The sequence below is a fragment of the Asterias rubens genome, chromosome 12 (assembly GCF_902459465.1).
Source record: "Asterias rubens chromosome 12, eAstRub1.3, whole genome shotgun sequence".
NCBI classification, from domain to species: Eukaryota; Metazoa; Echinodermata; class Asteroidea; order Forcipulatida; family Asteriidae; genus Asterias; species Asterias rubens.
The window spans coordinates 14,169,695-14,241,458 of NC_047073.1; the positions used below are offsets into that span (position 1 = coordinate 14,169,695).

A 71,764-nucleotide genomic window follows, 5' to 3' on the forward strand; every position below is an offset into this window, starting at 1 on the left:
ATGTAGATAACAGGTGTAAATTGCCAGATAAAAAGGATGTTTTTTTTAAGCCTCTTTCTTTAATGGAGTATTCCCATAATGCGATACCTCTCGTCAATAACCCCTGGCAGGGATGTGCTAAAAAGCAATGCCAATTGGCTTACCAAAAGTGAATACTTTGCATGCACGCTTGTTAAAAGCTTTCAAGCGCTTGTATGGCACTTTGTAGGACACATAACATGCGCATGTGAAAATGCACGTATTTTTAACACAATTCCATTCTAATGAATCTTGGGTTTAAACAGTCACCCTCAACTGCATACTGCCTGACATATCACAAGATCAAAGATGAATGAGAGGAGACCAGTTGCTCTTTGACTTGATGCCTCTTTTGAGCATTACCATACTTGTGCAGGTAGGTAGAGTGGATCTGCCACAGGCCTGATTATAATGTGCCAGATTCGAGCACATTTTAATGAACCAATTTCAGGGGTTATAACAGAGCAAGGCATGCTAGGAACAAACGGTGCAGATAGATCGATCACCCCCGGAATCGAGGTTGGATCAGTGCATATTAAGACAACCCACGCAGTGATTAGATGCACACCATAGTGTTACATGCAATTTAACCCAAAATGGCTGACCATTATAATACAAACAGAAAGTAGTCGCGTGTGTGAAGTCAGTGTGAAAAAGAACCAACCTTTGAAGGTTCATTTTTCTACTAGGAAGCATTTTGAATCTGTAATGATTGGAATGAACATTAAAAACAAGAACTTTATTCTTTTTCCCATTAAGGGAAAAATACAGATTTGAAAAGAAAAAACTTGTCTAAGATCACAGATTTACATAAAATTACATGGTCTAATGATGATGATAGTAGGATTTAGAGTTTTATTCATTTTGTTTTTGAATCGATGTCATGCAAAACGTGTAATCGGTTTTTCATTATTTTTCTCGTGACCCAGATGGCCAACCGATCTTCAACTTCTCAGATTTGTCAGTTTATGTTCAGTAGATGGTGGATTACATAAGGTGCTTACACTTTCAGCAACTGTTTTGTGAGGGAAAAACCAATTCTGCAATGTTTAAACAGCACTTTCCTCTACGGCGTTTGCATTGTTATTTAGCGATGGGTTATTGGGAGTGGTAGTGGGTGCAGAGTCTTCCGTTGGAACCCCAGTGTCGACTTTGACATCGTGATCATCTGAAAACATGGCCACCCACAATCAGCATTAAAAGATCGGTGATAAGCAGGAAAATAAAATCTTGGGTAGGTGTGTGAGGTTAGTGCCACTAGCTACCGAGTTAGTCTGGTGCCATGTTACATGTAGCTACCTACAGAAACAAGGAAGAAAACTATTGCTAGCAGGCAGTAGAAGATATGTACAAGACTTCAAAATGAGGTATTATTTTTGTTAGTGTTAGGCATTTTGATTATTGGTATGAAACATGAATTATCCATTGGTGGCTGGTCAATTTATCATTCTAAACACTCATTGACTTGCATAGGGCAAACTGAGGTGGCATGCAGCAAGGCAAGCCGAAGAGGCTTGCATTAAACACATTGCCTTGGATCGGACGAGTTGGTCTATAAAAAGCGTTTGTAACAAATGCATATGGTTGGAAAGATGTTTTAAAAGTAGAATACAATGATCCACACAAGTTTGCCTCGAAATTGTGTGGTTTTCCTTTTACTTTGCAAACTACATCGGCCATCTATGGGAGTCAAAAATTTGACTTTTCCATAAATGGCCAACCAGGTTAGTTGACAAGGTAAAAGGAAAAACATGCAAATTCGAGGCATGTTCGTGTGGATCTTTGTATTCTACTTTTACAGCATCTTTCTACCCAGATGCATTTCATAACAAACGGTCACAAATGCATTTCAAAGACCAACTCAACCAATCAACGGCAACGTGTTCCTTTAAGGCAAGCTGAAAGGCATGCACCAACAAGCTGAAGCGACTTGCAGGAAAGTGGCTCACAGTAGTGTTCATAGGTTTTGGAGGGACGTTGGCCGGTCAAACACATCAGATCCATGGAACAGCTCTCCCTGGGTAGCTACACCCATAAATTACATACACGACGAACGTTGCACAAGTTTTCTTTATCCTAATTCATTACAGCAGGGTGAATATTCATGTTTCGGCCTCTGCTGCGATGACGTAAAAACTTGGCAAGTTTACAAAGGCGAATGAATAGACTGTGTGCTCGTGACATACCAAGTAACACAAAGAGTCCCCTCTGTTAAAAACAGTGCAGGACTGACTCAACTCACGTTGGCTGTTTTTGAGCCCTTCGACCGATGAATATTCATGCTGCTGTGATGAATCAGAATAAAGGAAACTTTTGCAACGTTTGTCATGTATGTAAATTGTGGGTGTAGCTACCCAGGGAGAGCTGTTAATTGGCTCTGACGTGGTCGACCGACCCATGTACTTCCAAAACCTATGAACACTAGTAAGACAAGCCGAAGTGGCTTGAAGCATGGAGGTACACCTCCATGCTTGTAGCAACTTCTTTTTGATTAGTAATCAAACTTACAGAAACAAAAATTTCAAAATTTGGTGGAAACAAATATTTTCGTTTGTTTTTGCAGTCAAAGTTGTTATACATGTAGATAGGCCATTATAGATGAAGGGCATGAAATGTGGTGTGGACTGATGAAAATGGGTGTAAGCAAGAAAAAGGGAAGACACATCAACTTAAAGAAAATAAATCTCCTTCTTAAACAAATACAAAAATACAAATATCATGTAAAAGCCTAGTAAAGCTATTTATATCAATATAAAAATAATAATAATTTATCAAAAACTATGATACACATTAATGTACAGTTGAATAAAAATAAGTACCACCTAGTCTGGGTTTCTTTTAGACACCATATGTAGTTTGTCTATTTGATACATACTTATCCATTATTTTCTTTTGTACCTCCCCTAGTTTATCCATTATTTACTTTTGTACCCCCTAGTTTGTCCATTATTTACTTTTGTTCCCGATAGTGTGACCATTATTTATTTAGGGGCACCCCAATCTCGTCCCCATGGTTTACTTTATTTTCAACCATTTACAAAAAGTAAACCCTGGGATGGAAACTCCTTACTTGGACCCTGATTGGAGAACGACTCAAAACAGCCAGCCAGCCAGCCAGCCAAGATGTGAATTACGAAAAGCAGCCAGACTATTTTAATTTGCATACGTATCCAAAAATGTTGGATATGCAAATGATCCAATACCAGGCTGAGAGAGCGGTCAACCTTGTAACCACTCGACACACACTGGGGACAAGGTTGAGGGCACCCAAGTTTATCCATTATTACATTCTGTACCCACTAGTTTATCCAGTATTTATTTTAGTATCCGCCAGTTTATCTATTATTTACTTTAGTACCTCTAGTTTATCCAAACTTACTTTTGGACACGCTTGAGTGGCTATATAAGTAGTCTAGTGCATCAGATTCAAATTCTATCAATCTACAGGGTGTGGGTTCGAATCCTGGTCGTGGCTCTGGGCAAGACATTTTACAATAATTACTTCTCATCACCTAGGAGTAACTAGGTACCTGAGAGGGTAGTTGCGATAGTTCCTAGGTGTATTTGGGTACATGGGAGGGTAGACAGGTTGATGTGAATGATAAGTGCCTAATTGGCTGCCGGTGCTGCATGCTCCGAAAGAGTTGAAATAGTTTCTGGGATGAATGCTTGAGGTCCACTGAGCAGGGCTCAAAGGTTCAGACACTGTCATACAATGAGTTAAAAGTGCCTATTAAATGCCTATTGTTATTATTATTGTGGTATGAATAACGAGAATGAAAGTAAATGATCAGAGGTTTGGTTTTGAAGTTTATCACAAACCCAGTTGAACCCAATTTGAACCCATTTTACACCTATTTGTACCTTACTGAAGTTAGTAGATGTTGGTGCTTCAAAACCCACTTTGAACCCAACTTGAACCCATTTTAAACCCATTACTACCTAACTGGAGTAAGTTGCCCAACCGATCAAAAGTTTGATGCATCAGCCTTGTTTTGAAAGCTCAGGCAACAATGAAAATAAGTAACAACTTAAGACTCGCCCAAACTACAGTTGGGACCAGTCCCAACTTGAGTAATTGGGACTGGTCCCATGTTGAGTTTAATTCTTGGGATGGACAGAGGTATGGCCCAACTAAAGCTGGGTCCAGAGAGCTTCTAATAGTATGCAGGGTGCCAACAACTTTCTCTTCCCAACAATAAGACTGCTCCCAGGAGGCAGGGGGCGAGGGTAAATTCTTTAACGTAAACGTGACGGAGTAACAGATGATTGTTTTTCAAATTTTGCCATGATAATGGGAGACTTTTGAGACACAACGCTCCTTTTTGTGCGGCTCTGAGCGTGCCTCCACATGCTCAGTATTGTGTGCGCAGGTTTGAGCACGCCCATCACTGGCGATAACTAAGAAAAAAGGATCGTTCAAAAGTCTCTCATTACCATGTATCATGTTAGGCCGAGATAAACTCAAGGATATAAAGTGACTTTTAATAGCAGCACATCTCTCTCACTATCGCTATCAAGCAATCCCAACTAGAGTTGGGCCAGTTCAGACAGTTGTTAAGTTGGAACGGAGCACACTCTTGAAGTACACTAAAGATTCAACTACTGTTTTATGAGTGAGTCAAATATATTCAGCTACTGTTTTAAGGTTAGATATCTAATGGCCACTGACAAGTGTGGGTTTAACAGAAAGACCTCTATCACTGTCACTTTCAGATAATCCCAACTATAGTTAGGCCGCCCAACTGAAACACTCAAGTTGGGACTGGTGTACGATCAAACTATAGTTGGGATGATTCTCAAGTTGGGACGAAACATGATAAGGAAGAACAAGAAAGATTTAACTACTGTTTCATGAGTGACTCACTGATATTCAACTACTATTCTATGATATCAAGAAATGAATAGGAATATGACAGTAGATTTATGACTGTTATACAGAAGTGTAGATTTATGACTGTTATACAGAAGTGTAAATACCCTTTTTGCTAGCGTTGTTGTCAGCCGATGGTTCTTTTCTTGCTTTTGGCGTTGGTTGCTTTTCATTGAATGTGTAATAAACATACACTATGCTACCACAGATACTGTCAACACAAAAAACCCGAAGAAACTTCAATAAATGTTAAGTTTGCATCAGTGAAAAAGGATATCCAAATGTGTTGTGAGGGGTCTTGTCAAAGTCAATCCAGGACAGGAATATCTCTAATTGAGTAGTGGTGGTTCTGAAAAGAACCTGTCCTGACATTTTAAACTTATTTATTTTGGCTTTGATAAGAGCCCGTTGGTTTTGATAAGAGCCCGTTTGGCTTTGATAAGAGCCCGTTTGGTTTCTACATTTTGAACATCATAATTTTGAGGGAGTGTTGGCTCTTAAAAAAACCAGGTTTGTTCTTGACATTTTGAACAGTAAACTTTTTGAGGGAGTGTTGGCTCTTAAAAGGACCAGGTTTGTTCTTGACACTTTGAACGGTAAACTTTTTGAGGGAGTGAAGGCTCTTAAAAGAACCAGTTTGTTCTTGACATTTTAACAGTATATTTTTTGAGGGAGTGTTAGCTCTTAAAAGAACCAGATTTGTTCTTGACACTTTGAACAGTATAATTTTTGAGTGAGTGTTGGTTCTTGAAGCCAGTGGACACTATTGGTAATTGTCAAAGACTAGCCTTCACAGTTGGTGTATCTCAACATATGCATAAAATAACAAACCTGTGAAAATTTGAGGTCAATCGGTCATCGAACTTGCGAGATAATAATGAAAGAAAAAACACCCTTGTCACACGAAGTTCTGTGCGTTTAGATGGTTGATTTCAAGACCTCAAGTTCTAAACTTGAGGTCTTGAAATCAAATTCGTGGAAAATTACTTCTTTCTCGAAAACTATGGCACTTCAGAGGGAGCTGTTTCTCACAAGGTTTTATACCATCAACCCCTCCCCATTACTTGTCACCAAGAAAGGTTTTATGCTAATAATTATTTTGAGTAATTACCAATAGTGTCCACTGCCTTTAAAGACAGTGGACACTATTGGTAATTGTCAAAGAGCAGTCGTCTAACTTGGTATATATCAACATATGCATAAAAAAAAACCTGTGAAAATTTGAGCTCGATTGGTCATCGGAGTTGCGAGATAACTATGAAAGAAAAAAACACCCTTGTCACACAAAGGTGTGTGCTTTTAGATGCTTGATTTTGAGACCTCTAATTCTAAACTTGAGGTCTCGAAATCAAATTCTTGGAAAATTACTTCTTTCTCGAAAACTGTGTCACTTCAGAGGGAGCCGTTTCTCACAATGTTTTATACTATCAACCTCTCCCCATTACTCGTACCAAGTGAGGTTTTATGCTGATAATTACTTTGAGTAAATACCAATAGCGTCCACTGCCTTTAAAAGAACCAGTTTGTTCTTGACATTTTGAACAGTATATTTTTTTAGAGAGTGTTGGCTCTTTAAAGAGTCTGTGTGGTGTCGACTTATTTGAACAGTACACTCTGCTCGTCTTCAGGACACAGCCACAATAAGTAGGATTTGCATGGTGGAAGTATAACTAAGTAAGGTTTGCGGTAACACCATCTGAATATCTCTTTTTGAGTAGTGGGCTCTCTGAAATGAACCAGAGGTAAACAAACTCAACGTTTCGATCAGTATGTCATCATCGTCTACACAGATGCACTCACCTAATGTTCAGACCAAAGAAATTCACCACACTGAAGATGTAGTCCCCTCCAAAGTACATCCCGACATACGTAATAATCATATTCTGCCATGAAGAGATAAATACGTCAACTTAACACAAAGTATAAATATTATTCAAATGAATCCATTTTATGTTGGGACAGGCAATCTTTTGGGGTGGTTATTATTATAGAGAGTTCCAAATGAACACCATCTTTACGGGCAAATTGTATTTTGGCTCGCAGGCATGTCAACCAGCGCTCAACCTTTTAGTGCTACTGCGTTGTTTGCTTGACTGTTGTTCCAAATTACCCGTAAAGGTGGCCAGTTTACACTATATTGCAAAATGCCTCTAATTATATAAAAGCACATTAAATCAAAACATAAGATACTTGTCTTCCATTTAAAAATAATAATAATAATAAATCACTCTTGCAAAAGTTTCCTATCTATGTCTTTCTAAAATTTACAAATATCATTTTTATTAATACCTCAAGCTCTCGATATAATCTTTGAATGTAGTGTTTTATTTTGTCAAGCTGCAATTCAGCTGTTTGCTGTGATCGTCCAGTGTCAATTAAACCATTAATCATATTAAATCCAAACAAATAATGCCCCAAAATGTTTCTATAACCATTGACCTTTGACCTTATTACCTTTAAACAGCCAACAATTGTAGTTGTGAGCGCCGAATTGTAGGCAGTGCAAAGCACCACTGAATATATTAATATAAACCTGGAAAGTAAATAAAAAGAGTAATTATTGAACAAATTGGACAAGTAGGAAATTGTACACACACCTCAGGCGGGATTCTCCACCTAATATATTGTGCAATAATAGACTGGTAATAAGGCTCATAAAAATATAAGCCACAAACAAAAATGGATTTCAAAATTTTCATATATTTTATAAAAAATTACATTAATACACAAATCATCATCATCATCATCATAATCATCAGTCGGCTGCACGGCAGGCGGACACAAGCTTTTCCCATTCTCTCCTGTCTTGTGCTTGTCTCTGAATCTCCAGCAGGGAGAGCACAACATCCTGTGACACTAATGTTGCGGTGTATTTTGCATATATAGAGGGCGCTGACGACCTTGTCTGCGCCGCCATGAAATGGGGAGTAGAGAGCATAGGTGATTGCCCTAATATACAACAAGGACAAAGCAACAAAATCTTCCATCGCCCATTAGAAAAAACCCATATGAGAGCTGCCCACACTATGAACCCAGCAAGCCACCTCAACGAAAAAACCATGAACACCGATAACTTACCCAAAGATTGAAGACAAGATGAACTGAAAAATAAAGGACGGGTCGGTCAAGAGTGGGTACTCTCGAACTCTCTCTACATCACCGGAGTAGAAACACATGAGACTAACTGGGATGATCATAAAGGCAGCATTGTAGTACAGAAGACCAAATTTACCTAAATCCTAACCCAAGATGGACAAATAAAATAAAAAGTGACATAAGAAACTATCTAATCTGATTCTTGGTATGAGTGCAGTGGACTTAAGTCACCTATGGTAAGGAAGAGGGGGTATGAGTGCAGAAGACTAAAGTCACCTATGGTAAGGAAGAAGGGGTATGAGTACAGTGGACTAAAGTCACCTTTGGTAAAGGAAGAGGCGGTATGAGTGCAGTGGACTAAAGTCACCTATGGTAAGGAAGAGGCGGTATGAGTGCAGTGGACTAAAGTCACCTATGGTAAGGAAGAGGGGGTATGAGTGCAGTGGACTTAAGTCACCTTTGGTAAAGGAAGAGGGGGTATGAGTGCAGTCGACTTAAGTCACCTATGGTAAGGAAGAGGGGGTATGAGTGCAGTGGATTAAAGTCACCTATGGTAAGGAAGAGGGGGTATGAGTGCAGTGGACTTAAGTCACCTATGGTAAGGAAGAGGGGGTATGAGTGCAGTGGACTTAAGTCACCTATGGTAAGGAAGAGGGGGTTGAGTGCAGTTGACTAAAGTCACCTATGGTAAGGAAGAGGGGGTATGAGTGCAGTGGATTAAAGTCACCTATGGTAAGGAAGAGGGGGTATGAGTACAGTGGACTAAAGTCACCTATGGTTAGGAAGAGGGGGTATGAGTGCAGTGGATTAAAGTCACCTATGGTAAGGAAGAGGGGGTATGAGTGCAGTGGACTTAAGTCACCTATGGTAAGGAAGAGGGGGTATGAGTGCAGTGGACTAAAGTCACCTATGGTAAGGAAGAGGGGGTATGAGTGCAGTGGACTAAAGTCACCTATGGTAAGGATGAGGGGGTATGAGTGCAGTGGACTAGTCACCTATGGTAAGGAAGAGGGGGTATGAGTGCAGTGGACTTAAGTCACCTATGGTAAGGAAGAGGCGGTATGAGTGCAGTGGACTAAAGTCACCTATGGTAAGGAAGAGGGGGTTATGAGTGCAGAAGACTAAAGTCACCTATGGTAAGGAAGAGGGGGTATGAGTGCAGTGGACTTAAGTCACCTATGGTAAGGAAGAGGGGGTTGAGTGCAGTTGACTAAAGTCACCTATGGTAAGGAAGAGGGGGTATGAGTGCAGTCGATTAAAGTCACCTATGGTAAGAAAGAGGGGGTATGAATGCAGTGGATTAAAGTCACCTATGGTAAGGAAGAGGGGGTATGAGTACAGTGGACTAAAGTCACCTATGGTAAGGAAGAGGGGGTATGAGTACAGTGGACTAAAGTCACCTATGGTAAGGATGAGGGGGTATGAGTGCAGTGGACTAAAGTCACATATGGTAAGGAAGAGGGGGTATGAGTGCAGTGGATTAAAGTCACCTATGGTAAGGAAGAGGGGGTATGAGTGCAGTGGATTAAAGTCACCTATGGTAAGGAAGAGGGGGTATGAGTGCAGTGGACTTAAATCACCTATGGTAAGGAAGAGGGGGTATGAGTGCAGTGGACTAAAGTCACGTTAAAGCCATTGGACCCTTTCGGTAAACAGTATTGTCCAAGGCCCACACTTCGTGTATCACAACTTCTATATCAAATAACAAACCTGTGAAAATTTAGGCTCAATCGGTCATCTGAGTCGGGAGAAAATAACGGGAAAACCCACCCTTGTTTCCGCACGTTTCGCCGTGTCATGACATGTGTTTAAAATAAATCGGTAATTCTCGTTAACGAGAATTGATATTGTTTTACTGTTTTCTCAAAAAGTAAAGCATTTCATGGAATAATATTTCAAGAGAAGTATTTCACCACTACCTTCTGTAAACTCTGTAAGTTATTTGTAAATCTGTGAACTTTTTTTTTGTTTTCTGTACCGAAAGGGTCCAATGGCTTTAAGGATGAGGGGGTGTAAGTGCAGTTGACAAAAACAGCAACGACGCATTCTCTCTGCGTCTTGATTGTTATAATTTTTTGTATCGCTGCAGTGTGACTTGACCTTTATGCCTTGGTGCTCTTATAACTTACCTTTGAATTTAATTTTTGTTTAGTATATACTCCGTTGGCTGCTGTGAAGATATCATTCATTACAATGTAGAAGTACCCCAAGCTGTCGAACGCCAAATCATCACTAGCAAGAAAACAAACATCTATCAAGGTCAACATGATTTATTTTTAGTGTATTTAAGTTTAGTGTATTCAGTGCTTTCTAAAGGTGAAAACTTACCGAGGGTCAAATTGAAACTGAAGTTGTCACCCTGAGGTCATTACATTGCGGCGGCCATTTCCGGAGCCCAATCTTTAGCACGACTGAGATAATAACATTGATAGGCAAACTAGACTTAGTAAGGGCCCTCCAGTAATAGGGAGGTTTAGCTGCACGTTCCCACCAGAAAATGTTGTCGTTAAAATCTCACATTTTTAGCATACGTGAAGTTAACATTTTTCACTTCAGGTTCAGTTGTGCGTGCAAACGTCACACGTGAGCATGCAATAAGCCCAAAGTGCCGACGTCACCAAGAAACACCACAGTCTTTTACTGTTCCTGCTCACGTGATTGCCCGCGTAATAGAGAAGCTTAACTTCGCCATTACTGCTCCTGTTCATCTGGACAAGAGAACTCTTGCAACCAACAATTGCTTGCTTACTTGCTTAATAATAATAACAAGTTCTTCCAAAGCCCATTTCACAATAAACTGTATCAATGCACTTTACATTAGTCCCCTGGTCATTGGGCCAATAACATCTCTTTAATATTTCTCAGCTCCCAATGGGAGTAAACAGCCCGGAGCTGCCGTGGCGCTCCGAAGGCTTTTTCATTCACAATATCAACCTCTACCCTTGCAGGTACTTATTTATACTCCTGGGTGAAGAGAAACAATTATAGTAAAGTATCTTGCTCAAGGAAACAAGTGTCACGACCGGGGTTCGACCCAACACTCCGGTGACAAAACTCCTAAGGAGTAAGCACCACCGGGAGCCAAATGAAGGTACTTGCATGTAGATACTCCTTATCATCAAGGAAACTTTCACATGACTTTAATTAAATTTGTCTTCATAATTTTGCAAATTATTCAGTATTACATGGACAAAAACCAATCTATGACCTAGAACAAGGAGAAAACCTGACACACACAGGCCTTATGGTGTGTTCAAAGAATTTGTTATTATTTGTTATTATTATTCAAAAAATGATAAAAAAGGTAATGAAGTGATTGAATAGATTCAACTCACCTAGCTGCTATGAAGGCACCCACTATCATCGTGATGACAACAATTTGTATCTTTAAAGATGCTTTCCGTCTGAATAAAAACAAGAAAGCACATTCATTTTCTCTAGGTATTTCCTTCTTTATTTTACGGAGCATGGGCTCTGGCCAAGCTCCAAATAATATTTATCTGGGAGTGATAGGGACATAGAGAGCTATCTGCGGGTATTGTTTAGTATCTAATCCTTATTTAATTCCAGAAATATTGTCATCTTTAGGACTGATGGAATCTTTGAAAGCTTGTGTCCAGCCTCGGGTTTTGTGACCTTTCACCCGTAATAATACAGGAGATTATTTATATTTTACGGCGTTAAAATATGGATTCTGATTTTTGCTGTGTTCTGGTGAATCCTCGTCCTTAGGATCGACCTCCTTCCCGTGTCTCTACATAACCAGGGACCAATTTCATATATTGGAAAATAATGGATACAAATTGTTCGCAAGGCAAAAATAGGCCGGGAGCCTGTTAAAAACTGTGCATAGGACATGGTGTTTTGGCTGGTAACCCTTTAATATCAGAGAGCAAATTTGTCGGGTGCTCATTTAATTTCTGTTCTTTTAAAAGCAGCTGTATGAAATTGGGCCTACAGATTTGTTGCCTTAACTGTCCAATGTATAGTAATAAACAAGGAAACTGCCTCCCAAAATGGCACATCAGTATTAGGTAACAAAAAACAAGTTCCCCAATGAAAATTCTACACACTCACCTTAATACTACGTATTCAGCAATCATTGTAAATAGTATTGAAAATCTTCTGAGAACAGTAAACATTGGTAAACTGCAAGAGGAAAATATACAAACAAAAAGGTTGAGATTAAAAAGAAAAAATTAAAAATCTTAAAAAAAATACCATGCCTGCAATAACAAAACCATTAAGAAAATCCCTACTACTTATTTTAAGGGAAAAAAAATAACTCAGACAAACAAATTCCTGCAATGCACCTTATTTTTGACTGCGTGAGGGCGCTCTCAAAAGCATTTTTATCGCTTCCAGGGGAACACGCGATTTGTCCTGCAGAGTTTTGATAGGCGTTCACTCACTTTTGTTGCGCCGTAGGTTTAAATTGCTTTTAAGGTGGATTATAAAAACTCATTTAAAAGTCTTATTGTTCGTGCTGGATATGATGTCTGAGTTGGTAATGTGTTCAAGTCTTTGGGTAAGAATGAATATACCCCCGGAAGTGATACAAATACATTTGAGAGCACCCTCACGCGGTCAAAAATACAGCGCAATACAAAGCCATTAAAAAGTTCCTACTTTACAAAATGACTTACTTTAACCTCTTTGTACTGCCGAGCCCAAAACACAAGTTGCCAAGGTAGATCAAGGGTAGGGGCCATACCTGAAAAGAGAACAAAATGTTCAAAGAATCACAAGTGCTTCTTATGAAGTAAGTTCTGGGCCCAATTTCATAGCGCTGCTTAACAGTAAGCAAATTTGCGTGCTTACTGTAGCAGAACAATTTGATAAAGCCATAGCGTATTTCACAGGTTAGCGTGTTTACCGTGGATTTGCATTGTGACATCACTTTGCCTTATGACGTCAATTATTTTTGTGCGGTAAGCACCGGAAGGTTAGCATGCCTTTTCATGCGCTTACGGTTAGCAGTGCTATGAAATGGAAATCGCACAGTAAGCACAAAATCAGCCATTAAGCAGCGCTATGAAATTGGGGCCCGATGGCCATGAATTTTTGGAGTAGTTACCAAAGAAATACCCTCCCTTATAATGAAAAGAATTAATCACTTAAAGCCGTGTGAACTGTTTATTACTGGGGGGTTTTCAGTTACACTTCCGAGTAACAACATCACACCTTACCTCCTTAGGGTGATTCACTTAGAATCCTCACTCACTCTTAACAAAATCCAAAGACACAAAGAAATGATGTTCTCATGTTGAACTTTGAGTTTGGAAATACAATCCGTTGAGTATCAAAACATACTAACCCATAACACAAATGAGATCAATCTTCCCTTAGTGCTCGGCCAAATGAAAATAATTGTGACCCACTCTGTGAAAATGAGTCACATGTCGCCCAGTAAAATATTAAGTTATGGACAGTTTAATGTGGAAAATGTAAAAAAAAAAAAAAACTGTTTTTCTTTTTAAGATCTTTAGCTGATGGTTAACCTTTAGAACACTTACTTTTAGGCAATAAAGCTATGAATACAACAATTTTGTGATCATACTTATGTCTAATTTGTATCCTTTTGCAAACAATGGTAGTTCAAAATATCATTTTACTTGTAATTCGTTTTTCACAAAAAATGGTGTAGTGGCTAATTTCAAACTGGAGTAACTCAGCAACGCGATACACCCCAAAGCTTAGACACATACCAAATTACTGCTGCTGATGTGTTCTTTCCAGCCAGGCATATAACTCAATTCCTGAAATTGCCTACATCTGACTCATTTTCACAGAGCGGGTCACAATTAATAAGTTAAAACTCTGTGGAAAGCTCTTTGTTATGAATATTCTTGTCTTGTAAAATAAATTCTGGTCCAGTAAACATTTTGGGCTACAAACCCTGCGGTCTTAAGGAACTTTACGCTAAATTTGAGCCCTGCATTAGGTAACTCAACAGAATCAAACGACCCTTTTGTTTCAGCTTTTAAAAGGAGCTCTATATAACAGGCCCGATACGTCACGGAGGCCAACCTCCACGCCCCCTGGTCACTGCCTTGGTGCCCTTGAAATGCTAGAGTAGAAATTTACAATTTCCTAATAGAGTGCCCTTTACCAAGTAGGAAATGCCTTGTTGCACTTGCCCTTTCAAAAACGAAGTTTAGGCCCACATGCCTGATATAAGAAATATTGATTGTACCTTCCCAAAGACATTTCTGCTCCAGCCAGGGTAAGTGATGAGTCCGAGTTGCTTGGCAACAGACAAGACAATCAGTGTAGCAACCATCTATTAAAAAAATAACAAATTACATATAATAACTAGTCTATCTCGTCTGCTTGTTTATTGTTGACACTACTGTCGTATATTGGTTTGTGTAAATAAAATTATCAAGAAAGATACAATAAAAGTCATTGAAAGTTACAGCTGAAAACAGTGTGTACTTGCTGGGAAATCACATCCACTTTATTGGAAAATTTAATTTGATATTGGAGCTCCCCATTAAAGGCAGTGGACACTATTGGTAACACTCAAAATAGTTATTAGCATAAAACCTTACTTGGCAATGGGTAATGGGGAGAGGTTGGTACATCTAGTATAAAACATTGTGAGAAACCGCTCCATCTGAAGTAATTTTCCACAAATTTGATTTCAAGACCTCAGATTTGGAACTTGAGGTCTCAAAATCAAGCATCTGAAAGCACACAATTTCATGAGACAAGGGTTTCTTTTGTTTCGCTATTATCTCGCAGCTTCGATGAGCGATGGAGCTCAAATGTTCACAGGTTTGTTATGTTATGCATATGTTGAGGTACATCAAGTGAGAAGACTGGTCTTTGACAATTACCAATAGTGTTCAATATCTTTAAATCAAATGTTAAATTTCCTATTTATCCACCTCATGGTAAATAAATCTGTCAATCACAAATGATCATCTTCCTGTTCAAGAGGGAAACAAACATTTGCAGTTTACAGGAATTGTCAATTAGGAACTAGGCACTCGTCCAAATGTTAAATGTTTTCTTTCATGCAAGTTTGCACCAATTAAGTTGAAAAGCCATAATATTGAGCATTTTGCATTGTATGCTATAGAAGTTTATTTAGTGGGGTTGCACCCCTATTTACCATGTAAAACCCTTGTTTACAAAATAGGTTATTTTGTACGTATACATAAAATGTCAATAATGTGCAAAAAAATAATACATACCTGTCCAAGTCCAAGAAACTGGAAGGAGGGAAATCTGAGAGTGAACGAAAAAGAGAGGAGGAAAATGGTGAATCCACATTTTAATGTAAACTCATCAGGGATATAAGAAGACAAAAATAGGGGAAAAAATAACAATAGTTAAAAATCCTCCTGACCTGCAGAAATTGAAAAGGAACCCTGCTTCAAAAACTAATTTTTCATACATCTAAAAAATAATAGCTTTATACTAGCACTTTGAACACTGATTCATAAATACCCAAGACAGTTTATCCATTCTGATTGGTCGAGAGGGCATCACGAGGTGTTGTTTGAACGGATGATATAACACCAGTAAAAAGTGTTATAACATGGGCGTGACTATAAAGGCTCCCCTGTGAGCCTTATAGGGGTCTCATATTTAGGGCCTTTTTAACGCTATTCGTTTTTCAAATCAGCGTTGATGGGTGAAAGTTTTACGAACGTTAGCCAGCCAAAACTGAAGTTTCCTGTGTACTGTACACCTAAAGCTTTCCCCAACCTACTCACCATACATTCATAATGCTTGCATTTCCTTTTTGCTGAGTGAAATTTAAAAACATCGCCAAAAAATACAACTTTCTGCTCGGTACTCACTGGTGCTGCAGTGTGTGCGCGCCATTATGAGTGAACAGCGTGCAATGCAAACGGACATGCGATAACGTAACCCTCCTCCCAACACCCCTTTTACAGAATGGTTTAGCCCAACAACAAAATAATGCGTTTGCAAAGCGATGCGACAGGTTCAAAATATGAACCTGGGAATTCGCCCCCGGATCTGGTAAGTTTTTGTCCATTTTTCTCCGAAATATTTCCTAAATGGTGTTTTGAGGGGTCCTACTACTTGCCGTCAACTCGCCGTCAACTCACTTGCGCCGTCAACTCGCCGTCAACTCCTCCAATATACATTTAAAATCCACAAAAGAAGCATAGAACTGTAAAGTATCAGCTCAAAGAGAATTTGCGTAATTTTTAGGTCATATTTCGGAATAAAAATTGAGTTTTTTTCTCGTGAAACCGTCGGCCGCCATCTTGCTTTTTCACATTGATTAGTCTTGGCCCAAGATGTCAATGATTGGTACTTTTTTTTTTATCAACACAAAGTCGTTTTTGTGAATGAATTTTTACCGAAAACCATGAGAAATATGTAGTTTAGCCCAGACTTAATACTTCCGTGCCCCTTTTATAGATTTTTCATGTAAATTTAATGAGTTGTCGGCACGAAAATGAGTTGACGGCGAGTTGACGGCAAGTCGGCGAGTTGACGGCAAGTAGTAGGACCGGTTTTGAGTATTATGGCAGGCTGCATGCATTAGACCATCATAGAGCAAGGTGTTGCGGATTAAGTTCGTAGGCCTACTCTCAGAATTTGTGTCATGATTTTTGAAAGTGGTAAAAATGGGGCAAATCTGGTGACTAGCTGTCGAAATTGTACGTGTTGGACCAGATCAACCGTTTCCGCTCGAAACAAACTCGAAACTCTTCGGCCTGGCAGCCGTCGGGAGGAGGGTTACGTTACTTATCGCAACTAGAATTGAACTTGAAGTCAACACCCCACCCACAATTACAAGCGGGGGGGGGGGGGGGTATCGTCGCAACCCGCAATCCAATCAATAATGGAGATTGGCGTCCACGTCGGCGGTGAACCAAAGTTAATTCGAGCATGAAACCTTATATCACTAACTTGTAATTCGTCAGAATGTTTTTATTTATCATGACGATGGAGAATGAAGTGACACCGTAGAAAACTGCAGCAGCTATACGAGAAAGCCGGGTTGTCGGCTCACCACCATCCGCAGTCCCACTGTCCGCCGCCATGTTGTTAACGTGTCACTGTGTGTACTTTGTCAACCATCCAAACAAACAATGTGTTAAACCAACGGGGACGAGCGAATACTTTTCATTCTGGTGACGAGCGTGATATAGACGTTTTTCGAGTCGTCTGCTACAGCGGCAGATCATGATGAACCAAAACCGGGCAACCCATTTTGCGTTTTCTCTGGTGTTGTAAAATAAACAGCACAAAGCTCGGCATCAACATGGTTGTTAAAAGGCGCTGGACACTATTGGTAATTACTCAAAATAATTGTTAGCATACAAAATTACTTGGTAACGAGTAATGGATGATAAAAAGATGTTTCTCCTAAGACAATTTCTGGATTGCTGTTTAACGCCCGCAGTTTATGCAGTAAACAACAAGATTTTCGATCGTTCTTGGCACTCAACCCCATGGACATTGTGTTTGTCACTGAGACATGGATGTCACCCAGTCACACTGACACTATTTCTTCTTGCATATCCGGTTACACAAGTATTCGGCGTGATCGAGACAGTCGAGGCGGTGGCATTATGATAACAGTCAATGATCAATTACAACCAGTCCACCTTGATCAGTTTGACCCTATGGACATTGAACTTACTTGGGTGTCCTTGACTTTTAAGAATTCCAAATGGCTGGTTGGTCTTCTCTACAGACCTCCTAACTCAGACATCGCATTTTTTGACAAGCTGCAGAATGCATGTGATTCAGTTCAACCTCATCTTCATAACTACGAAGGTGTTATTCTACTTGGAGATTTCAATATAAATTGGCAGCATGATTCTGCATCTACTGCGCATCTTCAAGAAATCGCTAACTCTCTAGAACTCACACAGATAGTTAACGATGTAACGCGACCTTCAAACAATTCGTCCTCATCAGGGTCCACAATTGACCTCATATTTACAAATCGACCAGAATTGTCCTCATCAGGGTCCACAATTGACCTCATATTTACAAATCGACCAGAAAAGTTTGCCCAAGTGGAGTCCTTTGCAAATCCAGTCAGCAGTGACCACCATGCTGTACACTTTACATTCAGTGCACACAAAGCCCCTCCACCACCAGCAGTCGTCCGATCATATCTTCAATACAGGAAAGCTGACATGACTCATTTGGAAACTCTTCTACACCTTGCACCATGGTCGGCCTTCATGGATGATGCTGATCCCAATGCATCGTGGGAAGGCTTTCTGGATATCCTGCATGCTGCCATTCGTGACAGCATACCAACTAAACAGCGCTGTCGTAATAAAGCCTCTCCATGGATAACCCATGAACTGAAAAAGCTGATTCACCTCAAGCACAAACTGTTCTCAAAAGCCAAACACTCCGGCTCCAGTTTGGCATGGCTCCATTACAAACAAATACGCAATAAAGTGAAATATTCAACAAAATCAGCCTACTGGAAGTATGTCAACGGTCTTTTTGCAAAAAAAGACAACAAGCGCAGCTTTTGGTGTTTTGTCAGAGACCAGCGAAAATCTAAATGTCCACCAACCTTTCAACATGCTGACCAACTTCTTCACAAGCCTAGTGCCATCGCTCAGGCATTCAACGATTTTTTTACTTCAGTTCATTCTCCTCCAGGATCTTGCCCATCAATGCCTCCATCCTGTACCTTACCGATTCCTGAACTACCGCCAATTCAAATTGAACTCGGATGGCTGACAAAGTCGCTGCAAAATCTCAACCCTCTCAAGGCACCTGGGCCTGATGGGATTTCACCAACAGTTTTGCGTTCAACTGCCTCCTCAATCGCCCCACCGCTATTACGTGTGATGAATTTGTCGCTCTTACACGGCTCCCTACCCTTGGACTGGAAATTATCTAATATCACCCCTGTGTTTAAATCTGCCAACCGAACCGACATCAAAAACTATCGTCAAATTGCTTTAACCTCCATTGTCTGCAAAATCCTTGAAAGAGCAGTCGCTAACAATATCAATGAACATATTTCTTCTAACTGTCTTGGTAATGATGAACAACATGGATTTACAGCACATAAATCCTGCGTCACCCAGCTCACAAATGCTATTTATGACTGGGCTACAATCATGGACAAACCCCGTCCACCTCGCATAGACATTGCTTTCCTGGACTTTAGCAAGGCATTTGATGTTATGCCTCATCACACAATCCTCAATAAACTGGCAGAGAACTTTAACATCCGTGGTCAAACTTGGTATTGGCTGAAAGCATTTTTGACTGGCCGGTTCCAGCGGGTTATGTACCAGGGAGCTTTATCGTCCATGTCTCCGGTTACATCTGGAGTCCCTCAGGGAAGTGTCCTCGGTCCCCTCCTGTTTAACTTATTCATTAGTGACATCTCCCATTCCCTCAATTCCAAGTGTTTGCTCTTTGCTGATGACACCCTCATCTATAGACCTATCCAATCCCCTGCAGATGAACTTTCCTTGCAAGCTGACCTTGATGCCATCGACTTGTGGAGTGTGGCCAATGGGATGAAAATAAACACCAATAAGTCTATGATTATGCATATGACCAGATCTACAAAAACACTAGCCCTTCCAGAGTACTCTATTCATGGATCCTCCCTCAAAATAACTGCCACCTACAAATACCTTGGAGTCGTGATCAATCATAACCTCACTTGGTCTGACCATGTCAACAGTGTTGTCTCCAAGGCAAATAGGACTCTAGGTTTCATCTGGCATACGGCAGGTGGAACATCCCCAACTGCATTAATGTCCCTTTACAGATCCCTTGTATTACCTATTCTTGAGTATGGGCTGCCTGCATGGTGCCCATATTATACTACAACACTTTCAGCAAAACTTGAACGTGTCCAAAGGAGAGCTACGAGGATGTTCCTTAGGCAACAGCGAGGTGCAATGTCATACGAGGACAGACTCAAAACTCTAAACTGGCAAACGCTTGAATCCAGACGACAAAGACTCATTGTGCAATTCACCACTTGTTGTTTATTTGGTTTAATTAATTGTCACATCATCAACTTGAATACCTCTGTCAATACCCGACACACCGATACACTCGTATTCAACCATTTGTATGCTAGAACCCTCAGCCTAAAAAACACTTCAGTTCATTCTTTCCCTCGTGTTTGGAGCGGTCTGCCAACAAATATCTGCAACTCCCTCACCCTCGATTCATACAATTGTTTTAAAAGATACCTGTGTCAGCACTTCCAGAACCTGTAGAGTTTTTCCAAATTGTTTTTAATTTATCTGTTGATAAAGATTGGCCCTTTTCTTAATTTCTATATTTTTATTTCCTCATTTGTTCATTGTTTTTAGGTCAGCTTTTTTTAAACTCAAATGTGCACTTCCAAATAATCTTGCTACATATAAATAGGTTTTTCTTAACATATACATATTTATTTTGTTCTTAATATTTATTATATTTTCCAAAGTTCATCTTTACTGTTTTTAAATGTTTGTTAAAGATTCTATTCCTATTTTAAGATTGGATTGATAGGCTTTCGAGTCACAGTGGTTAGGTTCACTTTTATTAATCCTGGCCATCTTAGAATGGGCTTGTCCTGTCTGTTTTTATAATTGTCTTGCTTGATTGCCAGTGCTCTGTCTCACTCAATCATTGGTTTACAATTGTTCTAGATGTCTTAAGTTTACATTCATTGTTTCTTATACTGTTATATTTCTTTATTTATATTTCAATATTGTATCTTGTACTGTTTGTTGAAATCTTGGCCGAATAAATAATAATAATAATAATAATAATAATAATAATAATAATAATAATTATATCACATTGTGTGAGGAATATAGGTCATTCCGCTCAAATACTTCGCTTGAAATCATTAGGAAAACATTATGTGCAACTAGACCCAGTGACTGGGGCGAGATTCCTTTTTTTTTTCTCTATTTTGACATTAAAGACAGTGGACACTATTGGTAATTGTCAAAGACTGGCCTTCACAGTTGGTGTACCTCAACATATTCATGAAATAACAAACCTGTGAAAATTTGAGCTCAATTGGTCGTCGAAGTTGCGAGATAATAGTGAAAGAAAAAACACCCTTGTCACACAAAGTTGTGTGCGTTTAGATGGTTGATTTCGAGACCTCAAGTTCTAAACTTGAGGTCTCGAAATCAAATTCGTGGAAAATTACTTCTTTCTCGAACTACGTCACTTCAGAGGGAGCCGTTTCTCACAATGTTATATACCATCAACCTCTCCCCATTACTCGTTACCAAGTGAGGTTTTATGCTGATCATTGTTTTGAGTAGTTACCAATAGTGTCAAAATTTTGAAACAAATGTGCAACAAGGGTACTGTTTCTTTCTTATTCTTGTTCCGAACATCAATGACCAAGAGTATAATTTGTACAGGTATGTTATTTTATGCAAGTCTGGAATACATGCACCAAAGTGAAAACTAGCCTTTGACAATTACTACCAACAGTGCCTTTATACAATTCCCGCTTAGAATGGAGCGTAAACTCGTACTGAGACAAAACAATACATTTACTACAGCGGTTGCCGTTAATAAAAACTATTTTATTGCTGTTTACTCAAAAAACTCTAAACAATCTACATCCAATAAACAAAAGTCGTCCCAAGACCACTTGATAAAAAAACTTGATAAAACTACTTTAGACCTACTCAAAAATAATTAACTTCGTTCCGCAAAACCTCTTGCAGGAAGGGCACACACACGGGCTCCCTGTTTGAAGTTTAAAACAACATGACCAATACACTGCCACTCATTAAAATAAAATTGAATAAAGGGCCTTTTTAAGAATCCTGAGCCGTAGCCACTGCCGCATATTTCGGGTGTGCCCATCCCCCGCCCCACCCCACCCCACCCCATCCTCGGAAATACACGACGAAGCATGGCCATGGATTGTAGGTTGTTAAACATCCAACGGTGACCTAGCCCAGTCCATTCAGAATAAGAATTCAGAACTTTGTTTCTCTTAAAAGTCGGGGGAAATGGAATCGTAAATAAATTTTATATGCAGAAGTTAGTTAAAAGCAAAACACTTTTAAGAATTAAAATTAGCCATTTGCTTATTAATGGCAGTGTTACGCCAAAAATGACTAATCGACACAATTTTTCTCTTTGTCGAAGTTGACGAAACTTTGGGAGAATGTGTTTCTGTTTCTCTTGAAGCAGAGTGCTGCCTCCGTGTCGCATCTGCACAGTTCTTCTGCGCATTCAGTCCTTTGAGAGACGAGCAGTTGCTGCAGCAAGTCGTACTTCTCTGCTTCCTCTGAAAAAAAGATAAACAAACAGTCACAATGGATTGCGCATGACGTCATTTACCAATATAGAAAGGTTTGCGGTTACACCATGTTATGACTATCTCTACTGAGTTGGGGTGGTTCTGAAAGAAGACGATCTCCAGAAGACGATCAGAGCATACTGATCGAAACGTCGAGTTGAAACCAACGGTTCTTTTCAGAACCACCCCAACTCATTAGAGATAGTCATAACATGGTGTTACCGCAAACCTTTCTATATCGTATTTCCACCATGCAAAGTTTCAAATCCTACTTGTCATTGACCAACTTCATCAATGAAACGTGCACGTGTTCAAGACTAGCACAAACACACAGCTCCCCGAAAGGAAACTCATTTGACATTTTTGAATTTTATTGATTGATACCTGCAGACTTCATTTATAAAATAACCTTAAAAAGTTGTCTTAAAAAGTTTGTGTTTCAAGAGTGTCTCTATACTGTCGGCAACATCTCCCTTGCAGGTATGGGTGCTTGCCTACCAAAATATTGTATATAAACTATGAGAAAGAACAAAAATTCAAAGCGCAACCGCCCATAAAACCATAAATATTTGAAACATACTTACTACATTTAATTTGTGGATTAGCGGTATCACAGTTTGATTGGCTGTATTGGTACAACATAATGTATACGTCATTAGAATCATCATCGCACAAACCCGTACTCTCCAACAAATCGTAACACCGATCATGGATGTAACAGCACCTAAACAAAATGGGACGAGAAAATTGAAATTTGGCGGGAAAATTGACTTCTTGTGACGGATTATAAGGAGCCTTGGATCTGGGAGATGTCTGGAGTTTTATGCAGTAACGAATCTTGATAATAGTTGTGTTTTAGTTTTATCGACTTGTTAAGCTATTAGGGTATATAGGGCAATGGGTCTGAAGTATAATGGAGATCAATGGTCTGAAGTACTGCGTCGACACGTTGACCAACTTGACCAACTTTGAAACGCTAGGTGGCAGCAGACTTACCAGGTAGATTTTAACTGCATGCTTACATAACTCTGAGCATGCGCATACTTCTGAGAACAATGGGTTTACAATACATAACTCTTCCACCCGGCTGGGGGTCATTTCACAAAGCTCATTAGCAGAAAATACTGCTTAACATTATTGGCTAAGCAAAAAATGAGTAGGGCACCAGTCGCTACATGGTTAACAAGATTGTTTTGTTCTGAGCAAGTATTTTGAGCTTACAGGCTTGGCTTAATGAAATTGTGCCCGGGTATAAATATAATATAGTTTAAGTATCCAGGACAGCTCCTTTCAGATAGTCTCCCGAGTTCCGAACTCTATACTGTGCGGTAGTAAAATAACAGCCACAAGTTCTCGAAGATCAAATATGTTGTTATATTATACACCCTTATGACTTTTCAGAATTAGAGGCTTCAGCTACGACTACGGCTAGATTTCCGCGACATTATGCATTGAGTTTTATAGGACGGCCTTAGCAACACCCTTTATAGCAACAGCCGTAGCCGTAGCTGTAGACGCCAATTCGGATACCCCTCGATATAAGCCGAAACAATAGTTACCTGTCCGTTCCATCAACTGATGTTCCTCCCCCACCTATTCCGCAGTGACATCCATAGCCGTTATACTCCAGTGGATTCTCTCCCGTGGCACAAGAGGTCATCAGCCCAAACTGCGGCACTGAGCGCTTATGCCTTTGGGCACAGTCCGCTGCAGAAAGGAACAGGAAAATGGTGCAATAAATCCCCTACAGTTTTTTAAATGGCACACCATGCAACCTCGAGAAGCATGTTAAGCTTTCCGGGTTAATAAAAGTTGTTTATATAACTTTCAACCAAAACCTCTAAGTTCAAATTCACACTCGACCTTTTTTTAAATTAAGTTTGAATAGGATTGCTCAATTGCATTGGATTTCAATGATTGAAAGGTTTTTGATTAACCGCGATCTTAATCCTAAGTTAATGTAGGTTTATGTACAGTTATTCAACATCGTTAACTTGATCTGGTTATTTATTACTCTTCTTGATATAGTTCAGTACATTTTTAATACTTCGTAAAACCAGTTTACGAAGAGAAAATTCTTTAAAAAAACACACCCTTTGGCAAATCTGTGTTTTTGTACATTTTTCGAATTTGCTTAGTGACATCCACAATTTCCCAGTTTCAAGTGCTCATGATTTTTTTTTTCTATTCACACTATATAGCCCAATGACCATTTTTTTTACCAAACTCCCACTTTGGCGTTTTCACGACCAGCCACACTTTCACATATTTTTACATCATAGCGCTGCCCTTGGCCAAAAACGACTACTTTGCTGCGTTTAGAGTTTTACGCATACGAAAGGCAACTAGTTTTGTGTGACCTGCCGTCAATTTCACAAAACTCTTCCTAACTTAAGACTAATCTTTAGGACTTAGGACGAGCCCCAACCCTGCACTGTAGCATGCAGACATTAAGATTAATCCTAAGTTAGGACGAGTTACTCGTCCTAACTCGAGATAAGACGAGACCTAACTCTTTGTGAAATCGACCCCTGGTTTTCACGAACAGCCGTGCTGCACTGTCCCTGCACACAAACCTCGTTCGCGCAGATGTTTAGAGAAACTCGTCAATCTCTGCCCCCCCCCCTCTCTGTTCATAAATTAAACGTACTTTGACGTGATAAGAACCACAAATTTGCATGGTTTAGGATCTCCACTTTCATCTAAGAGAAATAGAGAAACACACGTACAGACGTATGCCTACACCAAGTCCCAATGATATCGAAAAGCATTGAAAATCACCCCAGAACTTTCTGATATAGGGTAACAGTAAGCGAGAAATGGATAATAATAGAAAAACATTTTATTTTCGATGGACAAGTCGTTAAATCGGCCACACGCGGTAAAATAGTCGAGTTGCCGGTGCACTCGCGAGATCACTGCTCTCGCGCAAACTGTTGGCTCCCCGATTTCTACAAGCTGTTCTGGTAAAACCTCTTGTTTTTGCAAATTTCTGTGAAAAAAATTATTCGTGGACTTTGGCCAAAAAGATGCAACAGGGTTGGCACTGATAAAAACATAGTTATCCACAATTACCCCATATCCTGATTTTCTTTTTGCCATTATTCATTTTGTCTGATGTCTGGTGCCTATACTGTTTGGTTTAGCTTATCAGCTATATACTGAGTCTGCAATAAGAACAACTCATTACTTACCGTTAGATATGATCGCCAAAATGCAGACGGTCCTTGCAAGAAGTGCTAGTAATTTTCCCGCCATTATTCTATCACACTCTTCTTTCTGTCTCAGGAGTTCGTACCAACTTTGTCGCTAAGTTTGGAATCTCGAAAGTCTCTGTGAAAAACTTTTTTTTTTTTTCCGACTCTTAAAGTTCTTTGTGGGAAAAAGAACGAAGCCAACCTCGAGCCAGTAAATTTTTTTTAAATTTTTATTTTTTGAGCAACACAACGTGGTTCAAGTCTGGTGCACGGACAAATGCATTGTTAAACATGCGGGTGTGCCGTTGGGTTTATTGCGATAACACATATTTTGATCGACTTGATAAATCTGCTAATAACTTATAGGTCACGACACAATCCATACATCACATGCAGGCAGATTTGTCATTGAAATGTTCATGAATCTTTGTTCAGTTCATTGTTCAAACCCTGCTTTAGCTTTCGGCCTCTCTCTCCTTTTCATCTCTTTTCACTCGACTGCCTTTTATGCAGTTCTTATATGTAGTTGGTTATTTTAGCCTTCGGAAAAGATTCTGCTGAGGTCAACGTAAGCAGGCCACTGACGATGCTACTTGTTGAAAAATGGGCTAGTTCACAGCAAACCAATATAATGTTTAACAATAGACAGTCTTATATTATAGCGCATATAACCGTACACGATTTAAAGAGAGAAAGACATTTGTTGAAAGGGTAGAATTTTTTTAAATTATGACTACACTGATTGAACAATGTGCTTTAACACAGGTTTTAAATTTATCAGTAGTTTTAGCCTGTTTGACATTTTAAGCATAATATATAAACTGGAACATATACGCTCAAATAAACTGGCAAAGAAGAGAAGTCATCTAAACATAATACTATATCGTCACCACTCTTTCGGCCAGATAGTGGTGAACTGGTGGAACAGGCTCCCGGAAGACTGTGTTACAGCCGATAATGTTCTACACTTCAAGATCAAACTTCACAAGGTCCGATCGTGGGAATGGGGTGTAACACGCTCTACGGCTCTTTACCTGATGGCCACCTTGCAGGCAACAGCTAGTTGGCCGTCTACAGGTGAGATACAGGTGAGACATAGTCTGACGAATAATAAGGGAGACTGCCAACATGATGGATAGCTCAGTTGGCAGAGCTAATCCAGGGGTCGTTGGTTCAGGTCGCGCTCCAGTAATATCGTTTGCTTTGTTCAAACCAAAACTAGTTAGGCCTACTTAGTGCACATTATTTGTTTAAGTTTCCTTTACGGTAAACCGTCCAAATTCGAGGCATGTGTATTCTACTTTTAAAACATCTTTCTAACCATATGCATTTTATAACAAACGGGAAACGCTTTTCATAGATCAACTCGACCGATCCAAGGCAACGCGTTCCTTTTATATGTGTCCCTTTGTGTAAAAAAAAAACCCAAAGCCACTTGTTAAATGAAGCTTTTCCGTGCAAAAATGGTAGGTCAACCTACAACACCTTAACGTGAAATGAGGCAAATAAAAACAATACAACAAAACAACATTTCTTTTTTCCTTATTAATCTTTATGCTGTTATTTTTCCCACACAGAAATAAATTCCACCGTAGGCAAGCATAAGTTTAAGATTAACAGAGAGAAACTTTAGAAGGCACAATTATATATAACCAAAACAAATTTACATAACAGTTTTTGATCTTGAATAAATAAAACCGAAACTTACAAATGTACCTATTTTCATTTTATGTTTTTGCTTTTTTGTTTAATATTACCTGGCGTTTCGGCCCTAGCAGAGTCCTTTAGCAAGGTCGAAAAATACTCTGATGCAGGTTCGAAACGTCAGCCTTCGAGAAAGAGTCTGCTAGGATCGAAATTTCAGGCCATTAACTATTTTTACATTAATACCATCGGTCCCCCCCCCCCCTTTGGTTGGTAAGTTGTTTTCAACAGCGTCTTCATTTTGTTCGCAATATGTTTTTGATACAAAACATCCATTGCTGAGCGAAACGGTATATAAAGGTGAAGTTTTTCCTTGCCTATAATCAAAATACATTGTTGAGGTGAATTGAATTTAAAAAATTGACAGAAAACTTACTACAAACAACATCGATGGTGGATATTGTACATTAGTTGGATTGCAGCTCGTCGACCATACACATCATAAATTTATTAATATTGTCAGTATAAAATAACGTATAAAGTTGCAATATTTTATTGCCAAAGCCAGTTCGGCAAAGTGATGATGAAATGCAACATATAAGACAAAAAGTTTTCTGAGAATGTTAATTGCGGTCACCAAAAGCATGACCCAAACCTCTTAATTCAAGCAAGTTGTGTGCTTGTGGTAATCGATATAACTTGGAGCGAATGTGTTTCTGTTTCTCTTGAAGCAGATGGCGGCATCTCTGTCGCATTTGCACAGTCCTTCTGCGCAATCTGTCTTCTGACCGATGATAAACTTCTCCAGCCACCCGTACCTCCGTGATCGCTCTGAAAATAATCGTTTAAGATAGAGTCATAATAACAATAGTGGCTTATTATATACTTCACATATCCGTCACTCAGTGGCCCTCCATACGCTTTAACATACAGTAGTTTCATGCAAGGTATGCCGGACCATGGTCTACCTCCATATTTTTTTCCTTCAGTTCAGTTCAGTAACATTTATTATCAATGCTGTCACAATACAATAATACACTTCGTTTGGATTATAAGATCACTCCTTTATAGTACCATGTGGTGCAATATACTGCCAATCAAACATGAACACCGGGGCGAACCTCTTCTCTTTTCGATAAGTGCACTGGGGTTACAACACACGGGACCAACGGCTTAACGTCCCATCCGAAGGACGAAGCATTGTGTTTAACTGTCTTGCTTATAAAGACACAAGTGTCACGACAAGGTACACAAACTTTCTTGTGGAGAACCCCTGCAAGAATTCCCCCGTGCATGGCCATAGAAACCTTTTATTTTCTTTTTACCCCTTGTTCTTATAGAGTACCTAATTTGAACATCTCAATACTATAATCACACACTTACTGCATGTAATTTGTGGGTTATTGGTACCACAGTTTGCCCGGCTGCTTTGGTACACCATGATGTAAACATCACCAGTCTCCTTGTCGCACTTGCCTGAGCTCTTCATCCTGGAGTAGCACCGATCATGGTTGTAACAGCACCTAAAACAACATGGGACGAGAAAACGGCGGGAAAGTGAAATTTGGCGGGAAAGTTGAGTCATTGTGACTTATCAATGATGAGCCTGTGGCAACAAGGATGTCTGGAGGTTTATGACGAATCTTATTGCGTTAACATTTTAAGTTGTACAGCTATGACGTATGGGCTTGAAAGTAGCGTCACCAATGACGGTGTAGTGTACGTCTGTTCCTTCCAAACAACCCGCCAAATGTCAAGCCCCGGGACCAGAAACAGCATCGCTACAAATTAATAGTTACCTGTCTGTTGCGTCAACTGGCGTTCCTCCCCCACCGAATCCACAGTAACATCCATATCCGTTATAGTCCAGTGGATTTCCTCCAACGGCACAAGCGATCATCAGCGCGAACTGCGGCACGGAGCGCTTCTGCCTTGAAGCACATTCCCCTGTTGAAAGGGACATAAGAGGTCACTATAATCCCACTAAAATAATGTTAAAATGTACCTTACATACACAGGCACTGGACACATCAGGGCCCAATTTCATAGAGCTGATAAGCACACAAATTTGCTTTGCATGAAATTTTGCCTTGATAAAAACAGGATCACCAACCAAATTTCCATGTGATTTTCAGGGTAGGCAAACAATAGCTGAATGCCAGTAAAAAGCAATTTGCAACAAATGGAAATTTTGTTGGTAATCTTGTTTTTATCAAGGAACAAATTTCATGCTAAGCAAATCTGTGTGCTTAGCAGCTCTATGAAATTGGGCCCTGGTGATTGTCACTAACAGTATTCCACTTGGTGTATCCCAGCATATGCATTAAATAACAAATCCGTGAAAATTTTGACTCAATAATTGGTCATCGAAGTTGCAAGAGAGTGATGAAAGGAAAACCCCCCTGTTGAACAAATTGGTGTGCTTTCAGAAAATGACTGAATATTTTTTAACACTTATTTGAGAATTTACCTCTTTAAAAAAAGTTTGTTTGTATGTCTGGCCGTTTTACAGGCTTTATGCAAAACAGCCCCAAATACCATATTTATTTGATTTATCCTGCTCACTTATATTAATGTAAATTTCGCTGCGGTCTAAATCTAACCGACTTGAGCAGCCTAAAATAAGTAATTGCTTCCCCCAGCAATTTGGCCAAAGCTTCTAACGTGCAGAGCTATGACATTTCTTTTAATACTTCTTTTCTTAATTTACTCTCAATTTAAAATTTCATTATCCTCCGCGAGGTACAGTAGTATCCCAGGCGTATTGATGAAGGTTACGACTAACATGCATTTATAATATTAATAAAGGGATTGTTTTTCTGTACCCTTTTTTTTGCTGACACATCTCGAGAAACATAGACACTAACTAAGGCATGGTAGTTTAAACCATGTCTCCATCAAGCATTGAATTGAGACATTGCTAAGAAAATTTCTGCTAACAGACTGTAATCGGGGAAATAATAGAAAAGACATGTTTTTTACACAATTGTGAATACTGCTTTTTAAAAGCTTTGCCAAGGAGGTGCAATAACACCTGGCTTTTCTTAATAACATTTTCCGATTTCCCGCATTTTGTTTTGATGTCCAGGGCCCAATTTCATAAAGCCTGTAAGCACAAAAAATTGCTAAGCATAGACAAAACATTGCTTAGCAGAAACTGGTATAGCCAGCCAAAAGTCCATAAAGTTTACATTGTTGTGTAAAAAATCCGACTTTCTGAGAGCAGAAAATGAAAACTTTGAAAAGGTACTGTAATATAATTTCTTGTTTTTGTTTTAGTGTGCCAGATTTTTGGCAAAATGGGTTGTCCACTTTTGGTCCTCCATACTGGTGCCCCACCCATTTTTTTGCTTGGCATACACATTTGCTAAGCAGTATTTCCTGCCTAACAACTTTATGTAACTATTCCCAGTGTCTAATAACTTGATCTCATTTACAAACTACCGGGTCACCAAATAAACAAAAATAAGAAACAAATTTCACTACTCACCGTTAGATATGATCGCCAAAACGCAGACCGTCCACACAAGAAGTGCTGATAATTTTCCCGCCATTATTGCACACTCTACTCACCCCGTCTAAAACGTTCGTGCCAACTTTTTCCCTGCACTGACACTAAAGTTTGGAACTCTCGAAAGTCTTTATAAAAAAAGGAATACCAGCTCCGAGCCTTATACTGGTGGTGTATAAATGCTACACGGTTCAAGTTATATATGACTCATTGCTGTAAATTTGTAGCACAGGAACTTCGTTGAGGTTGAAATTATTTTGGTAACATGGAAATGACGCACAGTTACTTTAAATGTCAACTGTTATGGCCGTGTCTGGTCCGATGTTTCCCCAATAAAAACTGCAAGACCGTCGACATTAGAACGAGTCAGAAGAAAGTACTTATATGGGTCGGGGAAAATACTGTTAATTTAGCAGCACGCCGAACACACTTTTTAACCACAGAGCTATATTGAAGCACATAACAATGTATGATAACTTTTGTTTATATTAGTACATGGTTCTTTTGTTTTGCTCCTCTCGTATAAGAACATTCATGTTATAAAGAGGTAACACGCCTTAAGAAGCGTCTGTTAATTCGAATACTGCTTTGATGAATTGCTAAATTGAAAGGTTATTTTTTTAAAATTGAATGACGCAACATTACATTTGACTTATTATAAAACGAAATCGAATGACCGTTTTCAGTAGCATTCGATTTCGCGCGAAATAGAATAGCTTGGTGGTTAAATTGGCTGCTCAGTAACCGAAGGCCGAGAAAACCTATACTGTTATATAGTGAGTCCTTTTTTTCTATCTCCTTGATTTTGAATAGGATTATCCTATCTTAAAATATACAAACGCCTACCTTGTAATCATACATTTATTATAACGTTGAAAAGAAGGGTTTGGCAGCATCCCGAGCGGAAGGGTTGGGAGGGAAGGAACAGACAACTAAGCAGGAAACGTGACAATCCCATCCAATATACGTGGGCGGAACTTTGCGCCCAAACACCGGCGCATGCCATCAACAATGGAGCTTCAAAATGTCAAACCATCACTCCGATGCAGATTGCCATAGGGCCAAACTATCTCGCTCTTGGTGTATACTTTGAGCGTTTGCTGGTGTCCATTGTAATATTTGTAAGCATGTAAATATAATAATGTAATTCTACGAATCTCCTTAAAGGCAGTGGACACTATTGATAATTACTCAAAATAATTATTAGCATAAAACCGCACTTGGTAACGAGTTATGGGGAGAGGTTGATAGTATAAAACATTGTGAGAAACGGCTCCCTCTGAAGTGACGTAGTTGCGAGAAAGAAGTAATTCTTTCCACGGATTTGATTTCGCGACCTCAAGTTTAGAATTTGAGGTCTCGAAATCAAACATCTGAAAGCACGCAACGTCGTGTGACAATGGTGTTTTTTCTTTCATTATTATCTCGCAACTCCGACGACCAATCGAGCTCAAATTTTCACATGTTTGATATTCTATGCATATTATGTTGAGATACACCAAGTGAGAAGACTGTTTTCTCTTTGACATTTTACCAATTATAGTGTCCATTGTATTTAAGTGTAATAATGGGATGGGAGGTTAAAGGTACACCTGGCCGGATCTTGCCACGTGCACAAGGCCGATATCTGGAGATATTCAAGAGCGTAAAATCGAACTCATTGGACGGCGGTTCACCCCTAGGCAAAATTGAATAGCTCAGCACAAAAATTTCTTCATTGATTAAAACAGTATTACCAAACAAATTTCCACTTGTTGCATTTTGTGATTTTGCTTATTTCTGAAATTCGGCTGTTGTTTGCTTATCCTGAAGATCACGTGGAAATTTGGTTGGTAATCCTATTTTTATCAATGCAATCAATTCATGCTAAGCAAATTTTGAACTCCGGGGAAGTCACGTGACGGAACCAATGCCTCAGTATACGCACAAACACCAAGTTAAAAAAAATTCCCTTAGCCACACGGTCGATACATTGTGCATTTGGTGTAACATTTTATTGCAAGCATTTTGTTCTGATACAAGTTAGTTCACATTAATCATGCTTTCGGAATAATCTAAGTACGCATGCTGAAGTCACAGAAACATGAAGATGAGTCTAAATTTTCATTTATGATTTTGTCTGCACTTCTGAACAACTTAGGTCGAACTGAAAACCTTGTTATTGTAAATGTAAAATGAATTATGTCAATTGAACACGCAAATGATTTACTCTGCAAGAATGAGAACAGAGCCGTGTTTGCATCATCAATCAAACAACCAGTATGGTGAGCACACAGAGTGCCAGACCATACACTGCACGGCTGTGCTTCGTTTGGACCTAAAATGAGGTCCAACAACCACGTGACCAAATAAATCTGGACCCAATTTCATAAAGTTGTTAAGCAGAAAATACCGTTTGACAAATTTCTTTTCTATTAGTAGATTGCGTGGGGGTACCAGTGTACACTTCAGTAATTTTAGCCGATAACCTGTTTATGTTGAGCAATACTTTTCTGTGCTAGATAATTGTGCTTACATGATAATTGTGCTTATATGATTTATGAAACTGGGCCCTGGTCACACTTTGTAAGAACTCTCTCGATTTTGAACAGAAATAATGGTTTTTGATCTCAATATAGTCGCAACTTTCTTAATTCGAAGCTCTATACCAGCCAAGCAGGCCAACTTCAATCAAGATTTAAACACACATTGACGAGCAATATAGGCTTATAATTAATAAGAGAATGTGTATATATAATTGTTAAAAGGTTACAATACTTTTCGCACAATATTATTATAATAAAATATATACAGGATATCATGGAAAATAGAAATTATGAAGTAAACATAACGATGGGTAGTTCGTAATTTAAGTGGCAGGATATGACACTTAGAATTTGATTTGGTACATCATGAAGGAACTGTCAACATTTTTATTAAGGTATATTGCGGATGTGATGTTGGACTTGGCTGTACTACAACCTGGGTGCTGGTGTGGCATGTAAAACGTGCCAGCCATCGCCGTGGTGCATCAAGCGATGCTGCACGGGCGCGTTTTTTTTTAAGTTTCAGGAAATGTTAAATTTTGTGACAACATCTGTTTTCAGGATAACCGTCCATGCCAAATGGAAAGGTCTACATTGTCAACATAGTCTTTATTCAAGGCGCAAGGATACCCATGGTGGGTCATCGTGCATGAAACAGTAGATGGCGCTGTTTCAAGGCAAACCATGTGTGAGGAAGTCGTGGTGGTTCGGTTATCCTTTCTACAATGCATTGATTGCACGCGAATGTTTTGAGTATGGAAACATTTCTGACTGCCGTTACTTTGGTATACATGTACATTTACATTGTACATATTCATGTACATGTCTGCGCGTACATTTCCCTGGTGAATATCAAAAGGTTAACATTTTCAAGGTTCAAAGTTCAAGGTTAATTTTAAGAGCTTCCGTGTCAAAGTTGGGTCAGCTAGATCCCCGGTCTGGGTAAGTTTGACTCATTTCTGGGTAATATAGACACATATTTCGAGTCGTACAAACCCCTAAATGGATCAGGACCAGGAGTTGTTATAGATTGTTCAGGGACGGTTCTGTGAAAAACATTAATATATTCTCAAACATTTATGTGTCTATTAAATATGGATTATTGCTTCATGATAACATAGATTAGTATAAGTTACATGTCAAATCTGGAAAACCAAATCTGGTTAGTTTCCAAAAATCTACTTTTAAAACATCTCTGGTATACAAATACCTTCCTGGTAGCTATCGCCACACTTAGTGAACCAAACAGTGTAGTAGAGTAGGACGGTAAGATTTAACATTTAAAATTATATATAATTTACATCTAAAAATCTCGCATTAGACCAAAATCGAAATGGCGTTCAATTCAATGTGACCAGTGTTCAACCCTCAAGAAAGACGAACGTTTCAAAACAGTTTTAAAAATAAGATTAAATAAAAAGTTCACGTGTTTAAAAAGCTAACCTATACAACTAAGCCAAATCTGGCAAAGTTTGAGAGATGCAATTTCTTTTTCAAACACGGATCGCATTTTAGGTAACTTTGATATGTTCGTTGTGATTGTCAAACAACAAAAGCAGGTGGGAGCAGACTTACCAGACAAATCCATGTTTTTTTCCCAAATGTGCACGAGCTCAGCATTTACCTGATAAGGGTTAGTATGCTGCCATCTAGCGTTCCAAAGTATCCCATAAAACTGACCCTAAAAACCGGCGCTTAAAAAAACTCATAGTTTGAACTGTATTTTAAGTTAATCTATCTCTTCAATAAACAAAAATATCACATAAAAAAGGTATTTCAAACTTCTTGGTCGTAATTTCTTAGTAAAATTAAAACATATCAAGGTTCATACATTATATCTGTTTCAATAGTGTGACACAGTTCCCCAATTTAAGAGAGTGGTATTTTGACACAAAGGTAAATACAAGAGTAACATTATAATGTATTATTCTTCATGCATTTTGTGTTCAATTACTGTTGTAAATTAACATAATTGACGATACCATTATTGATAGTAGGTTCACTTGCATTTGTTCCGGTCATATCCTCGATACTTGTTGTTGTACTTTTGCTGGGTGAAACAGAATGATAAAGCTTTGTCGCACTCGCAGACTGTCTTCGAGCATGTACCGTCACCGGTGTTGGAGTACGTCGAAACAGGGGCTGTAAGAAATAAAATACGGGAGAACAAACAAATTCAGTCATTGTCGAATTTGTGTACGTCAATTCGCCAATATCAGTCATGTTTTGACCATTAACGAACGACCCCCCCTCCCGATGAAAATAAATAAATAAATAAAGAATAAAAAATAAAAAATAAATATGAACTTTATATAGTAATTACCACATTAATAAATAACTGAAACAACAAATGAATAATCAGTGAAAAATAACAAACCCAATTTATGTTTTTTATAATTTAAATTATTTGTTTAGTTAAATAAACATTATTAAACATAAGAGACAAACATAGTCAGCGTGGTTAGGATGTCTTCCTCTTCAATATTTATATAAACAACTCTAAAATAAGCCAAGTTAATTCTTTTAGATTTCTAGGTGTTATAATTGACAGCAACCTTACATGGAAGTCTCACTGCCAAAAGATTCACACATCAGTTTCCCAAATTTTGGGTGTTCTACGTAAACTTAAACATATTCTGCCTAGAAATGTGCTTTTCTCTAATTATAATACGCTGGCATTGCCCCACTTTCAATACGGGATTCTAGCCTGGGGAAATACTCATGCTTCTTACCTGAACAAGCTATTAATCGTACAGAAGAAATCCTTGAGAATTATAGCCAATTCTAGCTTTAGAGAGCACACTGCACCCCTTTTCAAGCAATTTAAAACACTCGATATTTTTAAACTGTATAAATATCATCTTGGGGTCTTTATGTTTAAGTTTGAATTTAACTTGTTACCAGGTAACATAAGACTCCTCTTTACACGAAATATTGACATCCATTCACATAACACTAGATCGGCTACTAAAATTCATATTGGAAAGGCTCGGACCACTTTATTTATGAAAACAGTCAGACATCAAGGCCCCCTACTCTGGAATCAGCTCACCCCAATACCTTCATTTAGAACTGTGCACAGCTTAAAAAAATACATGAAAAACCTACTTATAACCAGTATCGTCTAAAATGACACCACCTGTAGCTACACGCGTACCATGATTATCCATTCCAAATTATCAAGTTTTTGTAATTTCCTAAATAATTTTCTGTTAATTTTCCTTTTTGTTATCAACTCTCAATATGTATTTATGGCTGCATAGCAAACAAATTTTTTCCAAAACAGTTTAATTACAAACAATCATTGTTTTGTGTTATTTTTGCTGTATGCACTATACCTTTCACCGTACCTTAATTTCAATAATCAATATTGTTATTGGTATAAACTAAAACCTATTAATTTATATTATAAAGGGTCCAGGCTCTGTACAAGCCTAGGCTTTTTCCTGGTGCCCTCCTCTTATCACTCGTTGTTCTTATTTCTTGTATGTTTCATGATTATTTATTGTGATATTTGGAAATAAAAAACAAACAAACAAACAAACAAACAAACAAAACAAAACTACTATTATTGTTATTAATTTATTTGTCTCAATACAAATTCGATAAAATTACACTCAAAGAGGAGAAATACAAAACAGATTCCACTAAAACTACTCTGTCACTCTTAATGACGCCCCTTCAACCCACGTATTTCAAGGCTTCCCAAAACAATCAATCAAAATACGTGTATTCAATGTTGCATAAATCATAGTAATTCAAAATGAACAATACAAAATGCTAGTCAAAATGTACATTTTATAGAAGTGGTTCACTTAGTGAACTTTAAGCAATGATACAACATCTAGGTCGGGGTGGAGAGACAGCTTTTATTCCCCTGCCTATGGACGGACAGACAAAAAGACAGACATATCCCCTACATGAAAACAGCATGCAGGAGATAAAAGGGTGCAGGGCCTACACGTAAAAGGGTATAAGACAGAAAATAATGCCGTTAACAAAGACTGAACTTCCATTTCATTTCATTTCATTAGCATCACGTTTCGTGGCCCACAGGCCAAATTGGACGTGGTTTTACAATGATGTAATACCAATAAATAGTTTTAAAAAAAAAACGTTAAGAAAAATTTTTTTTAGGGTTAAAACAGGTTAAAAACACATACGTACGGGGTTCGATGAGGAATACAGTCAATAAACAACAAAAAGGCACCAAACAACGATTGTAAAATCAAGTTTTGCAAACACAACTTTGTATTTGTATTCACTACGTACCGCATCTGACCATCACATGGTTGCCGTTGCTGGTTGAGCCTTTACTGTGATAATCATACTTCACGTCGTATATGGATTTAGCGTGGGAGCAGACACCCTTCTCTGCATCGCCAAAACAGCTGTCATGGGCCTGGCAGCATCTGTGTATGGAGAATGAAATAAATTAATCATTTGTTTCAACCACCATTATTCAACATGAGTGATTTGAACATTTTTGTTGTTCAATAAGTAGATGATAATTATGTGGAAAGGTTTGCCGTAACAACATGTATGACTATCACTAAATGAGTTGGGGCGGGGTGGTTCTGAAAATAACCGTTAGTTTCAACTCGACGTTTCAACGTCGAGTTTCAAGACGATCACAGCATATTGATTGAAACGTCGAGTTGAAACCAACATTTCTTTTCAGAACCATCCCAACTCATTACATGGTGTTACGACCAACCCAACTCATTACATGGTGTTACGACCATCCCAACTCATTACATGGTGTTACGACTATCCCAACTCATTACATGGTGTTACGACCATCCAAACTCATTACATGGTGTTACGACCATCCCAACTCATTACATGGTGTTACGACCATCCCAACTCATTACATGGTGTTACGACCATCCCAACTCATTACATGGTGTTACGACCATCCCAACTCATTACATGGTGTTACGACCATCCCAACTCATTACATGGTGTTACGACCATCCCAACTCATTACATGGTGTTACGACCATCCCAACTCATTACATGGTGTTACGACCATCCCAACTCATTACATGGTGTTACGACCATCCAAACTCATTACATGGTGTTACGACCATCCCAACTCATTACATGGTGTTACGACCATCCCAACTCATTACTCGGTGTTACGACCATCCCAACTCATTACATGGTGTTACGACCATCCCAACTCATTACATGGTGTTACGACCATCCCAACTCATTACATGGTGTTACGACCATCCCAACTCATTACATGGTGTTACCACAAACATTTCCATATCATAATTCCACCATGCAATGTTTCAAAGCCTATACTTAGATTACACTACATGTGTATAGTTAATTTAGTTTAGTTGTTCCCAATATTGCATGAACAAACATCAAAATACATCGTGGTGCACTAAAGGGAAACCACGAACAGCACACAGGCCCACTAAATGGAACTCTTCATAACACTGAGATAAAATAAACAGGAAGAGACAAAGAAAAATTAAACCAAAGAAATGAAAAATGTTTATAACGATTAGTTTGGTTTTAAAATTGACAGTCGATGTTTTTTTGCCGGTAGATTTCGTACTGCGTACATAGTGGCTTGAACCGCTGACGTCACATTTAATTTAGAGATTCTAGAATTTCACAAGAGATCTGCCCTGAGCCTACATCAATCCACGTTCAAAAGATTCACCGTAAAGTTCCACCAAAAACCTAAAACAAATGCACGCTGCTGCATTTATGCAGCTGCCAAACATAACCTCCGACCAATCAAAGCTTACGTCACTGCACGTGTATCCAATGAAATAATTGTATCCAATGAAATCACTGATTCTGTAGAAGATAAAGACACAGGGGATCACAAATGTATTTGCTAATCAAAAATTTAGAAAGACGGGTACTTTCAACTCGATTGAGAGTGTTATTCATACCACTTTCACCCAAAAAGAATGACACAGCTTTGCTATCACTCTTAAAAGAGCGAAAATGACACCACTCAGACAAGAGAGTGGATTTTTCACTCGTTTACACTAACAAAATAGCAGGCTAACAATATTAAGTTGGGCCCAGTCTACGTAAAAGGTAACACACCTGTCCACACCGTCCACAGGGCGCCCTCCACCGCCGATACCGCAGAAGCAGCCGTAGCCATTGTAAGACGAATACACGTCGAAGATGTTCTTGCCCGTTACCTTACCGACCATTCCGCCTAGTTCCATTACGTTCCGTGGGATGCGAACTTTGCTTTCGTTCACGTCAGCCGTCACCACTATAAAATAAACAACACGGAAAAGCATGACGTCTTAGTGTGTTTTTTGCGTCCGGAAAATGGGCACATTTAAAGAGATACATTGTTGTACATGTACATGTACATGTATATGTATAGTGTCTGAGCCTTTGATGCTACAATAAACAAACTTATTTGTTTTAATAACTAAACTCGTTATTTTTGTTTTTTAGCAAAAGCAGGTTAAACCTTTAAAGTTCTAACTTCAGACGGATTGGCAGGGCCTATTTTGAAGACTCAAGGGTCAGAATCTCCAATTACCAGAAAACACTTTCTGCATAGGCTTTGAAATATAATACCGCAGTTTAAAAGTGTAAACACATACCAATTAACATAGTATCAAATTAAAAATTAATCATTATTAATTCTCTTCTACAACTTGAAACGAACTAAGCTTTGTAAAAACAACCTATGAGTTTTTGTCACGTTTTCCGACGGTTTACTGTCTGCAGTAGGTCTATATACATGGTTGCATTTGTGTAAAACTGACAAATGGCGGGGCATCGCAGGTCTAAATTCTACACATTTAACAAAATATTATTTCCCTGTCTACATTATAATAATTCAGCTCAAAAATATTAATCGGATAGATAAACCAAAGATATAACATTTCCTCCCCTCTCCCCAACATAAACCAAATTATAGCTGTCTTCCTATCTCAGACAACACTGCCCCAAGGTACAAAAACACTTTCTCTCAACACACCATAGCTTACCGAGCCATGCATATAGTCAACTGGAATAATCTATAACAACTTTCTCTTAAAGGCAGTGGCGCCTTTGGTAACTGTCAAAGACCAGCATTCTCACTTGGTGTATCCCAACATATTATGCATAAAATAACAAACCTGTGAAAACTTGAACTCAATATCGGTCAATGAATTTGCAAGAGAATAATGACAGAAAAAAGCCCTTTATGCAATTATTTGTGTTCTTTCAGATGCCAATAAAAGGCTTCCTTCAGGCCTGAAGTCTTCTAAAATTTGGGTTATCTGAGAAATTATCATTAATTCAAAAACTACGTTACTCCAGAGGAAGCCGTTTCTCAAAATGTTTTACATCCATCAAGCTTGTTACCAAGTACGTTTGTATACTAACAATTATTTTGAGTAATTACCAATAGTGTCCAGTGCCTTTAATTAAAGCAAAATTCTTTGAAGCTTTTAAAGGCCCTGGGCACCTTTGGTAATTGTCAAAGCCCAGTATTCGCACTTGACCTGTCTCAACGTATACATAAAATAATAAATCAGTAAAAATTTGAGCTCAATTGGTCAACAAAGTTGCAAGAAACTAATGACAAAAAACACCCTAGTTGCACAAATTGATGTGCTTTCAGATGCCTAAATAAAGGGCTTCAGGTCTGAAGTCTTTAAATATTTGGGTGTAAAATATTTCATTTGTTTTATTCTCAAAATTAAGTTTCTTCCGAAGGAGCCGTTTTTCACAATGTTTTATACTAGCAATAGCTCCCCGTTGCTCGCTACCAAGAAAGTGGTTATGATAACAATAAAATTGTTCTGAATAATTACCAATAGTGACCAGTGCCTTTAATATCAATCCCTTTGGTGAATTACTTAACAAGATCAAGTCCCTTCTAGTTTCCCCCTAAGTAGGGGCCTATACTCTCATAGTCCTCACTACATTCCTTCATCTTCTTCTCAAATCAATCTGTGGAAAAATTTCCGAACCCTCCCACCTTTTTGTCAACCATTTTTACCAAAAGGAATATATATATAATTTGAGAAAAAAAGATACCAATTTATTTCACAACGAATGGAAAAATGGAAGCAGGATACGGACATTCCCCCTTGCGTTTCCAGAACGTATTCATAATCTGCTCAGAGCTATTATTAGTGCAATTTATATGGATTTTGCAAAACTGCTTAAAGGCAGTGGACACTACTGGTAATTACTCAAATAATTATTAGCATAAAACCTTACTTGGTAATGAGTAATGGAGAGCTGTTGATAGTATAAAACATTGTGAGAAACGGCTCCCTCTGAAGTAACGTAGTTTTCGAGAAAGAAGTAATTTTCCAGGGATTTGATTTCAAGACCTCAGAATAAGAATTTGAAATCTCGGTATCAACCATCCGAAAGCACACAACTTCTTGTGACAGGGTGTTTTTTCTTTCATTATTATCTCGCTACTTCGACGACCAATTGAGCTCAAATTTTCCCAGGTTTGTTATGTTATGAATACGTTGAGATACACCAGGTGAGAAGACCCGTCTTTGACAATTACCAATAGTGTCCAGCGTCTTTAAATTGCATATTAGTTTTGAAGTTCCTGGTTAATGGGGTTTATTGATCCAGAGTGGTCTTCAAAAGTATTTGTTTGGCAAAAACAAACCCTCCTTTTTTTTTATTTTAAGTAAAACATACATTGTTGATTTTGATTTATCATTTTCAAATTTCCACATTTTATATTTAATGACGCATAGGCCTATTTGAAATTGACTTTATAGTTCAGAGCAGACGAAATAATGATTTCATTTTAAGCAATGCAGTGCACTGTGTGTTATTGTAGTAACTGTTAAAGCTTCGTTCTCTTTTTGTTGTGAATTGTGTTTTTCAAGGCACAGTGCTGCATATCGAATTTTGGTTAATCGATTTTTGTTAACTGTGCCTCTGCAGTAACTCATTCAATGCAAACAATTAATAGTCAGTCAATGGCCTGGCGTGTCGATCCTTTCTAGGTCACATGACAACACATTTAGTGAACAGTATAACATCAGCAGTGAATTGCATTCTAGAGAGAGAATGTCAGAAAGCACAAAGGGTATGGATAGACATTGAATAGGGAGACAAAGGGGGTGGGGTTAATACAGTTGCGTTTAGTGTAAACAAAATGTTGCATTGAAAGAAAATGTAGAGCATATGTGGCATATCCTCACAACATAATGAGTTCCATCCCATGGGGCTGTAGTTGTGTCAGTATACCGTTAATGTTTCGTCCTCATTGAGTGTTGTTCCTAGAAAGGAGATGTTAAATTTGTAATACTGTTGTGTTTTTACACAAGCCCCGCTTTCGGAATGCTACCTCCGAGTCTAATCTAATTTGTTTCAATAAGATAATGTGTGATATTGCATTGAAGGATAGAGCATCCATCCTCTTTCGAAGAAACACCTCAACATAACGAGGTTCATGCTAAAAAATATGAACCCGCACCCCTACAGAATAAAAAACATCATTTGCAGTCGCCCCCAAAACATAATGTTGCCAAATCAATACCTACCCGAGACTACTGCCGAAGCCATAACAACAACAGCGAACAATACCGACCACCTGCGTGCATTCTCCATCGTGTGAAAGGGCTGCCGTTTCAGTCGATGTCAAATAGCATGAACGCCAGCACTACTCAGCTCTAACCATCACAGCACCCTCCTCACGTACACACAGTTTCTCGATGTTTTGCAATGTCTTTCGTTGCGTTAGATTCTCTTTCTGAATCTGAAGACACTATGTAAATATCTCAGATGCAGTAGTGATGATTTAGAGATGTGGTTGATATCGCAGTGTGTGTTTCTATAGAAAACTATAGTTTTCTTGGAGTAAAAATTGTGCAGCGTTTGAACGAACTGGAGCGTGGTGATTTTGTAGACAGATAACCTCTTAAAGAGATGAGCAGTGCGGGGACAGAGTCGGGTTTCGCCTCGGCGATCAATTACTTAGACTTGCGCCAGTCGCATTAACGTTGGGTTTGTGTTAACGTAATCAATTAGACTTGTTGAAGTCCGACCTGTGCAATTTAAGATGTACCACCAAGCGCTGCATTGATACCTCTCGTGACTACTTTACGCGCGTGTGCAAATAATTATGAGTATTTCGACGCGATTCAATTTCAAATGAACCATTATCTTTACGTAACCTAAAATGAATACGAGAGAAAAGACAGCACAATTAGATCGAGACGAATGAGAGAAAATACTGCTAACCAAACTTCTATGCTCAAAACAAATCACTTCAATGACTTTTGGCCGGTAACCAATTCTGCTAAGTAATATTGTTCAGTACTAAGCAAGTTTGGTACTTACAAATTACAGGTTTTATGAAATAGGGCCCAGTTGCTCTATTGACACGATGCCTCTTTTGTGGGATACCAGCTGGGCGCGTAGAGTGAATCTGTCATCTAATTAAAATGTGCAATTTTTGTGTCACATTAATTAGTGAACCATTTATCTCTATTATAAATTTTCGCAGACAAAAAAAAACCGCTTAAGCATAAGCGTAACTCACAGATTAGCAAGAACATTCGGCAGCAGACACAAGCAGATGCTTAACAATTAACGCCACACTTCAAAAAATAATGTGAAATAAGCAGATAAATGACTGAAACAGCGTCTGGTTATATAACGGACGATGCGGCTCGACATGTTTCTACCATTTTTGCTTACCAAAATAAGATCACCAGCCAAACTACAATGACACATGTACAATTTGTGACGATCCTCCTGCTCATTTCTGCTAAGCAGACAAATTGTTAGGCAATATTTTCTGCCTCAGCAGCTCTTGTGAATAGATCATGATGGGTTTAAATTAAAATATAATGGTTGATAATTTGTACATGGATCATGACAAATTTTGCTGGTGGCAAAATATAATGACCCACGTTGTTTGATACTGTGTGCAGTAGCCCTACACGTAATGTTATACTCCAGTGATTTTTATTAACATTTTACGCACTGTGGCAGAACGTCATTCGTTTCAAATGCTGACATTGATACCCTCACATTTCGATCACGACATGCTGTGATTATGTTGTCGTCATTTCAAAGGTCAAGTTGAAAAACGTCTCTCTCGAGATCTCAAACTCTCGTGTTTCTTGGCTATGATGGCCGTTCATTAAAGGCGCTGATGGACACCTTTGGTAACAGTTGTTAAAGACCAGTGTTCTCACTTGGCGTATCCCAACATTATGTAAAAACAGATCTCTGAAAATTTGGACTCAATTGGTGATCGAAGTTGCAAACAATTAATTTAAAAAAGAAAAGAAAAAAACTCGTTGCACAAACTTTTTTGCTTTCAGATGCCTTCAAAAGGCTTCAGCCTGAAGTCTTGTTATACTTCTAAGTGAGAAATTACTTCTTTCTCGAAAACTACGTTACTTCAGAGGGAGCATTTCCTCACAATATTTTATACTATTAGGAGCTCTCCATTACTCATTACCAAGTAAGTGTTTATGCTAACAATTATTTTGAGTATTACCAATAGTGCCCAGTGTCTTTAACATAAGATAAGTTGTTGATAACCATAGTGATTTATCACACTTTGGTTAACTCTTTTATCTCAGTTCTTTGTGCCTAAAAACAGGAACACCAACCAAATTTCCATGTGATTTAATTTCAGCTGAATACCAGTAACAAGCAATTTGCTAATGGAAATTCGGTTGAAAATCCTGTTTTTTTCAAGGAAGAAATTTCATGCTAAGCAAATTTTTGATTGCTTAGCAGCGTTTTGAAATTGTGTAGAGTGCTGCTCAGAAATTTCGCTAAAATGCGCATTTCGCTGAAACGTGCATTAATTTTGTTTGTTTTGCGCTCTGGTGTACACTTTAATCTTTCCTACACATCTTGAATTATACTTATGGAGCAATGTGTAAGGTTTGCCTTGCAATTGAAGAAGAAGAGTAGATGTTATTACCTCTAAACACTAAGCATATATACCATAGCTTGTATAATTTGTATAACGATTTTATTCAGGGGTGGATTTCACAAGAGTTAAGACTAGTATTATCTCGAGTTAATTGCCTATATACGTTTTTCATATCACTTGTGACTGGTCCTAAGTAAGGACTAGTCCTAACTCTTTGAGAAATCTAAAATATTTTAATTTACAAAGTTTGCTATAATGTGACCCAACCTGAGCTTTTATTGCCATGGTTTTGAAATGTCTGAGATTGACTTTGGTTCAAATTGTGTCAAAATCTCCCCCCCTGCATATTTAAACTTGTAACTAAATGACGTTTTCCACTTATTTGTAGTCAAGGGTTCTAGCTAGCAAAAACAATTAAACAAACAGCACCAACGGGTCCAATCACAGAGTGTTAGCACTGTCCTAGGAGATATTAAAAACTTGAGGCTATAGTCCCAAGTTAGGACGGAACGAGTAACTCGTCCTAACTCGAGATAAGACTATAGTCTTAAAGTACACGTTGCCTTGGATCGGTCGAGTTGGTCTTTGAGAAGCGTTTGAAACCGTTTTTTATAAAATACATAAATGGTTAGAAAGATATATTAAAAGTAGAATACAGTGACCCACACAAATTTGCCTCGAAACTGCGTTTTTTTTTTCCACTTTGCTAACTAACACGGTCGGCCATTTATGGGAGTAAAAAACTTTACTCCCATAAATGGCCGCCCGTGTTAGTCGACGAGGTAAAAGAAAAACCACGCAATTTCGAGTGATATCTTTCTAATCATCTGCATTTATAACAAACGGTAACAAACGCTTTTCAAAGACCAACTCGACCGATCCAAGGCAACGTGTTCCTTTAACTCTTTGTAAAATTGAGCCCAGCCCAGGCGTGCCAATTTTATCACATTAACTGCAGAATTGCCAACTCTCACTGATTCTGCTGCAAGGGAGTCCATGAAAATAAAACAAATCTTTCTAATATTTTAATGGATAAATTTGAAAATTTCACTGATTATGGAATTTTTGTCCGTGATTATATTGAATATCTTCTTTCTAATAATATCTCAGAATCCTTTTCAAAGATGGAGTCTTGCCATTTCATGTCGTTCATGGGTGTTTATTTTTGTCTGAAAAGCTAAACGACTATTCTACTAAAATAATTGCTCATAGAATTGAAGTAAAGTTACTAGAAAAGGTATTTGGTTTGTCTTCAAAATACTGTTGAGTTTTCAAAATACGGTTGAGTTTTCAAAATACGGTTGAGTTTTCAAAATACGGTTGAGTTTTCAAAATACTGTTGAGTTTTCAAAATACTGTTGAGTTTTCAAAATACTGTTGAGTTTTCAAAATACTGTTGAGTTTTCAAAATACTGTTGAGTTTTCAAAATACTGTTGAGTTTTCAAAATACTGTTGAGTTTTCAAAATACTGTTGAGTTTTCAAAATACTGTTGAGTTTTCAAAATACTGTTGAGTTTTCAAAATACTGTTGAGTTTTCAAAATACTGTTGAGTTTTCAAAATACTGTTGAGTTTTCAAAATACTGTTGAGTTTTCAAAATACTGTTGAGTTTTCGAAATACTGTTGAGTTTTCAAAATACTGTTGAGTTTTCAAAATACTGTTGAGTTTTTTTTTAAACAATTATTATCAATATTTAGCAGGAGGAGCTTATTTAGTGTGGTTCAACCAATACTCGAATGTCTTTATATCTAATACGGCTTCGTCATGGTTCCAGTTTGCTTGAGTTGAACAAGTGGGGAGCCATCTTGCTAAACTTGAAAAAGTCTATCTTTATAGTTGGTGGCATTCCAAAGTGTTTGCTACAAAGTTCATTAATGATCACTATTACGTCATTTCATTTGACAGACTTGTAGTGGAGGAAGAGTCATCTTTATAGACTTCACGCAGTCCTTCAGTTGGTTGCACACAGCCCCCCCCCCCCCAAAAAAAAAGCGTTGGTTAAGCCCCAACATCCCTGGCTAGACTTGACAAAGTCTATCCTTAGTTGGTGACAATCAAAATTGTGTGTCACAAAGTTCATCGTTATGCATCACTTCATTTGATAAACTTGAAGTGGAGTTTTAACTTTATAGACAGTCCAAAAAGCGTTGGTTAGGCCTCCATGCGCCTCTCGCAGTCACAATCATGTGCAAACTTAAAGGGAGAGACATCTGGCTAAACTTGACACAGTCCTTCAGATGGTAGCACAGTCAAAGAGTTATCAGACCCAATAGTGGGTGTAGGCATGTAATCTCTGGTGTTCGCCTCAATCTGTTGTAGAAAATATACAATTTCCAAAGATTAATATTTATATAAAATAAACTCTTTAAATAAATACATCAGTCGTTCTGATGATTAGTTAAAGTGTCATGCAAGAAATTTCTCCTCGCATCCCAATCAGTTGCTCAACTCATTAAAGACACTGGACACTTGGTAATTGTCACAGACTAGTCTTCACAGATGGTGTATCTCAACATATGCAAAAAAATAACAAACCTGTGAAAATTTGAGCTCAATCGGTAATCGGAGTTGGGAGAAAATTATGAAAGAAAAAAACACACTTGTTGGACGAATTTGTGTGCTTTCAGATAGGAAATAACCTCTATTTCAAAATCTATTCTACTTCAAAGGGAGCCGTTTCTCACAGTGTTTTGAACTGTCAACAGCTCTCCAATTATCGTTACCAAGTTGAGTAATTACCAATAGTGTACCTTCCCTTTAAAGGTGCTATAACATTAAACCCCTTGCCACATTTTGTGAGGCAACCTTCTCTTCAAGTGAAAGTTTTATAATTTAAAAAAAAAACTTACCATGCAGTATACTGTTGTCTCCCCACACCTGTTTCCTCAAACGATGCTCATACAAAGTCCGGTTGTGGTCACTACTCTACAAGAGACTGCTCAACTGATGAGGGAGAATAATATAGGCACAGACAAATTGAATTATTTAAAACCTCCTTACAATAAACTGCAAGAAGAACCAACTTTTACCATTTCAAGAAGGATTTCAATTTGGGTTGTACAAAGATTCTGTGAAAGCAAGCTCACTGGTTCTCGAGTTTTGTTTTGCTCAGTGGTTGGCTGGTCGTTCATGTTTTCTTATTGTAGAATAAAAACTGTCCTGCTTTTAACTTTTACCAGGGCTGATGGTATAGAAAATAGACTGGACTACTACTTTAGCTTATAGGATCGTATAATTAACTGTACTGCCGCGGAGTCAGTTCTGAATTGGTCTCTACACATCTTTATGATAAACTACAAGGAGAGTCAACTTCTAATGTTTAAAGAGGGATTTCAGTTTGCTTGGATTGTACAAAGAAATTCTTTTTCAAAAGAAAGTTAATTGGTTCTCAAGTTGGCAGGTCGTTCATATTTGCTGTTGTAACATTTCAAATGACAGTTGGTAACAACTGTCTCTACTTTGTTTAACAGATTAAAACATTTCTTTGGCGCATGTTTCGTTTTTCCTTCAAAGTCATCAATAAACTAAGGTTTTGATTTGCTCACAATCCTCTAAATTTATAAAATGAGTTGTCAAATAGTTGGGAAATCTTTCCACCAGTAACTTGTAATTGATACTACTAATACTTTACCAAATCTCTCGCAAGATCATTGATCCTGCTTTAAACAGGCATCACCCCGGCTCAGTGAATAAATGTCGTCGCACACAGACTTCATCATCTTCAGGAAGAAAACACGATCTGCAATTTGAAAAAACAAATATCTAAAAAAGGTAAGCATTTGGGGGTCTTAATATCAAAAAGACAAAGTCGGATCCACCCTTCCTTATACATCACTTTTTTTGTAACCAAGAAGAGTCAACTTCTAATGTATAAGGAAGGATTTCAGTTTGCTTGGATTGTACAAAGAAATTCCTTTTTTTTGGAAGCAAGTCAACTGGTTCTCAAGTTGGCTGGTCTATCATACTGGCTGCTGTAGAATCTAAAATGACAGTTGTAATTGGTAATTGATTAAAAACCTATTTTTTTGTTGGCGCATGCTTCGTTTTTCCTTCGAAGTCATCAATTAACAGTGAATTAATTTAAATTCGTCAAACATTTCTAAAATGAGTTGTTGTCAAAGAATTGGGAAATCTCTCCACCTGCTATACTTGTAATTGGTACTACCAATACATTACCAAATCTCTTGCAGGACCACTGATCCTGCTTTATAGGGATCACCTCGGCTCAGTGAAGATGTCATCGCTCAGACTACTACATCATCTTTAAGAAGAAAACATGATCTGCAATTTGGAAGCACAAAATATCTAGAAAGGTTAGCATTTAAGGTCAATTAACCAAATTGAGGTCCACTCTTATATACATCACTTTTTGTTTCCAGGTGGTCATACACACTTGAGAATAGACTTTGTTCCATGTCTTTGATCGTGGTTTTTTAGTCGTCCTGATAGCCGCTACAAACAGCGCCCTCTTATGATCAACCATCGTCATTTATTTAGGCTACGGTTTAGCCTAGCTAATAGTGTGGGCGTTTTTCGTGGCTGAGATGCAAAAAAAAACTGCGATCTAAGACTTGAATCAAGTCTAACTTGAAGCCTGAAGGTCACTTCAAGGTGTGGGCTACAAATCAACTACTTCCGAGGGGCTGACGCCACCTACTCTTGGGGCTGAAACAGGGTTACCCACTTTATAGTCCATGCTTGGGTATCAATCATCAGAAGCCTGGCTGCTAGAGCATAAAGCACTACCTCTCCCCCACTTGAGATAAACCTCAATACTTTACCAAAACCAATGTCAGCTACGGTGTCCCCAATCAGCCATCGCTTCACAGCTTGAAACAACATCCACTTTAGCGATAACATGTCACAATCTGTTGACAAAATAAAAACAACATCAATACATGCAGAAAGGAAGGTTAGGACCAGTGGAGCAGACTTACCAGATACTTTACCCAAATACTTCACCTGGCACTTAACCTTTGCTCCAAAGATCTGACCTCATTGACCCCACTGACCACTACAAACTGGAAAAGAAAACAAAATATTGCCAGGTATTAAAAGAGTGCAGATTAAAGGTAAAAAGCTGATGAGGAATCGTTAGTTTTCTTTCCCAATTAACCTCATACTTGACCTGTTATACCATGGTTATACTTAACCATAAATGCAAACGGCTGACCTCTGACTCCAGTCACTCATCTTGGACATCAAAGGGAGTGTCGCTGTGAAAAAAAAACGTTTGTAAAAATGCTGTGAAAAAACGTTTGTAAAAAGTCTGTGAACAAAAACGTTTGTTAAAAGGCTGTGGGAAAAAACGTTTGTTAAAAGGCTATACAAAAAATCTTGTTAAAAGGCTGGGAAAAAAACGCTTGTTAAAAGGCTGGGAAAAAAAGTTTGTTAAAAGGCTGTGAAAAAAACGTTTGTTAAAAGGCTAGGGGAAAAAAACGTTTAATAAAAGGCTGTAAAAAAACGCTTATTAAAAGGCTGTAAAAAACGATTGTTATTTACACCATTTGAAAAAACGCTTGGTATTCGGTCACTACCCTTATACTTAACCTGTTACACTTAACCATTGCTGCAAACACCCGGCCTCACTTGCTTCCAGTCACTCATCAGGGACATCTAAGTACGGCATTTACTGATGATGGCATAGTAGTTAGTTTTGCTTCAAGACACTTGAATCAAGACTAAGCACTACACCACCTTATACTTTACCTTTTGCCTCAGGAACATGTTAGAAGATAGAGTTAGTCTTATCTCTAGCTAGGCCAACTAACTATAAATCCCCTAGGCCTGGACTATCTTACCATTCATACATTACCAAGGCAACACGCTTCACTGATGATCTGCTCTGTTCACCTCCTTTAAGTCCTCTTCAGTCTTTTTTTCTTTCTTATCTTGTAACCGTTTTCGCTTTTTTTTTTATCTCGCAGCGCTCGCAAATAAGCAGTTTGAAGAAGCTATTTTCAATGAGCCCTAAGCTTTAATATACAAAATTTAATTAACGGGACTGGAGCTTGCCTCATTTTTTTTTAACCTTGGCATTTAGTTATACGATTTATTTATTTTCTTCAATATTATCAATAAGTTTTCAAGGACTTTGTCTACATTCAAAATTGATGTAATGCTGATATTAGGAGTATGTAAATATTAATTAAGCTAATGTCTAAATCATTATTTAATACTCCTATATCAACCATTCACCATCAAATTGAAGGCTAGGGGAAAGTGCAGAAATTACCTAATTTTTGTTTGATGACACAGTATTGCTTATACTTTTAATGGAATTACATACTTTTGAAAAAGAAGTTGGATTTGGTGTTTCTTTTGTTTAAAAACATTACCCTATTTGAAGTATAACATCACGACAATTAAAAATAAGTATGGCAACTGACGACTTGAAGTATCAACCCTGATCGAAATTTCCAGTAAACAAGTCTCCTAAATAAAAAGCATCATTGGCTTCGACCAATATGCATCTCAAGAAATGCCAAGACAGTGTGAAGTAAACTTTGAAACTACATGCAAGGACAACATCAACAAGATCGCCGAACATTGGTGGGGGAGGGGCGGTACAAAGGGGTGGGACTCTGCAAGAGAACGGGTTAAATCTCCTCTTACACTTTGAAGTCTTCGCCTTGTCTTGATCTTGATCTTGAATACCAACTTGCGTTATCCAACCTCCACTGAACTTTTTGAGGGGGTGGGGGGGGGGTGGAGCAAGAGGAGTCCACTGGTTGACTTGGGTTTACAGATACAAATTACCGAAACCAAGCAGTGTGACCCTGATGCATCCAATATCGGGATTGCTATCTATTGTTTTTTATTTTTAAGATCAATTTTTTTTTTTTAAGACCAACAATTTTTTATTTATTTTGTTTGCTTTAACGTTTCTTTTTAAAACCATCACAACCCACAAGAGGCCTGAGTTTTATGTAAATTCCGTTCATCCCAATTTGTGTGTTTTTCACCATAAAACCCCCCAAATATATATACAAATAATGTAAATGGTTTCTCTGCATTTTTGTCTAGAATGGGTTTACTGAACAGTTGCTTGAGGGATTTGAAAAAGGGGACATGAAGTCCAAAATTTTTTAATTAAAGAGGTGAAGAGCACAAGGGAACTTCAAAAAGTGGAGTTTGGATACACGACAAAGTTTTCCTGACCTTGGTCCTTTGGTGAACTCCAACGTTACGTCCACAAACCACATATCCATAGACATGCATCACCCATCTCTCATGGGGGGGGGGGGGGCATCAGCATAGTGGCGTTTCCTCTACCCTGCAGCTCAAGAAAAGGACCCAGCTCGTTCCTCGACTTTTTACCTGAGAAAATTAATTCAAATTAGTTCATATTTCCCAAAATGGGTCAAGAGTATAATATGTCCACGGAAAAAGTCAGCTTAAACAATTCTTTGTGGGATTACAAGACTTGGGTGCCAGTAAAAAGAGACAAAATAGGCAGACCGGCAATTTAGGGCTAGGTATCTCGATAGAGCGCCGGCACGTTTTCCCGGAGATCTAGTTTGTTCAAATCCCACTCTAGTTAAGTTTCCTTTGTTCTTTGAACCCCAAATAAAAAAGAACCACCAGTGCTACACCTACAGTTCACGTTCTAAGAGGATAATATGTCGAACAATTTCGAAGGTAATTTCCCAATCCTTACCTCAACAAGATGTCGTTGGAGCTATGTGTTCGGCTTTGGAAGCGAAGTTTCACACTGCAGTGTACGGCGAGTCACATCACAGCTCTCTCTAGCTTTGTCTAGCCAGTGAGAAACCTACACAACACAATGTTCATACTTCTTGACTTTACATCTTGACCAAGGCCAAGGCTCAGAATGAAGAATATAAAATGGTAGCAATAGTGCTATAATAGTTCTTGCCGAATAATGTTTAAACTAAGCTTCGTTAAGTTAATATTGTTATAAATGATTATTTCGTCTTTTAAAATATGTTGTTATAATAGTGTTAACTTAATGGTGTATGTATTATGTATTATCATAACAATGTTGAAATAAATGTTCTATGATTGATTGATTGATTACTGAATGCACATGCTTTGCCATGGTGAGAATTTCGATAAATTTATCATTACAAGTTCATCAGAAAAAGGCGAGGTGCGAGTCCCACGTTGGAGCTGCAGGGCGTGGTGCTTTCCAGGCTGCGACTGTCCAGGGTCTACTGAATGCCGCGCTGCTTTCGTGCTGCATTCGCCATTATAGGTCAAACTCGTTACTTGATAACAATGGGTGTCTTGCCAGCTCGCATTCCACAGTTAAACCCCAGTTCAAAGAATGCACAAGAAGACAATGGCAGGCAGTAAGCCTTTTATTGGAGAAAATATCTCAGAAGAATAAAAGTGATCGGGTATTCTAATTTTTTCGTGGACGGGGTTTGGTAATAAATTCCATTTCAGAGCTTTCCCGGCAAATTTCAACTAAATTTTCTTTGTTTTCAACAACTTTCTTCTGAAAATGAACGTTCCATTGAAGTAGCATTCGAAAGTCGAAAGGGGTTAAAATTTCTCCAGTTTAGTATTCACTCGTCAAATAAGATCATTCAATTTCATTGGGCCGCAACAGTCCATTAATTTCCGAAGAGCCAGCAGCATATTAGCTGGTCAACCATTCGGTATCAGTGAGTAACAGGGCCTGAGCACAAATTATTGCCTAACAATTGTTCTGCTTAGCAGGGCCAAGGTAACTGGCCCAACTTTCATGCCATACATTTTGCTTGTGACTGGTAATTACTTAGCATAACAATTGAGAGTAGTCTTAGCCAGTGTAAGATGCAATTGTGTCCGCCATGCAAAAATGTCCGCTCCGGACACTTTTGCATGTTCAATTCAATTCAAGAATACATTTATTTCCATACTCTCATAAAAGAATAACAATATGCAATCGTGTCCGGGGCTAAGCAAAACCGTCCGGCGGACATGTAGATGGCTGTACATGTACGTGTGAGCGTGCGTGCATGCACTGAACCTACAAAATATGCAGAATGATTATTCACGTATTTTATAATTGCAGCGAACACCCAACGGCTGAACATTTCCCATGTCATTCATGACAAGCACTTAGCTTGTAAAAAATGGCGAACGTGTTCCGTCAACCAAGGGCGTTTAATTTACTGCAAGGACGGTTTTGCACGGGGGCGGACACAACTGCATATGCAAATGTGTCCGGGCGGACACAATTACATTATGCAGCAGCGTCCGGGCGAACACGATTGTTTGCAAAACCGTCCAGCGGACATTAGTGCATATGCAATAATGTCCTCCGGATAGTATTGCAAAGAGGACATAATTGCATGCGACTGCGATAATCTGATTTTACTAAGCAAGGAATTTTCGCTTATAAGCAAAATATTGTGCTCAAGCAGCTCCATGAAATTGGGCCCTGATATGAGCAAATTGTATAGGTGACATGGTAATTTGGCTGGTAACCTTAATCTGGTAAGCAAAACATGTTTGTGCTAAGCCACTTTGTTTTCCTGTTAAAGCAGCTCTATGAAATAAGGCCCAGGTAGTAGACATTTTAAGAATGGTCAAAGTGCTGTGTACAAAATGAATGACAAATGAAGTAGAATTACTAAGACGTAAATGAATGAGGAGAAAGAAGTCCCGTGCGCACGAAAACGCACTGAAGCATATAAGGTGCACTTGTGTCCGCCATGCAATACTGTCCGCTCCGGACACTTTTGCATATGCTATCATGTCCGGGGCTATGCAAAAACCGTCCGGTGGACACGTACATGACTGTACATTTTGTATGTGGACATGATTGCAGCGAATACCCAACGGCCGAACATTTCTCATGTCATTCATCATGCACTAGAAGTCTAATAACAAGTTTTGGTAAACTCGATGCTCTAAAGCCCTCGGCCATGACACCCACCGAGTTCATTTCTTAGACTAGGCCGTACCCTTGCTCTTCATATTCCCCCACAACGAGCTCAGGATGTGAATATTTGCGAAAGATTTTACGACATAACAAATAATAATATAGCCAAACACGTTTTCGCGATTCTTTTGACTTCATCGCAAATAATAATTCGCACGTGTTGCGAATAATTACGACTTCGCAAACAATAATATGACTTTGTACACAAAATGTGGGTGTGCTTTTAGATGCTGGCGCCCGTGTGGTCTTTACGAATAACTTAATTGGCAATTTTCTGCAAGAGTGGGACAAATCTTGCTATAAATATCACGGGAGACACCAAATACTGGCAATCAACCTTGGTGAAGTGATCTTGAAACTACTTGCGTGTTTTTCCATAGCCATTGTGAGAATGACAGCTTTTGGAAAGTTGTGCCTGTTTGCCACTGTCGCCTGCGCAGGTTAGTACAAATTTATTTATCTGTTATAAAGAAGAGTGATTTGGGGGTTGAACAAAGAAAAATTTAATAGAGTGGGACTCGAACCAAATACCTCCGGATTAACGCGCCGGCGGTTTATCAACTAAGCTATCTAGCCCTATGTTGGTGGCCTCCCTATTTTGTCAACAACTTTGTTCCGTGTAGCCATATCACACCCAAACTACGATACCAAGCTGCAGCAAGGGGACCACCGTAAGGGGATGCGACTTTTTGTTTCAGATATCAATATAAACCACAAGGGAAACCAACTGGGTAAATTTTAAATGATTAAATAAAGAAGAAGTGTTGTTGTTAATTGCGTTCTTTCACCGTCTTCAAGTTGTCTGGCTTGTGTTCCTTAGGAAATGCGTGGACATACACTGCTCCAGGTTTTCGGCAATTTTTTATAAAAAGGTTACCCGTTTTGAATTGAAATTGTCACAGTTATGGATTGAAACAAACAGCGAGTTCCAATTAACAAACGTCGTATATCGCAATCCTTGATGTTTAAAACATTGTGAGAAACGGCTCCCTCTGAAGTGACGTAGTTTTCGAGAAAGAAGTAATTTTCAACGAATTTAATTTCGAGACCTCAAAATTAGATTTTGAGGTCTCGAATTCACGCATCTGAAAGTACACAACTTTTTTGTGTGATTGTGTGTGACAAGGGTGTCTTTTCTTTCATAGTTATCTCGCAACTTCGACGACCAATCTGAGCTCAAATTTCCACAGGTTTGTTATATTATGCATATGTTAAGATGTACCAAGTAAGAAGACTGGTCTTTGAAAATTACCAATAGTGTCCAGTGACTTTAAAATAAATTTACGTACTGCTTATGGCCAATCCGTAAGCAGCAAACGTAATAAATTTAGCTTTGTGAACATAGAACATGCATATCGGCAGATAATCAAAATAACAATAACAAAGAAATTTGAAATAATGGAATAACCAGAAAAGCCAAAGCTTTTGGTATATCCATACAAAAAAAACACATTAATGGACTAACTTGAACGCTTTTCCCAAACACTCATCTCTTACAGTGGCATCCAGCATCCATACGACTAATCTGATCCAGTTTGGTGACATGATTGGATGCCTTACGGATCGGTCATACCTCACCTCCTTTACTGACTACGACGGGTACGGTTGCTGGTGCGGACTCGGTGGGAAAGGCACTCCGCGAGATGGAACTGACCAGTAAGCAGACTTTGTTGTGACAATCTTACTGATAAGAATTCTGAAAATACTACTCTGCGGTAGGAGAATAAGCAGCAAGACAATTTTTCAAAAGAACTTAAACTATACCGCAATATAAAATGCTCACAAAAAGTAAGGACACTTTTTTCAATCAAGTATATTTGTATTATTTATTACTCTATTTGTATTAAGTTATATATCAATGCAAAGCTGAATTGATACCACATTTGCAATGATGACATGTTGTTGGACTATGCCACATGAGTGAGAAAGAGACAGAGTCACAAATCAACGGTGCCAAATTTGCAATTTTGTGATGCTGTGTGTGACACAGTATTAATTCAAGCAAGCAAGCAAGGCAACTTACTGATCTTAATCCACTTTATATTGAGACAAGAAGTTCAGTAACGAGTCGTGCAAAATTTTTACCTATTTGATTTGTGACTTTGCCTCATTGTCATTCATGTATAGCCAATTTCAGCAACACGTCATCATTGCAAATATTGTGATATCATTTTTAAAGAGGAACACCTCAGCTTTGCATTGATATATAACTTAATCAAAACAGAGTCATAAATAAAAGCATATATACCTGATTGAAAAAGATTCCTAACTTTTTGTGAGCAGTTTACAAATGGTGTTACCGCAAACCAAATTACACAACGATGATGTCGTTGTAGCTTTCAAAAGCAATCAGCAAGCAATCACTCGTACCAGTTTCATTTTATATGACTACTGTAATATCCACACCTTATTTGAAGGACAGAGACTCAAATCTAGCTGTGGGTCTATACTTTGATTTATGCGGAGAAAATTCCGCCTCTTGAGATTTTGTTGCAATCTTACAGCAAGTAACATTCATAAGTTTATGTTTTGTATATTACTATTAAATATACAGTGATTTTAGAAGCACATCAGCGAATGATCTATCTGTATAAAGTGTTTCGAGAAATATTTCATTTTGTAATATTGATTATGTTAAATTGTAACGGTAAAAGACGGTGTGTTGCCGGTGTTCCATGAGATTCTGTGTGTGTTCCCCCCCCCCATAAGGCGAACTGTGTACAAACTACTTCTGATAGCTCCCTCTTTTGAAACATCCCTCTTTAGCCAACGTTAATTTCCCATTGAAGGACACTGAATCTCCGGCGATTTCCCTGGGACACCGGCTCGCTTTACATGCGCTATACCATAGGAACACGGACTTGCAAAATGGCGCCAACAAGATTATTGTGATGATGACGTCAACAAAATAATGTTGTGTTTTGTTCGTAGGTGCTGTAAGATTCACGACAAATGCTACGAAGCTGCCGATGGGCTCTGTCCATTCTCATACTACAAGTACATTGTTTTGTACATTTCATCCACATATGACTGCGACACACCGAATGCCCGTGCTACATGTAGTAGGTTTACAGCATGCGTTTATATTAATAATAATAATAATAACCCGTTTTTATATAGCGCTTTTCACACCCGGAGGGCGTCCCAAAGCACTTCACATTATTACCCCTGGTCACTGGGCATTAATTCACTCCTTAAACCATCTCAACTCCCTGGTGGGGAGTATGCAGCCTGTGCAACATTAATATGCGCTACTCGGCTAAATCAATCACAAGAACCATCTCTGCCCTCACAGGTACCCATTTACCCCTGGGTGGAGAGAAGCAATTATAGTTAAGTGTCTTGCTAAGGGACACAAGTGTCATGACCGGGATTCGAACCCACACTCTGCTGAACAGAAGCATCAGAGCTTGAATTCGGTGGTCTTATCCGCTCGGCCACGACACCCCACTTCATTGTTATGAAGGCAAACAGTTTCCAATCCGAAACATTGTTAGGAGACTCACAATACAGGACGCCACCAAGAGGGTAGAACACAAAATTCCATTAAAGGGGCAAGTCCGAGCGGCAGCCATTTTGTCACCCACAAGTCAATGTTCCATGGTTACCTATGCATCCACTACATAGTACGATTTACCCTCACTTGAACTTGACCATAGTTAGGATACTTACAATAGCGCCACCAATAGCTGCCATAGGAGGGAACACAAACTATCAAACGAGGCAGTTGAAAAGTTGCTTGACACCTGACGTCCCACTTTGAGTCTCATTTTACGCCAGAGATTGGGCTTGAGCCTTCGTCCAGGCAAATTTCAAATCTTAAATGCAGTGGACACTATTGGTAATTACTCAAAATATTTTTTTTGCATAAAACCTTTCTTGGTGACGAGTAATGGGGAGAGGTTGATGATATAAAACATTGTGAGAAACGGCTCCCTCTGAAGTGCCATAGTTTTCAAGAAAGAAGTAATTTTCCACAAATTTGATTTTTTGAGACCTCAGATTTAGAACTTGAGGTCCCGAAATCAACCATCTAAACGCACACAACCTCGTGTGACAAGGTTTTTTCTTCTTTCATTACTATCTCGCAACTTCGATGACCAATTGAATTCAAATTTTCACAGGTTTGTTATTATTTGTATGCATATGTTGAGATACACCAACTGTGAAGGCTAGTCTTTGACAATTACCAATAGTGTCCACTGCCTTTAAATACAGCACTGCACCAGCTTTCGTAAAGTCACAAAACTCATTACCGATTGTAAACAACAGTTTTCAATTTGCTAACGGCTTCAGCTTAACATTGCATACTTTCTTGTGTCTCTCCATAATTTCAGTGAAAGCCGAAGACTATTCAAGTTCCCGTTGGTGGACTAAATGCTCCGAAGCCATTTGTGAATGCGACCGTGCCGCGGCAGAGTGCTTCGCCGCAAGTGCCTTCGACGAGACCTACAAAAACTGGGACAAGGACAGCTGTTAGGTGGGTCTATCTCACCCAAACGACTCTCTATGATTTTCAGTCGATCATTACTCAGTTTCCATGAAATTCAAACTTCACAATTCAGGCTAGATTCACAGTACATAGCCGGTTCTAAGAATAGTTACCCATAGAGAGGCCAGGGGTGGATTTCGCAAACAGTTATGACTATCCTAACTTAGGACTAGTCATAGGAGATATTAAAAACCAACTGTTGAAAATGCCATAATGTAGTATATGTGCAGTTGTTAATGGTGTCCAGTACAATTAAGTTGTACCTAGAAACTCTCAATAGACAATTTATCGGGTCATCAAAACATTTGTTTAGTTTAAATTTGTTTTATTTAGTCTCAAGAATGAGCCCATACCTAACGATTTGGGCCAGTTAAAAGAAATTGTGGTCTTCACAAAATGTATAACACGCTATTAATATATAAAAAGTGTTGCGATGAAGTAAGGGTGTAAACAAATTTCGATGGTGACAGGCAGTGTTAAACTAGGGCTTTCGCGTTTTATGGTGCACGTTGATGTGTCATGCAGTTCAGGACCTCGTCGCCACTCAATAATATACTATTCTATGAAGTAATTTGTTCACAATACATTTTGGGAGCCTAATAACAAGTCTGATATTACTCAAATACGACACCAACTATTTTGTATAAGTTTGTTGTGAGTTATTACCTTTTATTTATTGTCCTTCAAAATTCATTTCGTGTCGGAGACATTAGCACCGAATGGCTAAGCACACGCAGTGACAGTTAACATTCCTGACATTTGGCATGTTTCACTGCATCATCATCATCATTATTCGGCAAAGACTTGAGTCCTCCGTGGCCGCCTCGTCCTCAAACTGTAATGGGGGCGCACTCCTGGGCACAATTTCATGGCTTTGCTTACCGCCAAATTCTGCGGTTACGATCGCGATTCCCCGGCCGGCTACGTGCAAGCGCCGAATTTCTGCGCTAGCCTTGTAAGCGTAGAATGCCCATAGATATAGAATAGAACAACTAGATCGGCCACGCGTACATACGCGGGTTCTGGCATGGGGGCCGCCATTGCCTATCTCCCGTGTACATTTTCTGTGCGTTGCCGTCAGCACGTGACTTTTTGCCGTCAGCACGTGACATAGCGCGTCAAAGGCCTATCTACCGTGTTCATTTTTGCGCGTAACATTTCGAACGTGAAATTTGTATCGCGTCCATAGCGAACCAAAACTTGTTCTACACAGGCAATGGCGCGTATGTACGCGCGGTCGATCTAGTTATTTTAATTCTATATCTATGAGAATGCCTAGTACCGTGGAGTACGCACGCGCAGAAGCCCAAATTCGCTGCTAACCCGTGAAATAAGCTTGCCGTAAGCACATAAGTCCCTGCTTCCGTAAGCGCCGATTTTGTGCTTACGGTAAGCAGAGCCATGAAATCGGGCCCTGGTCTCTTTCAATCTTCTCAGCTCTCCTATGCTTCTACCACTCCATTTTGTGACGTTGTCTATCCAGCGCGCAGCAAGGCGGCCTCTGCCACGCCTGTAGGCAGATAAGCTTTAATAGTAGTCAGACTAAAGCTGCGCCGGGGAGGCCTCCCTGTCTCATCACATGGTCACACCATTTGGCCTTCCACTGCCCAGCAGCCTAAATTCACCGGTAACTTGGATCTGATGGGTATCTTGGGATTATCGGCAAACTCTTAAAACTCTTAACATGGGGACTGGTCCATTTCCGGGTCAGGCTGACCAAGAAGGCGGTTTAAAAAATGGAATATAAACTTAGATTCTGCTTCAGTCTTATTGACATAGAATTCGGGTCCTATTTAAAACGGGTCAGACCCAATGGAATCAGGACTCGGGTTATTCCGACCCGAAAGTATTTTTTATATAGACAGTTTATAAAAACGGGCGATGCATGGTGAGTAGACTTCATTCAAGTTTCGTGCTCGTGCGAGAGGCCCCAAAGCATATCCAACGTCAACATGAAGCTATTGTGGTCCCGCGGCACAGGTTGGGGGAGTTTTCTGATACTAGGCGATGGAACTGGAAATAAAAGGACTCTCACGGGATTGGGACTTGAGTCAAGTCTATGGCGAGGTATCAATGTATTATTTGATTTGAGGTATTACCATGTGTATACTTTGGGAACTTGTCTCGCTATATATTCTACTACTACAGCAGTCCTGTTTTGCAACCAGCGGAGCAATACACATTGACGGCATTAAAGTGAGTGAAATTTATATAGTGAAATCTCAATCCCATGAGTTTATCATAGTTTTTGTTTATTCAAGCTCTAATTCAGCTGTCATTTCTAGTACAACTTTAAACTATAGAGTTATTATTAAATATTGATGTTCAGCCCAGGGTAGCCTATCACACTTCTGAAAGAAAGGGTAATAAAAGCATTCCCAAATGTGAATGTTATTATTTAATATTAGAAAGTTATTAAATACCAACTAATGTTCTAGCATGAATTTTGTTGCTGCATTACAAACTTGTCAACGGATAGACCTCAATAAATGCTCATTTTTGATCGTTCTTATTCCATGAATGTGGTGTATGACAACTTCAATAATTTATGGCCATGTCACACATAAAACAGTTTTCAAGGAACAATTCGACAGCAAAAGATGACCTCTTCTTGTTGTCAATCGACTTAAAGACACAGGACACATCTTTGGTAATATTGTCAGAGACCAGTCGTCTCACTTGGTGTATCCCAACATATAAATAAAACAACAAACATTTGAATATTTGAACTCAGTTAGTCATCGAATTTGCAAGAGAACATATAAGAAAGAAACACCCTCTTTGTGTGTTTTTAGTTGCCCGAAGCTTTATACATTTTTTGAGGAAGAAATTACTCTTTTTCAAAAACATATATTACTTCAGAGGAAGCCGTTTCTTACAATGTCTTATAAACAACAATACATCGGTCGGTACCGAGTAAGTTTTTATGCTAACAATTGTTTTGAGAAATAACCAATAGTGCCAGCGGCCTTTATGTGTCAGTTTTTAAATTAGACATGGAATGGTCTCAAATGGACTAATTTTGTCTAACTTGGGCAAAATAAAAATATAAAAGTACATTACAGGCCATAGGCGTTGCGAAGGATGCAACTTCCTTTTCTCCACGCGCTTAGTCTTGGTGCAAGACGTTCTTTTCGAGTTGGTATCCCATCGTTCGATAGTAATGAGCCGCTGCGTGGAGAGAAGTGGAGCAGGGAGACCGCGGTAGTTGAGTGATAGTGAATGTGTAACTTGCACCAAGACTAACACGCGCCTCAAAATTGCATGGCTATGAATAGCATATTCGTAAGATTGTAATTAATATCAATGCACATACCAAATAGCAAAGCTCGGGAATGGAATTATTAATATTATACCCCGAAAGAATTGTTAACTGCCGGAAAAATTTTCGACAAATTAACTAGCGCCGAGAGCGTCGACAGATTACTACTAAACACAGTACATGTATATCTAGCACTGACGGCGGAAAATACTGTGTAAACAGAAAGTCACTAAAAATTGATTAGTTTATAGAGAAATTTAAACCCTTGCCGGAACTTTCGACAAAAGCGTAAGTTAATGTAAAAGTAACATTACAAAAGAAATTGACGAAGTGGCCGCAACAGTTGACACATGTGGCCTAGGCCTACGTCTCAAATGTAATAGTTTTATTATGTAAACAAAGGTGACAATTTGCTTTTTCAAAGTTATTTCTACCCAATTTCTACTTTACATATATATATCTTGCAATGGTTTCTGGTAGCACGCAGCTTGAAGATTTATCCTCGGGGGGCGAGACGAGTCCCGCACTGCAGAAATGGCACGGTGGTACTCTTAGCTTGGGTGCAGGATTCGGACCGACGGCCTCGTGGCCTGGGCCCAATTTTATAGAGCTGCTAAGCACACAAATTTGCTTCAGCATGTATTGTTTTGCCTTGATAAACAAAGGATTACGAACCAAATTTTCACGTGATTTTCAGGATAAGCAAACAACAGCTGAATACATGTAACAAGCAATGCAACAACAGGAAATTTGGTTGGTAATCCTGTTTTTATCAAGACAGACATTTCATGCTAAGCAAATTGTTGTGCTAAGCAGCTCTATGAAATTGGGCCCAGCTTGAAAGCTGACCACTCATGCCGTCATGCCTGACTGGTTTATTGTTACATAACCAATCACCAAATCTCTATGACACAAGTCTGGTTCATACTTCCTCGAGTGCGAATGCTATACAAATTTTGACGTCACAAATTCGTAACGAATAATTCGCGTGAGTTGAAATGTGGTCAACACGTACGAAACACTCGTGAAACAGTGCAGCTCTCCAACATCTAAATACGTATCGCATTCGCACTTCGCAGGAAGTATGATCCGGGATCTTAGAACCCCGCTTGTGTTGCCCTACCGAGAATCTGCTTTATTTTTGAAGTATGAATTTAATGGAAGTTGAAAAATGATCAATTGAAAACCGTAGTGAGCTTTTCGGGTAAGATAGACCTACTTAACAGCTGTCCTTGTCCCAGTTTGTGTTGGTCTTGTCGAAGGCATTTGCGGCGAAGCACTCTGCCGCAGCACGGTCGCATTTACAAACGGCTTCGCGGCAATAGGGCCACGGGCTAAAATACCCATAGTCCTCGGCCCTCGCTATAAAACAAAATTGGAAAGAAACAAGAATGTTACATCACTTGGGTGAAATTTTAATAATTTTTTTACGTAAACCTTGAATTCATAATTATAATGGACAATGTAGACTGTTTGAAGAGCTATCAATTCCTATCTTCAGCAACCCCAAGTTCTCTTCTCTCTCAATAATTGTTCTTCGTGTAGCTCCATTCGTTTGGGCCGAACTTGCATTAATGTTATGTTTTTAACAGATAATTTATTTGACGTAGGAAGGCTAACGTGGACGATTGGTGGCGCACTATATTGTGAGTCGACTCCTATAACCAAGTTTTGGTTGGAAAAGTATTATACCATCTATAATTTATTGAACATCTTTTGCGCTCTCTCCAGGACCAGCTTGTTCGATAGCGCACAACAAAACCACAATTCCGGTAAGTAATTTAATATTATGAACACTAAAAATTTATTTAAACTATGAAAATTAATCCATCCGAAAACAATCAAATGCGAAAACAAAATCCATAAAAGAATTTATAAAAAGGTACTTTCATAACTATAACGTATGTTAGCTTACCACAGGTAACGCGGGCATTGGGTGATTTGCAGTCATATTTGGAGGTTTTGTATAAAGCAATGTACACGTAGTCGTCTAATGGACAGCGTCCACCTGCTATCACTGCGTCATAGCATCTGTCGTGGACCATACAACACCTACAAAACAAAACACAACATTTCAATCTCGTCCCCATGGTTTACTTTATTTTCAACCTTGTCTACAATAGTAAACCCTGGGGTGGAAACTCCTTTACTTGGACCCTGATTGGACAACGACTTTACAATATTAGAACATGTTCCATATTCATAGTTACAGCCAACCGCCGGCAACCAACAATGTACAAACAAGCTATGAAATCTGGTACCGTACTACGAGATTATGACGAAGATGCGAATTTCGAAAAGTAGCCAGACTATTTGAATTTGCGTAGGGCCTACATATTCAAACATTTTGGATGCAAATGATCCAATACCAGGGTGAGAGAGCGGTCAACCTTGTAACCGCTCGACACACCCTTGGGACGAAGTTGACAGCATTTGGAATACTTCAGTTTAGCTGTAAACTTAGCCTCATATGTAGGACTTTTCCTCTGTGCTGTACACAAATACACTGTAGTATAAAACGAACGTGTAAGGCTGCCAGGGCTCAATGTAGACCTTCAATGTTTAATTCAATTCAATTCGATTCGATACCATTCGATTCGATTCGATTCGATTCAATTCAATTCGATTCGATTCGATTCGATTCGATTCGATTCGATTCGATTCGATTCGATTCGATTCGATTCGATTCGATTCGATTCGATTCGATTCGATTCAATTCAATTCAATTCAATTCAATTCAATTCAATCAATTCAATTCGGTTCGGTTCGGTTCGGTTCGGTTCGGTTCGGTTCGGTTCGGTTCAGTTCAATTCAATTCAATTCAATTCAATTCAATTCAATTCAATTCAATTCAATTCAATTCAATTCAATTCAATTCAATTCAATTCAATTCAATTCAATTCAATTCAATTCAATTCAACTCAACTCAACTCAATTCAATTCAATTCAATCCGATTCGATTCGATTCGATTCGATTCGATTCGATTCGATTCGATTCGATTCGATTCGATTCGATTCGATTCGATTCGATTCGATTCGATTCGATTCAATTCAATTCAATTCAATTCAATTCAATTCGATTCGATTCAATTCAATTCAATTCAATTCAATTCAATTCAATTCAATCAATTCAATTCAATTCAATTCAATTCAGTTCAGTTCAATTCAATTCAGTTCAGTTCAGTTCAATTCAATTCAATTCAATTCAATTCAATTCAATTCAATTCAATTCAATTCAATTCAATTCAATTCAATTCAATTCAATTCAATTCAATCAATTCAATTCAATTCAATTCAATTCAATTCAATTCAATTCAATTCAATTCAATTCAATTCAATTCAATTCAATTCAATTCAATTCAATTCAATTCGATTCAATTCAATTCAATTCAATTCAATTCAATTCAATTCAATCCAATTCAATTCAATTCAAATCAATTCAATTCGAATCAATTCGGTTTAATTTTTCATGTTAACAGTGACCAATTAGACATAACAATGAATATACCTTTGAAGCGACGTATGCCACATAACTCGGCAATAAAATGTATAGAAATTTCTAAATTTTAGAGGCTTCTGTCTTTTAAAGGACGGTACTGGATAATAGATGTAAAAGTAAACTAATGGTACGAGTGTTTGCTTGCTTTTTAAACCCACAACGATCGATGGGTAGATTATGTTCTTTTGAAAACTTGTCATGCTGTTATTATATTTATTGCCTTGCTGTATATTTTACTACCGCAGAGTAGAATTTTTGAAATTCGGGAGACTTCTGTAATATTCTAGGAGTACAGTAAGCCTAACAACAAAGTATCCTTACTCGTCAGTTCCATCTCGCGGAGTGCCTTTCCCGCCGAGTCCGCACCAGCAGCCGTACCCTTCGTAGTCCAAAAAGGAGGCTAAGGAATGACCGTTCCGTTAGGCATTGAATCATGTCACCAAACTGGAACAGATTAGTCGTATGGATGGATGCCGCCGCTATAGTAAAGCAAAATGGGGAATGTATCAACGAATGTGAAAAATAAAAAGGGGCTGTTCTGGTAACTTTTTAGCAGGGCTTCATTAAAATGCATTTCACTCTGTTTTAACGTAGTTTTTGAAGCCGGTAATTCGTGTTATTTAAATAAAACGGGTGTTATTGGTTTCATTATTCTCTTGCAACTTCTTCGACCAATTGAACCCAAATTTTCACAGATGGTTTTGCGTGTCTAAAAATAAGATAATACCTAATAAATACACACTAAACATTTACAATACCAAAACAATACATCGAAATATGTAAGCATTATGAATAGTATTACAATAGTAATAGAGATGGGGTTCATTAAAGATTAATGATGACGGATATCGATTTGTACTAACCTGCGAAGGCGACAGTGGCAAACAAGCACAACTTTCCAAAAGTTGTCATTTTCACGCTGGCTAAGGAGAAGCAAGCAGATCTAAAATCAAGTCTAACCGTCGAGTGTTAAGAGTCAGCAGTGAATGTTGGTCTCATGTTATTTTGCATAAACTTTTATACCCTTTCGCAAAAAATCTAGAACAAACCCAATAAAATAACATTTTTTTTTCAGAGACCAGCGCTTAAGTTTCTACCCTCACATTGACGCAATGCGTGGGTCTTGAATCAAGTCTTTAAATTGTTATTTTACCCTTGACAAAAATGCTGGTTACTTTTGACCGATATAGTTAGGGTCACAAAAGAGTCTGTAATGACTCTAATAGGACGTCGACGACGACATGTTTGTAAATAAAGCGAGTGCCTCTTTTTCAGTGCATTTTTAGTGTTTTCGTTTCTTATGGTATTGTGTGGTTAGTGTTGTTTCTTTGTTAGCAGCTTTGGCTTGTCTTATGGCTTTGGAAATTAAACACATTTACTGGTTTTTAAAGGCAGTGGACACTATTGGTAATTACTCAAAATAATTATTATCATAAAACCTTATTTGGTAACGAATAATGGGGAGAGGTTGATAGTATAAAACCTTGTGAGAAACAGCGCCCTCCGAAGTGACATAGTTTTCGAGAAAAAAGTAATATTCCACCAATTTGATTTCAATACCTCAGATTTAGAATTCGAAGTCTCGAAATCAAGCATCTGAAAGCACACAACTTCGTGTGACAAGGGTGTTTTTTCTTTCATAGTTATCTCGCAACTTCGACGACTGATTCAGCTCAAACTTTCACAGGATTGTTATTTTATGCATATGTTGAGATACACCAATAGTGTCCATTGCCTTTAATCATGCGAAGATTGCACGAGGATTAATAGGTTAAAGGTAGTGGACACTATTGGTAACTACTCAAAATAATTATCAGCATAAAACCTTACTTGTAACGAGTGATGGGGAGAGGTTGATTGTATAAAACATTGTGAGAAATGGCTCCCTCTGAAGTAACGTAGTTTTCGAGAAAGAAGTAATTTTCCACGAATTTGATTTCGAGACCTCAGGTTTAGAATTTGAGGTCTCGAAATCAACCATCTAAACGCACACAACTTCGTGTGACAAGGATGTTTTTTTTTCATTCATATCTCGCAACTTCGACGACCAATTGAGCTCAAATTTTCACAGGTTTGTTATTTTATGCATATGTTTAGATACACCAAGTGATAATTACCAATAGTGTCCACTGGTTTTAAGCTTCATATACGGACTAGGATTCAATACGAATATACAGCATTCATGAGGCTTTATGGTCGACCATTAATAGTCAACATGTGGCTTCAGAACACTGCGAATATACGAGCATCCGTGAGGCTCTGATGGGCAACCATGGGTCAAATATACGTGAGGTTTCGTTACGGACGGTGAGTCCCTCCCTCGTTCCCATGTATTGTCTTCCACTCCCACTCCCCCCACCCCACTCCTCCTTCTGTCCTTTTTCTGTCCCCATTTCAATTCCAAGTTATCCTTGATTTATTTTATGTTTTGATGGATATTTTAATTCCGGTGTATTTTTAAAAACTATTTATTTGTGCCATTTGATATTTTGTATTATTTTGTTGCTGTTTTAATTTCTACGGTTCATGTGTGTTGTTCTGCTTTTTTTTTTTAATTACTTTATTTTAATGTGCAAATGCAGAAAGAGATTTTCATGCTGGGCATGATGAATAAAGATTTGAATTTGAATTTGAGTCGAGAGGCTTTGTGGTCAACCATTGGTCAAACATAATGTGAGGCTTCAGAACCATGCAAATAAACAAGATTGAATGAGGCTCTGGGCAACCATTGGTCAAATATACGTGAGGTTTCATGCGGGCTATACACAAGTCAATCATTCACATTGAAGTCAATACGAATGTCAAGCATAATATACATGAGGCTTTTACAGCTTCACACACGGAGACAACAACAAATTATGCTTTAAACAAATTCTTGTTTTCACACTCTTTATTTTATAGACCAGTTATTACAACTTCAGTCACTACTTGCTACAGGCCTAAAAACTTTGAAATCACAAGTTATTACAAAATTTATAAATATAAATTAAAAAAATAAAACGCTGTTTGTGTACATTCAATTCATTTACCCCTGTTTGTGTACAGTCAATTCATTTACCATAACCTTTTCATTATGCTTATGTAATGTAAATCTAGCCTCGAGTTTTAATAAAACGATGAGTGAAGGCAGTGAACACTATTGGTAATTACTCAAAATAATTATTGGCATAACCTTACTTGGTAACAAGTAATTGGGAGCTGTTGACGGCTCCCTCTAAAGTAATGTTGTTTTCGAGAAAGAAGAAATTTTCCACGAATTTGATTTCGAGACCTTAGAATTAGATTTTGAGGTCTCGAAATCAAGCATTTCTCACCACACAACTTCTTTTGAAAAAGGTGTTTTTCAAATCATTATTATCTCGCAACTTCGACAACCTATTGAGCTCAAATTTCACAGGTGCATATGTTGAGATACACCAAGTGAGAAGACTGCATGGTCTTTGACAATTACCAATAGCGTCCAGGGGTCGAGTTCACAAAGAGTTAGGACTCGTCTTATCTCGAGTTAGGACGAATAACTCGTCCTACCTTAGGATTAATCTTAAGTTCCGCATGCTACAGTGCAGGGTTGGGGCTCGTCCTAAGTCCTAAGATTAGTCTCAAGTTAGGAAGAGTTTTGTGAAATCGACGGCGGTGTCTTTAAAATCGTAGTGAGTTGTTCGGGTAAGATTAATTTAACAGCTGTCCTTGTCCCAGTTTGTGTTGGTCGTGTCGAAGGCATTTGCGGCGAAACACTCTGCCGCAGCACGGTCGCATTTACAAATGGCTTCTTGGCAGTCCTTCCACTCACTAAAACCCCCATAGTCCTCGGCCCTCGCTATCAAAACGAAAAGAAAAAAATGGGAGACACAAAAATTATGCAATAATAAGCTGAAACTTGAGGAAAAATTATTTTACGTATAACCTTGTTAATGGGCAATGAAGCTGATTAAAGAGGAATATCAATTCCTACCTTCAGTTTCCCTGAGTTATTTTATTAGATCTTTATTGTAATTCCCCATACCCAAAGGGGCGTTAAGCCTTGTTTGAGGCGAGCTTGCATATCAAAAAGAAGAACAAAACGCGTGTACCTACGTCAAACAGAGGATTTATGTGACGTTAGGAAGGCTGGTGTGATGTTGTCAATTGGTGGCGCACTATATTGTGAGTCTCTAAAATAAGTTTTGGTAGAGAAAAAGTTATACAATCTTGGTAACTATAACGTATGCTAACTTACTACAGATAGCCCGGGCACTGGGTGTATGGCAGTCGAATGTGGAGAATTCGTAGACAGCAACGTACGTGGATTCGTCAAATGGACAGCTCACACGAGCTGTCACTGCCCCATAGCAATTGTCGTGAATCATACAACACCTACAAAACAAAACATAAAATTTTGAATACTTCTGTTTAGATGCACACCTAGCTCTATGACTCTTCCTCGAAGGTGTAAGGCCGCCAGGGCTAGATGTAGACCTATACTATGGATTGCACTTGACGTCATTGACCGCCATCTCTGATGTAAAACAATGGAAAAGTCCACACGCGTTTAACAGGCGCTGATGCCCGCGACTCTCAGCCAACGGTAGCATTTCACGCGTGCACGTTTCATCAAATATAGTGGCCAATGCAAGGGATCTATCGACGTGATCATAAATGTTTGTTTTGCCAATTTCCCCATGTATATGCAATTACAGAGTAGGTGCTGCGCAGATGACTTGACAAATACAAGCGCGCAATTTTATGTGCAATTTTACGCCCAGACAGCAGACGTCGCGTGTAAAGTTGTTCATAGAAACCAGGATTTGTTTTTCAATAAATCAAAGTTGGCCTATAGATTCCAATTCAATTTAATTCAATTCACATTTAGTTTTCAATTTGGCATTGACAGTCAAACATACAGTCAAAACAAATAACAATGAGTATAATAGTTATAAGGAAGATGTATGGATGCAACAAAAGTCAACAATTTCTTTTAAAGAAATTTCTAAATACATGTATTGGAGTTTCTTACAATCAAAGGACGGTACTAGATATAAATATGTAAAAGGGTACTGGTATGAGTTTTTGCTTGCTTTTGAAAGCCACAACGATAGCATTGTGTATTTTGAATTCCGGTAATACCGCGTGTGTATCCACTTGCGATGGGTAGATTATGTTCTTTTGTGACCCTGTCTTGCTGTCTTTGCTCCTACCACAGAGTATTATTTTCGGAATTCGGGAAACTTTTCTACTATCTTACAGAGTATTAGTAAGGTTCTAACAACATTAGCACCTTACTCGTCAGTTCCATCTAGCGGAGTGCCCGTCCCGCCGAGTCCGCACCAGCAGCCGTACCCTTCGTAGTCCAAAAAGGATCTGAGGAACGACCGATCCGTGAGGCATCCAATCATGTCACCTAACTGGACCAGGTTAGTCGTATGTATTGTTGCCGCTGCTATAGTGAAGCAAAATGGAGAATGTATCAATGATGGTGAAGAAAATTTTTCACTTTTATCTATTTTTAAAGGCACAAGACACTATTGGTAAATTACTTTAAAAACTTGACTTGGTACCGACCGATGGAGAGCTGTCGGCTCCCTCTGAAGGCGCGTAGTTGTTTAGGAGGGGGCAATTTCTCACTCAAGTAT

The 71,764-nt window shown here is 38.6% G+C and overlaps 5 protein-coding genes and 1 long non-coding RNA gene across 8 annotated transcripts in view; 1 reads left to right on the forward strand and 5 right to left on the reverse strand.

Annotated features, from left to right (window-relative positions):
• Positions 1–975: 975 nt before the first annotated feature.
• LOC117297783 (UDP-N-acetylglucosamine/UDP-glucose/GDP-mannose transporter-like) lies at positions 976–17,022 on the reverse strand. The gene is made up of 12 exons (XM_033780932.1): positions 16,889–17,022; positions 15,190–15,223; positions 14,184–14,270; positions 12,634–12,701; positions 12,065–12,136; positions 11,323–11,391; positions 10,117–10,219; positions 7,970–8,130; positions 7,346–7,424; positions 6,692–6,774; positions 4,999–5,102; positions 976–1,317 (listed from the first exon to the last, which is right to left on the reverse strand). The coding sequence occupies exons 1-12, from the start codon at positions 17,020–17,022 to the stop codon at positions 1,304–1,306; spliced, it is 1,008 nt and encodes a 335-aa protein (XP_033636823.1). The 3' UTR covers positions 976–1,303.
• Positions 17,023–21,823: 4,801 nt separating this feature from the next.
• Positions 21,824–30,865, reverse strand: LOC117297786. Its single transcript, XM_033780933.1, has 8 exons — positions 30,585–30,865; positions 28,894–29,041; positions 28,478–28,617; positions 27,759–27,925; positions 25,448–25,562; positions 23,813–23,960; positions 22,838–22,977; positions 21,824–22,241 (listed from the first exon to the last, which is right to left on the reverse strand). Exons 1-8 carry the CDS (start codon positions 30,646–30,648, stop codon positions 22,069–22,071), a joined length of 1,095 nt encoding a protein of 364 aa, XP_033636824.1. The 5' UTR covers positions 30,649–30,865; the 3' UTR covers positions 21,824–22,068.
• A 1,708-nt stretch (positions 30,866–32,573) lies between these two features.
• On the reverse strand, positions 32,574–43,047 carry LOC117297483 (basic phospholipase A2 caudoxin-like). The gene is made up of 4 exons (XM_033780546.1): positions 42,646–43,047; positions 39,212–39,389; positions 37,403–37,542; positions 32,574–35,272 (listed from the first exon to the last, which is right to left on the reverse strand). The coding sequence occupies exons 1-4, from the start codon at positions 42,710–42,712 to the stop codon at positions 35,130–35,132; spliced, it is 528 nt and encodes a 175-aa protein (XP_033636437.1). The 5' UTR covers positions 42,713–43,047; the 3' UTR covers positions 32,574–35,129.
• Positions 43,048–46,087: 3,040 nt separating this feature from the next.
• Positions 46,088–52,881, reverse strand: LOC117297367. 3 transcript variants are annotated; one of them, XR_004519874.1, is made up of 6 exons: positions 52,665–52,881; positions 49,967–52,324; positions 49,181–49,872; positions 48,636–48,743; positions 47,854–47,947; positions 46,088–47,314 (listed from the first exon to the last, which is right to left on the reverse strand). It is a non-coding gene; the product is annotated as an uncharacterized LOC117297367 (long non-coding RNA). The 3 variants fall into 3 exon arrangements; XR_004519873.1 differs by having other exon boundaries at positions 46,089–47,314; positions 49,181–49,285; positions 49,786–52,324; XR_004519872.1 differs by having other exon boundaries at positions 49,181–52,324.
• Positions 52,882–56,434: 3,553 nt separating this feature from the next.
• LOC117297340 (phospholipase A2 AP-PLA2-II-like) lies at positions 56,435–59,432 on the forward strand. The gene is made up of 3 exons (XM_033780318.1): positions 56,435–56,558; positions 57,834–57,964; positions 59,240–59,432. The coding sequence occupies exons 1-3, from the start codon at positions 56,446–56,448 to the stop codon at positions 59,380–59,382; spliced, it is 387 nt and encodes a 128-aa protein (XP_033636209.1). The 5' UTR covers positions 56,435–56,445; the 3' UTR covers positions 59,383–59,432.
• Positions 59,433–69,716: 10,284 nt separating this feature from the next.
• The window catches only part of LOC117297787, a 7,976-nt gene continuing 5,928 nt past the window's right edge, over positions 69,717–71,764 (reverse strand). Inside the window, exons 6-8 of the mRNA XM_033780934.1 lie at positions 71,415–71,571; positions 70,372–70,508; positions 69,717–69,972 (exon numbers count right to left, since the gene is read on the reverse strand). Of these exons, the coding sequence (XP_033636825.1) occupies positions 69,830–69,972; positions 70,372–70,508; positions 71,415–71,571 (437 nt within the window). The 3' untranslated portion in view covers positions 69,717–69,829. The remainder of the gene's footprint in view (positions 69,973–70,371; positions 70,509–71,414; positions 71,572–71,764) is intronic.

Excerpts from the sequence above, each read along its gene's own strand:
- LOC117297783 (XM_033780932.1), bottom strand. The coding sequence starts at position 17,022 with ATGGCGGCGGACAGTGGGACTGCGGATGGTGGTGAGCCGACAACCCGG. Across the intron at positions 14,271-15,189 it reads AGTTTCTTGGACTTGGACAG|ATGGTTGCTACACTGATTGT; the intron begins GTATGTATTATT and ends TTTTTTTAATAG. Across the intron at positions 6,775-7,345 it reads CAATTGTTGGCTGTTTAAAG|AATATGATTATTACGTATGT; the intron begins GTAATAAGGTCA and ends TCTTCATGGCAG.
- LOC117297786 (XM_033780933.1), bottom strand. The coding sequence starts at position 30,648 with ATGGCGGGAAAATTATCAGCACTTCTTGTGTGGACGGTCTGCGTTTTG. Across the intron at positions 27,926-28,477 it reads TAACCCACAAATTACATGCA|AGCGATCACGGAGGTACGGG; the intron begins GTAAGTGTGTGA and ends GATTATTTTCAG. Across the intron at positions 22,978-23,812 it reads TCAGTTGATGGAACGGACAG|GTGCTGTTACATCCATGATC; the intron begins GTAACTATTGTT and ends CATTTTGTTTAG.
- LOC117297483 (XM_033780546.1), bottom strand. The coding sequence starts at position 42,712 with ATGGAGAATGCACGCAGGTGGTCGGTATTGTTCGCTGTTGTTGTTATG. Across the intron at positions 37,543-39,211 it reads CCTGTGGACGGTGTGGACAG|ATGCTGCCAGGCCCATGACA; the intron begins GTGTGTTACCTT and ends CTCCATACACAG. Across the intron at positions 35,273-37,402 it reads CCATGTGATGGTCAGATGCG|CCCCTGTTTCGACGTACTCC; the intron begins GTACGTAGTGAA and ends TATTTCTTACAG.
- LOC117297340 (XM_033780318.1), top strand. The coding sequence starts at position 56,446 with ATGATTGGATGCCTTACGGATCGGTCATACCTCACCTCCTTTACTGAC. Across the intron at positions 56,559-57,833 it reads CCGCGAGATGGAACTGACCA|GTGCTGTAAGATTCACGACA; the intron begins GTAAGCAGACTT and ends TTTTGTTCGTAG. Across the intron at positions 57,965-59,239 it reads GAATGCCCGTGCTACATGTA|TGAAAGCCGAAGACTATTCA; the intron begins GTAGGTTTACAG and ends CCATAATTTCAG.